At 38.9% G+C, this 72,089-nt stretch overlaps 2 protein-coding genes across 2 annotated transcripts; one reads left to right on the forward strand and one right to left on the reverse strand.

The window, feature by feature from the left end:
• Positions 1–7,608: 7,608 nt before the first annotated feature.
• gpc6b (glypican 6b) lies at positions 7,609–38,627 on the forward strand. The gene is made up of 9 exons (XM_056240901.1): positions 7,609–7,802; positions 10,350–10,508; positions 12,027–12,418; positions 13,532–13,697; positions 28,386–28,516; positions 31,828–32,010; positions 35,319–35,449; positions 35,902–36,068; positions 38,416–38,627. The coding sequence occupies exons 1-9, from the start codon at positions 7,658–7,660 to the stop codon at positions 38,625–38,627; spliced, it is 1,686 nt and encodes a 561-aa protein (XP_056096876.1). The 5' UTR covers positions 7,609–7,657.
• Positions 38,628–42,167: 3,540 nt separating this feature from the next.
• Positions 42,168–58,278, reverse strand: dct (dopachrome tautomerase). Its single transcript, XM_056240894.1, has 8 exons — positions 57,993–58,278; positions 56,676–56,975; positions 55,737–55,837; positions 51,091–51,257; positions 49,270–49,449; positions 48,800–48,935; positions 43,022–43,220; positions 42,168–42,358 (listed from the first exon to the last, which is right to left on the reverse strand). Exons 1-8 carry the CDS (start codon positions 58,276–58,278, stop codon positions 42,195–42,197), a joined length of 1,533 nt encoding a protein of 510 aa, XP_056096869.1. The 3' UTR covers positions 42,168–42,194.
• Positions 58,279–72,089: the final 13,811 nt, after the last annotated feature.

Consider the following 72,089-nt stretch of genomic DNA (forward strand, 5'->3'; position numbering starts at 1 on the left):
GGCTCGGCTCTGACTCCTGCGACTCCTGCTCGGCTCTGACTCTTACTCGGCTCTGCTCCGGCTCTGGCTTGTGCTAAGGTGCATTTAGTGCAGATAGTGGAGTAGACCAGCACCTACTGCCCTAAGTGCCCCTTCCGGCACAAGGGTGAGCGAACCCTGACCTCTGCTCCTCCACCGCTGCGGCTCATGTAGGGTTGGGTATTGGTTTAATTTAAACGACTCCGATAGTTTCAAATGTTATCCAGTCAAGAACAGTGAATTTCTGTCTTCTGTTGTGGGATTAGTGTTATTATAGAGACGGCAGGAATATTAGTGCTGTCACTTTAAGAGCTGCACGGGTCCAATACACTGATACACATGAAAAATCTCTTGTGCCTGATTGGTTTAAAGTCATATTGAAATGCTCATAAAGGAATCTGAATTTTAATTTTACAGCAAGTATCCGATTCCCAACCCTAGTCATGCGGTTCTCTGCTAGTTTTGCCTGGTTGCACTACAAGAAATATTGAGTTGTGCAAATCTATGCAAAACTGATGGTGGCCTGCTTCCCGTCTCGCCAGCGCTTCTGCTCGCGTGTGTGTGTGTGTGTGTGTGTGTGTGTGTGCTCCAGCGGTATTAAAGTGCTTATAGTGCAGGTAGTGTACTGAGTCTCTCATCTACTGCAGTGTGAGCACTTCTAGTACTTCTAGACGCGAGCGCCGCTCCTCACGCTGTGTGTGTGTGTGTGTGTGTGTGTGTCTGTGTCTGCGCTGGTTAGTTTTGCTGGTTTGCTGTCAGCGTTCCTATCATGGCTGTGCAAATCCATGCAAAACTGATCATAGCAGAGCAAGTCTCCGCTTCCCAGTTTCCCTGTCTCCTCTTCCCAGTGAGTCTCCTCTTCCCAGCATCGGATCCCAGTGTCCCTCTCTGCTCCGGCTGGGATCGGCAGCAATGCTCCGGCTGGAAGTATTGCACTTGTCCCGGCCTGTGAAGAGATCGGAAATACTTCAACACACACACACACACACACACACACACACACACACACACACACACACACACACACACACACACGTTGCTGGAGTTTCATCTCAATGAAAATGTTAAATGTTCACAAGTGTGTTAAGCTACTGGAACTCTTACGGGCTTTTCCTGTTTATTGAATATGGTGTTGATTGCTCTGTTTATAAGACAGGGTTATTGGTTAATGAGGTCTGTCAGGTCTAATGCTGTGCAACGATTAATCACATCCAAAATAAAAGTGTGTTTGCATAATGTGTGTGTACTGTCTATCATTTATTTTGTAAGTTGAATTGCATTTTTGTTTTGTATTCAGTTATTCGAGTGTGTAAAACTCTGATTGTACGGAAATATTCAAACCCATGAGATTGTTGGTAAATAATTTTAACCCAATATTTTTTGCACGTTTCCTGAAGAGAATATTGTGTGTTTTTAAGATTGTTGGTAAAAATCGTGTTTTATGTTTTGATGTCACTTTCATTATGAACAGTAGATGGAGAGGTTTGAGTTTCACCGCTCGTGTTCGGGGAGAATAGAGACTCGTTGAGCACAAACACACATTACTTTAATAAATGCAACATGTCTAAGTTATTAATTTTTATTTTGTGTGTGTGCTTAATGAGTTTAAACTCTATTCTCCCTGAACACGAGCGGTGAAACTCAAACCTCTGCGTTTATTAATCAGGCTTTTTCTGTAATGTGTGCTTTTGTCAAGTTGCATTAATATTAATTTATTAACTATTACATTTTGCTTTATCATGGATTGATTTAGCCATAGATTTATATATTTTCAAGATTATTACAAAATGGCCTAAAGAGGGAAACAGTGCGTTGACTTCAGTATTGTGTGCACTCATTTGATAAAGTTTCTGTCCGTTTTACAATCACTTTTGAACATGTTTAAAAATCATATCCTAACAATCTTTGTGCAAACAGTGTGGAAATATTTAATTACATTTAGAATAGATGCAATAAAATACTAGGTGAATTTATTAGCCACAGCAAGACTTTATTCATCAAGGACGCATTAAACTGATCAAACTGACAGTAAAGACATTTATAATGTTACAAAAGATTATATTTCAAATAAATGCTGTTCTTTTGAGCTTTCTATTCATCAAAGAATCCTGAAAAATAAAATGTATGACGGTTTCCACAGAAATATGAACTGTTTTCAACACTGATAATAATCATAAATGTGTCTTGAGCATCAGATCCTCATATTAGAGTGATTTCTGAAGGATCATGTGACACTGAAGACTGGAGTAATGATGCTGAAAATACAGCTTTGATCACAGGAATAAATTACACTTTACTGTATATTCACATAGAAAACAGATGATTTACATTATAATAATATTTGATTGTTTTTCTGTACTAACCCTATAATCAAAAAGCTTATTGATTTCAAACTTGTCTGCTGGTGTGTGTTAGCATTTACTGAATAAAATGTTAGACTCAGTCACTGTTCAAATAAAGATCATGTTTGTTTAATTAATTAAAAAATGACCATATGCGTATATTATAAATAATTGTGACAATTGACAAATTGATTTTTTTTTTTTTTATCTAATTAAAATTCAAACAGAAATGATTCCTTGGAAATACTGTTTTATTTTCTGAAAAGTTTGAAGTTTCTTTTTTTTTTTAAAACATGACAAATAAGAACCAATCATCATTCTCCCGGAAGTGACATCATTTTTGGAGGGAAAGCAGCAGCACAAACACCAGTAAGTCAATGGATTTAATCAGTTCAGAGTTGTTTTGTGTGTTAGTAAGTTATTAGTTAGTAAGTTATTAATGTCAACATTTCCAATGGTTTCTGCATATTTTCTGTGTGAAACCATGTGTGATAATGATTGACAGCTGTCAGCCTGATTGACAGATACTCAGATCAGATCTCTTCAGTTAAGCGTTGGTTTGTTCATATTAGTGATCTGGGATCATTATTGCACATTTTCTTCAATAACCGCTCATGATGTGTGAATGGATCAGTCATTATGTTGACTTGATATCAACTAAGGTTAACCTGGGTGTTATTCTTCATATCTCATCAGTCTGTTTAACACCGTTCAGTGTGCCGCGTTTTCAAAGGAAACGACACAGGAAAATATAGCCGTAATTGTCCACATGTGTGAATCCCTGAGGCCAGCAGATGGCGATCTCTACACAGTCAAGGTCTGGTCAAACTTTACTTTTACTGTTGTACTGAAAGGGCCATTTTAACACAGATATTTTGGAGAACTAGTCATTCACGAGGCCTGTGTGTGATGATATTAGGCTATTGATGATGAATTAACCCTTCAGTACACTGTTTCGAAGTCGTAGATGTGTTTCCTGAGGTACAGATGCCCATCTTATGACATATGACTATGTTTTAAAAAAGCTCTTTCAGTACTGCTGTTTGGAATAGTAGTTTTTTAACCCTTTCATATCCAGCTCTACACAGTACACACTCTCGAGTGTGTTGTGACTGAGCCGGATTGCATTTGAAAATGTGCTGTTATAGTGTACCAAAAATACCATTTATATAGTTCGATGTTGAAGTGCTAATGCTTCTGAAAACAGTGAGGACACAGTGAGCGGCTGTATTTGTGCAAGTTCATGAGACGTGCTTTATATTAAACGAACTGAAATGTGTTTAAAGAGCCTGTGTCCTTTTACAAAGTCTTGATGTTGTTTTTGGGTTCTACTAGAACAGGTTTTTATGGAAGCTTGTTTCCGCCAAAGAATAAAAAATAAAAAAGGTAATTGCGACTTTTTCTCTCACAATTCTGACTTTTTTTCTCACAATTGCGAGTTTACATCTCGCAGTTCTGACTTTTTATCTCAGAATGTGTTATATTAAGTCGCAGTTCTGTGTTATAAAGTCAGAGTTGTGAGGTAAAAACTCGCAATTGCAAGAAATAAACTCGCAAATCAGACTTTTTTTCTCAGAATTGCATGTTTATATCTCGCAATTCTGACTTTATATCGAGCAATTGTGAGAAAAAAATTTTCTGTCTTCTGTTAGAGCGGTGTTGTGTTAGCGGCCGCTAAGTTAATAACTAATGATCTTTGTAATGGAAGTGAATCAATCAAAACTATCTGGACAATAACTCTATTCTAGAGCTGCTGTAAAGCCTAAACACTCTCTGTTACTGTAATCTCCTGTTATCACTGTAAAGCTGCTGTGAAACATCTATATTGTTAAAGCGCTGTATAAATGTATACGCAACGGCAGTGCGAGTGACGCATATATAAGTCCACATTAGGGTTAGGGTTAGCATCATTAGGCCTCAACATGAACCCGGTCGGAGCGGATATGATCCGAGTGTCTCCTCATCCTTCACCCGGATCTCAGTCACTGAAGGGTTAATGTGGGTTAGTTTGTCATTAGTTAGTGGAGATCATTATAGTTTACATCAGATCCTTTAGGAAGAGCATTTGACTTGGTTTTCACATTGAGAGAACATCTAACAAAAGCAGTTTTGTACAAGAACACAGTTTTATCATGAATACAAGCGGTTGATCACCAGCATCCAGTTCTCTCCCAAACGGTTTCCCTGTAGAGGCCAGTGACGGACAGGAGCTGATCCAGGAACTCGTTCTTCACCGCTTTGGAAGGCATGTTGGCGTGTAACAGCAACTCTGCAGAGGACTGGGAGAACACTGCATGAAATCAGAGATTTACATTTAACACTATTTTTGAATGTTCAAAATGTCCCGTGGAAACGTTAAGGAAACATTCCATTTCATCATTCTTCAAACATTGAGAATGTTACTTTAGAATGTTCTCCGAATGTTACTTTTGAATGTTCTCTGAATGTTACTTTAGAATGTTCTCTGAACTTTACTTTTGAATGTTCTCTGAATGTTACTTTAGAATGTTCTCTGAACTTTACTTTTGAATGTTCTCTGAATGTTACTTTAGAATGTTCTCTGAATGTTACTTTAGAATGTTCTCTGAACTTTACTTTTGAATGTTCTCTGAATGTTACTTTTGAATGTTCGCTGATTGTTACTTTAGAATGTTCTCCGAACTTTACTTTAGAATGTTCTCTGAATGTTACTTTAGAATGTTCTCTGAATGTTACTTTAGAATGTTCTCTGAATGTTACTTTAGAATGTTCTCTGAATGTTACTTTTGAATGTTCTCCGAATGTTACTTTTGAATATTCTCTGAATGTTACTTTAGAATGTTCTCTGAATGTTACTTTAGAATGTTCTCTGAATGTTACTTTAGAATGTTCTCTGAATGTTACTTTAGAATGTTCTCTGAATGTTACTTTTGAATGTTCTCTGATTGTTACTTTAGAATGTTCTCTGAACTTTACTTTTGAATGTTCTCTGAATGTTACTTTTGAATGTTCTCTGAATGTTACTTTAGAATGTTCTCTGAATGTTACTTTAGAAAGTTCTCTGAATGTTACTTTAGAATGTTCTCTGAATGTTACTTTAGAATGTTCTCTGAATGTTACTTTAGAATGTTCTCTGAATGTTACTTTAGAATGTTCTCTGAATGTTACTTTAGAATGTTCTCTGAATGTTACTTTAGAATGTTCTCTGAATGTTACTTTTGAATGTTCTCCGAATGTTACTTTAGAATGTTCTCTGAATGTTACTTTAGAATGTTCTCTGAATGTTACTTTTGAATGTTCTCTGAATGTTACTTTAGAATGTTCTCTGAATGTTACTTTAGAATGTTCTCTGAATGTTACTTTAGAATGTTCTCTGAATGTTACTTTAGAATGTTCTCTGAATGTTACTTTAGAATGTTCTCTGAATGTTACTTTTGAATGTTCTCTGATTGTTACTTTAGAATGTTCTCTGAACTTTACTTTTGAATGTTCTCTGAATGTTACTTTTGAATGTTCTCTGAATGTTACTTTAGAATGTTCTCTGAATGTTACTTTAGAATGTTCTCTGAATGTTACTTTAGAATGTTCTCTGAATGTTACTTTAGAATGTTCTCTGAATGTTACTTTAGAATGTTCTCTGAATGTTACTTTAGAATGTTCTCTGAATGTTACTTTAGAATGTTCTCTGAATGTTACTTTAGAATGTTCTCTGAACTTTACTTTTGAATGTTCTCCGAATGTTACTTTTGAATGTTCTCTGAATGTTACTTTTGAATGTTCTCCGAATGTTACTTTTGAATTTTCTCTGAATGTTACTTTTGAATGTTCTCTGAATGTTACTTTAGAATGTTCTCTGAATGTTACTTTAGAATGTTCTCTGAATGTTACTTTTGAATGTTCTCTGAATGTTACTTTTGAATGTTCTCTGAATGTTACTTTTGAATGTTCTCTGAATGTTACTTTTGAATGTTCTCTGAATGTTACTTTAGAATGTTCTCTGAATGTTACTTTAGAATGTTCTCCGAATGTTACTTTAGAATGTTCTCCGAACGTTACTTTAGAATGTTCTCTGAATGTGTGAAACAAGTAACATTTAAAAAACATCAGAGAAACGTCCAACTGAAACATTCCAGAAAAGAAACGCTCCATGAATGATGTATAAATAATATTTTTGTTCTAAAGTTGTAAGAACTTTATTAAAGACCTGATTAACATTCTATTAATGTGATTACTGAAATAATGTTTGTTCATAACGCTGAGTCCTTACTAGAACATTCCCTGTTATCTGTTAAGCTCAAAAAGAAAAGGATGATGAACAACATAAACTGCTGCAAACTTCTGGAAGTTTGTGTAAATAGATAAACAACATTTCAGTGGCATCTGCAGATCTCGAGAGAAGAGATCAATTCTGGATGAAAGTTTTCTGAAATTCCCCAAGAGGTCTTGGGGTTCATGTTTTATTTAAATATCCCCAGCAGATCGTGGCTGATATGCAGTTATTCCTTTCATTGCACTGTAATGATGTTGTTGAATGATGCGTGTTCAGGGCATTTCTATGACGTATTACACACACTGTCCACGGTAAAATAGCCTTTTCTCTCAGTCACTCACAACCCAAAAACTGTGCAGTGAAGAAGTTCATCTCTGCTGAGGATCTGTTTTCTCTCAGTCATTCACAACCCAAAAACTGTTCAGTGAAGTTCATCTCTGAGGAGGATCTGTTTTCTCTCGGTCACTCACAACACAAAAACTGTGAAGTGAAGAAGTTCATCTCTGAGGAGGATCTGTTTTCTCTCGGTCACTCACAAGACAAAAACTGTGCAGTGAAGAAGTTAATCTCTAAAGAGGATCAGGAGTAACGCAGGAGTAACGCGGGACTAAATCAGGAGTAAATCAGGAGTGACTCAGGAGTGAAGCAGGAGTGAAGCAGGAGTAACGCAGAAGTAAATCAGGAGTAAATCAGGAGTAACGCAGGAGTAAAGCAGAAGTAAATCAGGAGTAACGCAGGAGTAAAGCAGAAGTAACTCAGGAGTGAAGTAAGTGACTCAGGAGTGAAGCAGGAGTAACGCAGAAGTAAATCAGGAGTAAATCAGGAGTAAATCAGGAGTAACGCAGGAGTAACGCAGGAGTAACGCAGGAGTAAAGCAGAAGTAACTCAGGAGTGAAGTAAGTGACTCAGGAGTGAAGCAGAATAACTCAGGAGTGAAGCAGGAGTGACTCAGGAGTGAAGCAGGAGTGAAGCAGGAGTAACGCAGAAGTAACTCAGGAGTAAAGCAGGAGTAACTCAGGAGTAAAGCATCAGACTGGAGGAGTTCGGGATGTTCGCGGCTCTGTGCGCGCTCCTGGTCCTGCGTGCGCCCGTCGCCGCGGATGTGCACGCGCTGAACTGCAGTCAGGTGAAGGGCGCGTTCACGGCTCTGGGTTTGAGTCCTGACATCAGTTTTCCTGCCGAGGAAACATCAGGTACAAGAGTTTAATCACACAATGTGAGTGAATACAGGAGACGGGGCAAGTTGTCACAATCTCCAGTCAGTGTATGCTGGTTTCACACTGTAACTGTTTTAAATTACTAGAATGATATAATATTTAATTTTGTCCTCCAGGCGAAGTTACAGAATCATATTTAACTGTCCAGTAACAAGTGAACACAATAAAACATTAATGTCACTGTAAAATGAAGGCTGTGTGAGTGATTTTCATATATATGATTAAACTATGCATTTTGAGTTGGCTATTACACTGTACTGTTTTTCATGAATGGTCTTGTTTCATAGTCATTTTGTTGACATTTAACTGAAAAACCCATAATCGGTTGTGACAACTTACCCCGTATAGTGTGGCATATTGGTGGAAATGTATGTTAGTTTGTCTAGATGGTCGTTTCCCGCTGCAGTTCATATCATATCAACTCTGAGTTTGGCATCTCTATTGTTTAATAATGTGAATTTACAACTCATACTCTATATTATGCATGTGTTATGTTCAACTCTCATGTTGTTTTAGAAAAGCTGCTGGATTTCAGTCTGTCAGGTTTATTTGAGCAGCTGAAAATAACTGAAATACTGAGAAACATAAAGCGATCAGTAGAGATGGACCAATAATTGCTAACGAATCATTAAAATCTCCCTCTCTATATATAACACAATATTTCTGACCCTGCAAACTGCAGATTTGCTTCAGTGGTCCTGTTTGAATCGATGAGACTTACAGGGAATAATGCTATTTTTTTGCATATATTAGCAGACTTTCATGCCGTTTATATATAAATATAAGTAAGGCCTTTATTCATGACTCATGGCTATAATTGTTGGTTTGTTTTAACAATAATAATCTCAAGGCTGTCTCCTGTTTAAGGCTCCTATAAACATAATTTTGTGGTTTGTGAGGATTTGGGACTGTAAGAAATGTGTGATGGACTGAAAGTGTGTTAGTGATGAAGGGCCTGAGATTTCTGTGACATTTATTTAGAGTTTACGTGAATGTCACTTACAGTAAAACTAATTTTTTTAAGGAATTTCACTCAATTTCTCTTCCATGTTTTAATGTTCACAGTAAACCTGTTGTACGGAAGTTTGTTTGCCAAAAAAAGAGGATTTGTAACATTTTCGTTTTAAGTTTTATGCCTTGATTACCACCGTCTTTGACAATACATTTGCACAATAAATCATAAAATACTTCATAGTGCCCTATTTTTGTAAAAACTGTAAACGATTATTAAATTGTTAAAGTTTAGACATTTGATTATTAAAATTTAAGAAAACCATTAAAATGGAATCCAGAAAATAAAACAGCTAAAACGGTCCAAAAAATTAAATTTGTGTTAAACTTTTAATAAATTGTTACAATTTCAATTAATCAGAAATACCTTTTGATTATTAAAATTTTATTTTACCATTACAATTGAATCTAGAAAATGGAATTTGTGAAATGAAACTGTATTTCCTCAGCGATGTGGATGCATGCAACATCTGCTGTCCTCGTTATATTGCAATACTAAAGTTTGTTTATTTAATTAGTTTGCAATATTAGTGCTTTAATTGCCATATGTTGCAAATCACCTTATTTAGATTTGCTGATAAGAGGCCAGAGATCTCTTCAATTCTGTTCAATTCGAGTTTATTTCTATAGGGCTTTTCACATTTCATATTGTTTCAAAGCAGCTTTCAGTGTTACAGTGCAGTAAGTGTTCAGTTACAGTAACGTTCATATTATATACACCTATAATATAGTTCATATGACAGTATTATAAACAGGTATAATATAGTAATAGCTATATTTTTTTCCAAAGCGGCTATGTATATAAAATAACTTAACTATTTTACAACGAAAATGAGTGAACATCACTGAACTTACTTAAGCTGGACTGTGACGCTATTCTCTTTATTTTCCTGTTATCTCTGCAAAGCTGCTCTGAAACACTCTGTGTTGTAAAAAGCGCTATAGAAATAAAGGTTCTTTAACGTCATGCATTGAGTTAAGCAGACGTAATTAACATGTTAGGCAGCGATGACAACTTGTGCTTGTAATGATAGTGAAATATTACTCCAGTGTAAATCATCTGTTCTCTATGTGAATATACAGTAAAGTGTAATTTATTCCTGTGATCAAAGCTGTATTTTCAGCATCATTACTCCAGTCTTCAGTGTCACATGATCCTTCAGAAATCACTCTAATATGAGGATCTGATGATCAAGACACCATTATGATTATTATCAGTGTTGAAAACAGTTGAGCTGCTTCAGATTTCTGTGGAAACTGAAATACATTTTATTTTTCAGGATTCTTTGATGTCAATAAATAAACTGTCCGCACACTCAAATCCTTAAAGCAAATTTAATAGACCAAGTTTTCGGTCTAAAGACCATCCTCAGGGCATCATTCTTTGATGAACAGAGAGTTCAGCATTTATTTGAAACAGAATCTTTAGTATCATTATGAATGTCTGCACTGTCCTGTTGATGAGTTAAAGCATGTTTTCTGAATGAAAGCATTATTTGTGGCGTGTCTCAGGAGCTGATCTGCAGGTTTGCGCTGCTCAGAGATCCTGCTGTAACTCAGAGATGGAGCAGATCTTCAGAAACAGAAGCTCTCGGGACTTCGAGAAGCTGATGGACGACACCAGCGAGGAGATGAGGAACACCTTCATGAGCGCACATCAGAGACTCGATGGTACGATCACGATCTCAGTGTGACAGACGGGTAAAGACCAGAACCAAATTTGAATCGATCGTTCACAGACGTATATTGAAGACATTATGCAAATTGTCTAGTAATCATTGGCTGCAGTTTGAAAGGTCAGAGGTCAAAGGATGCTTTAGTTTAAGCTTTACAGATTGCGTGCATTGAAAGGGCCCTAAAAACAAATTAAAGTTAATCAAGTCCAAACTACATGCGGTGTGAGCCAACAATTCTTTTGTTGTTATTGTTATTTATAATGCGGCAAATGCTTCAAGTTCATCAACTTCTATGAGTGAGTCATTGAATCATTCATGCAAGAGATTTCATTAAAAAATGCAGATTCAGCCAGTAATGAAACAAGTAAAGTATGAATCATTGAATCATTCATTCAAGAGATTTAATAAAAAGATACTGATTCATCCATGAAACAAGTGAAGTCTTTATGAGTGAGTCATTGAATCATTCACTCAAGAGATTTGTTCAGTGAAGTCTTTATGAGTGAGTCATTGAATCATTCATGCAAGAGATTTCATAAAAAAATGCAGATTCAGCCAGTAATGAAACAAGTAAAGTATGAATCATTGAATCATTCATTCAAGAGATTTAATAAAAAGATACTGATTCATCCATGAAACAAGTGAAGTCTTTATGAGTGAGTCATTGAATCATTCACTCAAGAGATTTGTTCAGTGAAGTCTTTATGAGTGAGTCATTGAATCATTCACTCAAGAGATTTGTTCAGTGAAGTCTTTATGAGTGAGTCATTGAATCATTCACTCAAGAGATTTGTTCAGTGAAGTCTTTATGAGTGAGTCATTGAATCATTCACTCAAGAGATTTGTTCAGTGAAGTCTTTATGAGTGAGTCATTGAATCATTCATGCAAAAGATTTCATTAAAAAATGCAGATTCAGCCAGTAATGAAACAAGTAAAGTATGAATCATCGAATCATTTATTCAAGAGATTTAATAAAAAGATACTGATTCATCCATGAAACAAGTGTAGTCTTTATGAGTGAGTCATTGAATCATTCACTCAAGAGATTTGTTCAGTGAAGTCTTTATGAGTGAGTCATTGAATCATTCACTCAAGAGATTTGTTCAGTGAAGTCTTTATGAGTGAGTCATTGAATCATTCACTCAAGAGATTTGTTCAGTGAAGTCTTTATGAGTGAGTCATTGAATCATTCACTCAAGAGATTTGTTCAGTAAAGTCTTTATGAGTGAGTCATTGAATCATTCACTCAAGAGATTTGTTCAGTAAAGTCTTTATGAGTGAGTCATTGAATCATTCACTCAAGTGATTCTTTCAAAAATGCTGATTCATTCAGTAAAGTGTGACATCGCAAAGCCGTTTGTCTTTAAAGAAAGAAATCGTTTAGTTTGCATTGAAATGTTTTAGTTTTCTTCTGAAACACAGTCCAATAATCAAGCTTTGAGGCCCATGTTTTGACGGTGTAGCTCCACGGATCCGTGTTCTCCGCTGTTCACTGACTGTAATGCTTGACAGATTTCTTCCTGGAGCTGCTGGAGAGCACGGAGCGCTCCCTGAACGAGATGTTCCTGCGCACCTACGGGAAGCCGTACCTGCAGAACGCCGAGGTGTTCCAGAACCTGTTCTCGGAGCTGAGGAGATATTACACCGGTGGAGGAGTGCATCTGGAGGAGATGCTGAGCGAGTTCTGGTCTCGTCTGCTGGAGCGCATGTTTGCGCTGCTCAACTCCCAGTATCTCCTCACTGAAGACTATCTGGAGTGTGTCGGGAAGCTCACGGAGAAGCTCAAGCCCTTCGGAGACGTTCCCACGAAGATGAAGACTCAGGTGACGCGAGCGTTCGTCTCAGCGCGGGCTTTCGTCCAGGGCCTCGCAGTCGGGCGGGATGTGGCCAACAGGGTGTCCGAGGTGTGTGTGTGTGTGTGTGACGAGGGAGAGGGTGCTGTTTATCCAGGTATTATCCATCTGGTTCATCCTTCCCTCTGGTCATTTTGACCCTGAATTATATATTTTTTTTATTTAAAAAATTGAGTGTTCATCATAGGGGTCCAAGACCCGATGACTTTTGTCGCACTTGCACCACGAATCCACAAAAAAAATCGAATGGATTCGAGGAGTTTTGTGGTTTGATATTTAAAGAAGTAGCACCTCTTTCCCTCGCGGGTCAATCTGACCCCCTTAGGAATGACTGGAATGCGAGGAATGCTTCAGTACACATAGAAAAAAACTAAAAATGCTCAACACTCAAACTAAAAATGCTAAAACTTTACACAAAAAATATTCTATGTTGTCTAAATGTTTGTCTGAACGGATACTGAGGTGACTTTAGGACCCAGCGGAACATCTCATCTGCTCCATATAGAGCTATAAGCCCATCTAGAGTCGTGAAATATCATGTGTTATTATTATTTTTCCACAAGAGGTCGGCAAAGACTCCCAATGTAAGATATTTAGAGCTGAATTAAAAGAGTTATGCATGATATTGTGAGTTATTTTGAATTTAAGTTGAAAGAATGTGAGGAATATGCTTAAATTAATAATAATTTATTATCAATATCGAGATCAATATCTCGTGTCTAATTATTAACTTATGTGGCAAGTATTCCTGTAATAAGCGGATAATAAACATCCAGCCGGCTGTTATGTCTGAATAAACCCCTTCAGGTGTGTGTGTGTGTGTGTGTGTGTGTGTGTGTGTGTGTGTGTGTTTTTCTCAGAATAAACCCCTTCAGGCTGATGAAGACCTGATCCTGATCACCCTGTCGGGTTTATTCTGAGATAACAACCGGCTGGATGTTTATTATCCACTTATTACAGGAATACTTGCCACATAAGTTAATAATAATACATATATATATATATATATATATATACAGTATATATACTGTATATATATAGTTGTGTGTACAGCAGAAGTCCCTGTTCTCAGCAGCACTGAGTGACATTATCAGTGTGTTTCAGAGGAATGTCCTTCAGTAGAGCGTGTGTGTGTGTGTGTGTGTGTGTGTGTGTGTGTGGCAGGTCAGCATGAGTGCGGTGTGTGTCTCGGGCTTCACACGGATGCTGTACTGCTCCCAGTGTTTGGCTCTGTCGACTCTGAAGCCCTGCAGCGAATACTGTCTACGCCTGATGAAGACCTGCCTAGCGGACCGGGCCGAGCTGGACCCCGAGTGGAGCCGCTACACCGGTATGAGCTCACACACACACACACACACACACACACCTGCAGCCGCTACACCGGTTAGAGCTCACACACACACACACACACACACACACCTGCAGCCGCTACACCGGTTAGAGCTCACACACACACACACACACACCTGCAGCCGCTACACCGGTATGAGCTCACACACACACACACACGCACACACCTGCAGCCGCTACACCGGTTAGAGCTCACACACACACACACACACACCTGCAGCCGCTACACCGGTTAGAGCTCACACACACACACACACACACACACCTGCAGCCGCTACACCGGTTAGAGCTCACACACACACACACACACACACACCTGCAGCCGCTACACCGGTTAGAGCTTACACACACACACACACACACACACACACACACACCTGCAGCCGCTACACCGGTATGAGCTCACACACACACACACACACACACACACCTGCAGCCGCTACACCGGTTAGAGCTCACACACACACACACACACACACACACCTGCAGCCGCTACACCGGTTAGAGCTCACACACACACACACACACACACCTGCAGCCGCTACACCGGTTAGAGCTCACACACACACACACACCTGCAGCCGCTACACCGGTTAGAGCTCACACACACACACACACACACACACACACACACCTGCAGCCGCTACACCGGTTAGAGCTCACACACACACACACACACACACACACCTGCAGCCGCTACACCGGTTAGAGCTCACACACACACACACACACACACCTGCAGCCGCTACACCGGTTAGAGCTCACACACACACACACACACACACACACCTGCAGCCGCTACACCGGTTAGAGCTCACACACACACACACACACACACACACCTGCAGCCGCTACACCGGTTAGAGCTCACACACACACACACACACACACCTGCAGCCGCTACACCGGTATGAGCTCACACACACACACACACACACACACACACACGCTACACCGGTATGAGCTCACACATTATAGATGTGTCTGACAGTAGTTTTTAATGCCGAGAGCTGGCGTGAGCTGTTAGTAGATGAATACATGAGGCAGAATAAAGGATTTTTGCGTGATTTATCCCATTAATGTGCTTATTAACAGTCTCTTAAAAATAAAGCTTCTTCATTGGCGTCGATGTTCCATGAAGAGCTTTTAACATCCATGAAACCACAACAGTTTCTTTATAGTGAATAAAGGTTCTTTAGATTATTGAAATGGTAGTTTTCAGAGCAGGGTGTTTGGGGAACCCAGAATGATTCCTCGATGGCATCGCTGAGAAAAATCCCTTCTGGAATCTGTGTTTTTAAGAGTGTAATGTTTGATTCGGGTGAAATAGATGTTACTTCATCATATCCCGACACACATCTGCTCAAGCGAGGAAGGAAGTTTAGGAATCTCTCTCTCCCTGATGGGCAGGTTTGGGCAGCGCTTGGGTTTGGCTTTGGCATCTCGGGCGTTTCTCACATTGCTTCCATACAGCGGTCTGAGCTGAAACCAGTTGCTGGAAGGGAAAGTCCGGTCGAATCCTGGTGTGACCCTGGTTGTGTTCGGGACACGGACTCTCAGTCATATCCAGGGGACGTAGTCTCAGTTCTCAATTCCCTTTTCACAAGATGTAATATAAATCTACGGTGTCCCCAGAATGTGTGTGTGAAATCTCAGCTCAAAATACCAGATCATTTATTATAGTTCGTCAAATTTGCCCCTTTTTGGGTGTGAGCAAAAACAGCCATTTTTGTGTGTGTCCCTTTAAATGCAAATGAGCTTTAGCTCCGCCTCCGTTCAGAAGAGGGCGGAGCCTTCACACGAGCTTCAGAGACTCCGGCAATAACAACACAGGCCGATCTCACTGATCCAGAATCAGGAGTAACAGCAGCGAGTGCAGCCTTACGGAGAGACTCAGGGAGAGCTTCACTTTTACACGTTTCTGAATGTTAGCGGAGACTTACACTGATCATCTCCTCATCATGTTGAACTCTTCCACAAGTGTCCACAGTTCCTGAGGTGTTTATAAGACAGCGCTGACATGTTCTGGTCAATAGTGTTCAGTGTCGTCTGTGCTCGACCACAGAACAGTTTCAGGCTTTGCTGGATCTTCTCCAGTGCGTTAGAACTGGTCTCTGTTGGCGCTCGCCGAACCCAATGTCGCTGGTGTGTGTGAACGTGCAGATTAAGGGCCGGGAATATTATAATAAGATCCTCTTCATACGGCAGAAGGAGCGAAATCTGACCGGCTTATATTAGACATGCTCTCAGAGAAAGGCTCACTGTTATGATCATGGGTTAGATGAGTTGGTTGTGTGGTTAGCAGGATGGGTTAGGGCGAGTGACGTCATTGGCTGAGGAGGGTCACCTGTCCCTTCAGCTGTGACGGCGCGCTCTCCCTTGTTTTGATTCACTTGTTTGTTTTCTTTTCGTCCCGTCTTTTTCCCATTTAATCATTCTTACTTAACTAAAATGTTATTCTTTTGATTATTATCCAACGTGTTGTCTCCATCTTTGTCGCGGCTTGCGTGCCGGCCGTGACATCACCAAAACAAAGTTACTGGGTTTCACTTTACACATTTTCTGTGTCGGTAGAAGCACCGGATTACAGCACTAACACACAGAGAAAGGCAGATTTTCATGATATATCCCCTGTAATATAGTGATTCCATAACCCAATGATCTGAGCTGATGCACTTTTATGATGGATAGATGCACATTTATGATGATAGATGCACTTTTATGATGGATAGATGCACTTTTATGATGGATGGATGCACTTTTATGATGGACAGATGCACTTTTATGATGGATGGATGCACTTTTATGATGGATGGATGCACTTTTATGATGGACAGATGCACTTTTATGATGGATAGATGCACTTTTATGATGATAGATGCACTTTTATGATGGATGGATGCACTTTTATGATGGACAGATGCACTTTTATGATGGATGGATGCACTTTTATGATGATAGATGCACTTTTATGATGGACAGATGCACTTTTATGATGGACAGATACACTTTTATGATGGATAGATGCACTTTTATGATGGATGGATGCACTTTTATGATGGACGGATGCACTTTTATGATGGATAGATGCACTTTTATGTTGGATAGATGCACTTTTATGATGGACATATGCACTTTTATGATGGATAGATGCACTTTTATGATGGACGGATGCACTTTTATGATGGATGGATGCACTTTTATGACAGACAGATGCACTTTTATGATGGATGGATGCACTTTTATGATGGATGGATGCACTTTTATGATGGATAGATGCACTTTTATGATGGATGGATGCACTTTTATGATGGACGGATGCACTTTTTATGATGGATGGATGCACTTTTATGATGGAAAGATGCACTTTTATGATGGATGGATGCACTTTTATGATGGATAGATGCACTTTTATGATGGATGGATGCACTTTTATGATGGACGGATGCACTTTTATGATGGATAGATGCACTTTTATGATGATAGATGCACTTTTATGATGGATAGATGCACTTTTATGATGGATGGATGCACTTTTATGATGGATAGATGCACTTTTATGATGGACAGATGCACTTTTATGATGGATGGATGCACTTTTATGATGGACAGATGCACTTTTATGATGGACAGATGCACTTTTATGATGATAGATGCACTTTTATGATGGACAGATGCACTTTTATGATGGATGGATGCACTTTTATGATGGATGGATGCACTTTTATGATGGATAGATGCACTTTTATGATGGATAGATGCACATTTAATGATGGACAGATGCACTTTTATGATGGATGGATGCACTTTTATGATGGATAGATGCACTTTTATGATGGATGATGCACTTTTATCATGGATGGATGCACTTTTATGATGGATAGATGCACTTTTATGATGGATGGATGCACTTTTATGATGGATAGATGCACTTTTATGATGGATGGATGCACTTTTATGATGGATGGATGCACTTTTATGATGATAGATGCAATTTTATGATGGATAGATGCACTTTTATGATGGACAGATGCACTTTTATGATGGATGGATGCACTTTTATGATGGATGGATGCACTTTTATGATGGACGGATGCACTTTTATGATGGACAGATGCACTTTTATGATGGATGGATGCAGTTTTATGATGGATGGATGCACTTTTATGATGGACGGATGCACTTTTATGATGGATAGATGCACTTTTATGATGGACAGATGCACTTTTATGATGGATGGATGCACTTTTATGATGGATGGATGCACTTTTATGATGGATGGATGCACTTTTATGATGGACAGATGCACTTTTATGATGGACGGATGCACTTTTATGATGGATGGATGCACTTTTATGATGGACAGATGCACTTTTATGATGGATAGATGCACTTTTATGATGGATGGATGCACTTTGATGATGGACAGATGCACTTTTATGATGGATAGATGCACTTTTATGATGGATGGATGCACTTTGATGATGGACAGATGCACTTTTATGATGGATAGATGCACTTTTATGATGGATGGATGCACTTTTATGATGGATGGATGCACTTGTATGATGGATAGATGCACTTTTATGATGGATGGATGCACTTTTATGATGGATGGATGCACTTGTATGATGGATAGATGCACTTTTATGATGGATAGATGCACTTTTATGATGGATGGATGCACTTTTATGATGGATGGATGCACTTGTATGATGGATAGATGCACTTTTATGATGGATGGATGCACTTTTATGATGGATGGATGCACTTGTATGATGGATAGATGCACTTTTATGATGATAGATGCACTTTTATGATGGATGGATGCACTTTTATGATGATAGATGCACTTTTATGATAGATAGATGCACTTTTATGATGGATGGATGCACTTTTATGATGGATAGATGCACTTTTATGATGGATGGATGCACTTTTATGATGGATGGATGCACTTTTATGATGGATAGATGCACTTTCATGATGGATGGATGCACTTTTATGATGGACAGATGCACTTTTATGATGGATAGATGCACTTTTATGATGGATAGATGCACTTTTATGATGGACGGATGCACTTTTATGATGGATGGATGCACTTTTATGATGGACAGATGCACGTTTATGATGGATAGATGCACTTTTATGATGGATGGATGCACTTTTATGATGGATGGATGCACTTTTATGATGGACAGATGCACTTTTATGATGGACAGATGCACTTTTATGATGGATGGATGCACTTTTATGATGGATGGATGCACTTTTTTGATGGACGGATGCACTTTTATGATGGATAGATGCACTTTTATGATGGATGGATGGATGCACTTTTATGATGGATGGATGCACTTTTATGATGATAGATGCACTTTTATGATGGACGGATGCACTTTTATGATGGATAGATGCACTTTTATGATGGATGTATGCACTTTTATGATGGATGGATGCACTTTTGGTCAATGTCGGATAAATATTGGTCAATGTCGATAAAGCAATAATTGTTGGAGATTTTAACATACACGTAGACAACAAAAATGATGCCTTAGGGGCTGCGTTTACAGATTTATTAAACTCCTTTGGGGTCAAGCAAAACGTCCGTGGTCCCACTCATCGTCTAAATCATACACTAGATTTAATTATATCATATGGAACCAATCCAACTGATATAGATATTATACCGCAAAGTGATGATGTCACTGATCATTACATGGTAACGTGCATAATACGTACTGCTGAAATATGTCATGTTGCGCCACGTTATAGACCAGGCAGAACAATCCTTCCAACCACTATAGATAGATTCTCAAATAGCTTACCTGATCTATCTCAGCTGCTCAGTGAACCCAAACTAACAGATGAACTAGAGGAAATGACTAGCAGTTTGAGCACCATTTTCACTAGTACATTAGATATTGTTGCACCAATTAGATTAAAAAAGGTTAAAGAGAAAACTAAAGCACCATGGTACAACAGTGTTACGCATGATATCAAGAGAGAAACTCGTAACCTAGAGCGTAAATGGAAACAAACTAATTTAGAGGTCTTTAGAATCGCGTGGAAAGACAGTATGTCACGTTATAAAAAGGCTCTAAAAACAGCCAGGGCTGAGCACCTCCGCAAACTAATAGAAAATAACCAAAATAATCCAAGGTTCTTATTTAACACCGTGGCTAGACTAACAAATAAACAGACATCACCAGAGCAAAATATACCGTTACAGTTTAGTAGTAATGATTTTATGAATTATTTCAATGAGAAAATAGAAAGCATTCGAAACACAATTATAAATGTACAATCCTCTATGGTCTCTTATGATTCAGCCTCAATTATCGTCCCTCAAGAACAACTACACCGCTTTGCAACGATAGGACAGGAAGAGCTAAATAAACTTATTATTGCATCTAAACCAACAACATGCTCATTAGATCCAATACCCACTAAACTACTGAAAGAAGTGTTACCTGTAGTGGAAGAGCCTCTTCTTAATATTATTAACTCGTCTTTATCTTTAGGTCATGTTCCAAGAATATTCAAGTTGGCAGTAATAAAACCTCTCATTAAGAAACCGAAACTAGATCCAAATAACCTAGCAAATTACAGACCCATTTCAAATCTTCCATTTATGTCCAAAATACTAGAAAAAGTTGTATCCGCTCAACTGTGCTCTTTTTTGCAAGAAAATGATATCTATGAAAAATTCCAGTCAGGATTCAGACCGCATCATAGTACAGAAACTGCGCTAGTTAAAATTACAAATGATCTACTCTTAGCTTCTGACCAAGGCTGTATCTCAATACTAGTCCTACTTGATCTTAGCGCCGCGTTCGACACTATAGATCATAAAATACTCTTGGATCGACTACAAAACTACACTGGTGTTCAGGGACAGGCATTAAGCTGGTTTAGATCGTACTTATCTGACCGTTATCATTTTGTCTCTTTACACGGGGGAAAATCAAAGTTAACGTCAGTAGACTACGGAGTACCGCAAGGATCGGTGCTAGGCCCTCTGCTATTCTCAATATATATGCTGCCACTTGGTAATATTATAAGAAAACATGGAATTAATTTCCACTGTTATGCTGACGACACTCAATTATATATTTCATCACGACCAGATGAAAACATTACCTCATCTAAATTGACAGAATGTCTCAAAGATATAAAATGCTGGATGACGCGTAATTTCCTGCTATTAAATTCAGATAAAACGGAGGTATTACTTATTGGTCCAAAAAACTACACACAAAACCTCTTACAATACGACTTTAATATAGAAGGATGCCCTGTTACTTTTTCCACTACAGTAAAAGACCTGGGTGTTATACTAGACCGCAACTTGTCTTTCGAAAATCATATTTCATCTGTTACAAGAACAGCCTTTTTCCACCTTAGAAACATTGCTAAATTACGTAACATGCTATCTGTTTCTGATGCAGAAAAGTTAGTTCATGCATTCATGACCTCGAGACTAGATTACTGTAATGCTTTATTAGCTGGTTGTCCTGCATCCTCAATAAACAAGCTACAGTTAGTGCAAAATGCAGCCGCTAGAGTTCTTACTAGATCAAGAAAATATGATCATATAACACCGATTCTATCATCTCTGCACTGGTTACCTATTAAGTTCCGTATCAATTACAAAGTACTACTACTGACCTATAAAGCCCTTAATGGTTTAGCTCCTATGTACTTAACGGACCTTCTTTCGCCCTACAATCCACCGCGTTCTCTAAGATCACTAAATTCAAGGCTTCTGGTCATTCCTAGGATATCGAAGTCCACGAAAGGAGGGAGGGCATTCTCGCATTTAGCTCCAAAACTCTGGAATAGCCTTCCCGATACGGTCCGATGCTCTGACTCGCTGACACAGTTTAAAACTAGACTAAAGACGTGTCTCTTTAGTCAAGCATTCACATAATGCTTACCTTTTAGTCCTCTGCTATGCCATACGGAACCGTTTGCCACTGAAATTGCTTAACGCACCAGTGGGGCTCGACAGCCTTATAGACAAACGGGTCGGTCCGTATGGTTGCGGTTGGGTTGCGGAGAGTTTGGGTTGCGGAGAGTTGTGAGATTATGGTTTTCTAACACCTACTCCCGTGTAATGGAAATCATTATGAACATCAGCTATGCTAATTATTTCCCATCTGCCTTTCTGCTGTTATCTCGGGACGCTTGTCCCGAGAAAAATGGCGTTCGTAGGCTCCAGTTTGGTATCCTGCCTCTCACGGGGATTTCGGATGCCTCAACGCCTGTGATGAGAAGACCAACGCCTGTGAAGAGACGACTCAACGCCTGCGAAGAGACGACTCAACGCCGGCGATATGTTATCCCCTAAATATTACATGATTAACTAAATGTATTTTTTCCAGGTACTCTCTGATATGGACTTACTGTAAAGCTTCTTTAAAACCCTATGATTGTTAGCCAGAGGAGAACTGGCCCCTGACTAGCCTGGGTTCTCCCAAGGTTTTTTTCTCCATCCAATCTGATGGAGTTTTGGTTCCTTGCCACTGTCGCCTTGCTTTTGGCTTGCTTAGTTGGGGATATTTAATATTCAACAATATTATTGAACTGTGTTGTACTACTTTCATGTTATCACTGTGAAGCTGCTTTGATGCAATCTGTATTGTGAAAAGCGCTATATAAATAAATGTGACTTGACTTGACTTGACTTTTATGATGGACGGATGCACTTTTATGATGGATAGATGCACTTTTATGATGGATGGATGCACTTTTATGATGGACAGATGCACTTTTATGATGGACAGATGCACTTTTATGATGGATAGATGCACTTTTATGATGGATAGATGCACTTTTATGATGGACGGATGCACTTTTATGATGGATAGATGCACTTTTATGATGGACAGATGCACTTTTATGATGGATGGATGCACTTTTATGATGGACAGATGCACTTTTATGATGGATAGATGCACTTTTATGATGGATGGATGCACTTTTAGATGCACTTTTATGATGGATGGATGCACTTTTATGATGGATGATGCACTTTTATGATGGATGGATGCACTTTTATGATGGACGGATGCACTTTTATGATGGATGGATGCACTTTTATGATGGACAGATGCACTTTTATGATGGATAGATGCACTTTTATGATGGATGGATGCACTTTTATGATGATAGATGCACTTTTATGATGGACAGATGCACTTTTATGATGGATAGATGCACTTTTATGATGGATAGATGCACTTTTATGATGGATAGATGCACTTTTATCATGGATAGATTCACTTTTATGATGGACAGATGCACTTTAATGATGGACAGATGCACTTTAATGATGGACAGATGCACTTTTATTATGGACAGATGCACTTTTATGATGGATACATGCACTTTTATCATGGATAGATGCACTTTAATGATGGATAGATGCACTTTTATGATGGACAGATGCACTTTTATGATGGACAGATGCACTTTTTGTGATGGATAGATGCACTTTTATGATGGATAGATGCACTTTTATGATGGACAGATGCACTTTTATGATGGACAGATGCACTTTTATCATGGATAGATGCACTTTTATGATGGACAGATGCACTTTTATGATGGACAGATGCACTTTTATGATGGATAGATGCACTTTTATGATGGACAGATGCACTTTTATGATGGACAGATGCACTTTTTGTGATGGACAGATGCACTTTTATGATGGACAGATGCACTTTAATGATGGACAGATGCACTTTTATGATGGACGGATGCACTTTTATGATGGATGGATGCACTTTTATGATGGACGGATGCACTTTTATGATGGATAGATGCACTTTTATGATGGATGGATGCACTTTTATGATGGATGGATGCACTTTTATGATGGATGGATGCACTTTTATGATGGACGGATGCACTTTTATGATGGACGGATGCACTTTTATGATGGACGGATGCACTTTTATGATGGATAGATGCACTTTTATGATGGATGGATGCACTTTTATGATGGATGGATGCACTTTTATGATGGACAGATGCACTTTTATGATGGACAGATGCACTTTTATGATGGATGGATGCACTTTTATGATGGACAGATGCACTTTTATGATGGATAGATGCACTTTTATGATGGATAGATGCACTTTTATGATGGATGGATGCACTTTTATGATGGATGGATGCACTTTTATGATGGACAGATGCACTTTTATGATGGATAGATGCACTTTTATGATGGATGGATGCACTTTTATGATGGATGGATGCACTTTTATGATGGACAGATGCACTTTTATGATGGACGGATGCACTTTTATGATGGATGGATGCACTTTTATGATGGATGGATGCACTTTTATGATGGACGGATGCACTTTTATGATGGATAGATGCACTTTTATAATGGATAGATGCACTTTTATGATGGACGGATGCACTTTTATGATGGATGGATGCACTTTTATGATGGACAGATGCACTTTTATGATGGATGGATGCACTTTTATGATGGACGGATGCACTTTTATGATGGATGGATGCACTTTTATGATGGATAGATGCACTTTTATGATGGATAGATGCACTTTTATGATGGATGGATGCACTTTTATGATGGATAGATGCACTTTTATGATGGATAGATGCACTTTTATAATGGATAGATGCACTTTTATGATGGACGGATGCACTTTTATGATGGATGGATGCACTTTTATGATGGACAGATGCACTTTTATGATGGATGGATGCACTTTTATGATGGACGGATGCACTTTTATGATGGATGGATGCACTTTTATGATGGACAGATGCACTTTTATGATGGATAGATGCACTTTTATGATGGATGGATGCACTTTTATGATGGATGGATGCACTTTTATGATGGACGGATGCACTTTTATGATGGATGGATGCACTTTTATGATGGACGGATGCACTTTTATGATGGATGGATGCACTTTTATGATGGACGGATGCACTTTTATGATGGATAGATGCACTTTTATGATGGATGGATGCACTTTTATGATGGATGGATGCACTTTTATGATGGACAGATGCACTTTTATGATGGACAGATGCACTTTTATGATGGATGGATGCACTTTTATGATGGATGGATGCACTTTTATGATGGACAGATGCACTTTTATGATGGATAGATGCACTTTTATGATGGATGGATGCACTTTTATGATGGATGGATGCATGGATGCACTTTTATGATGGACGGATGCACTTTTATGATGGACAGATGCACTTTTATGATGGACAGATGCACTTTTATGATGGACAGATGCACTTTTATGACGGACGGATGCACTTTTATGATGGATGGATGCACTTTTATGATGGACGGATGCACTTTTATGATGGACGGATGCACTTTTATGATGGTTGGATGCACTTTTATGATGGACGGATGCACTTTTATAATGGACGGATGCACTTTTATGATGGATAGATGCACTTTTATCATGGATAGATGCACTTTTATGATGGATGGATGCACTTTAATGATGGATGGATGCACTTTTATGATGGACAGATGCACTTTTATGATGGACAGATGCACTTTTATGATGGATGGATGCACTTTTATGATGGATGGATGCACTTTTATGATGGACAGATGCACTTTTATGATGGATGGATGCACTTTTATGATGGATGGATGCATGGATGCACTTTTATGATGGACGGATGCACTTTTATGATGGACAGATGCACTTTTATGATGGACAGATGCACTTTTATGATGGATGGATGCATGGATGCACTTTTATGATGGACGGATGCACTTTTATGATGGACAGATGCACTTTTATGATGGACAGATGCACTTTTATGATGGACGGATGCACTTTTATGATGGATGGATGCACTTTTATGATGGACGGATGCACTTTTATGATGGACGGATGCACTTTTATGATGGATGGATGCACTTTTATGATGGACAGATGCACTTTTATAATGGACGGATGCACTTTTATGATGGACAGATGCACTTTTATGATGGATGGATGCACTTTTATCATGGATAGATGCACTTTTATGATGGATGGATGCACTTTTATGATGGATGGATGCACTTTTATGATGGACAGATGCACTTTTATGATGGATAGATGCACTTTTATCATGGATAGATGCACTTTTATGATGGATGGATGCACTTTAATGATGGATGGATGCACTTTTATGATGGACAGATGCACTTTTATGATGGACAGATGCACTTTTATGATGGATGGATGCACTTTTATGATGGATGGATGCACTTTTATGATGGACAGATGCACTTTTATGATGGATGGATGCACTTTTATGATGGATGGATGCATGGATGCACTTTTATGATGGATGGATGCACTTTTATGATGGACAGATGCACTTTTATGATGGATGGATGCACTTTTATGATGGATGGATGCATGGATGCACTTTTATGATGGACGGATGCACTTTTATGATGGACAGATGCACTTTTATGATGGACAGATGCACTTTTATGATGGACGAATGCACTTTTATGATGGATGGATGCACTTTTATGATGGACGGATGCACTTTTATGATGGACGGATGCACTTTTATGATGGATGGATGCACTTTTATGATGGACAGATGCACTTTTATAATGGACGGATGCACTTTTATGATGGACAGATGCACTTTTATGATGGATGGATGCACTTTTATCATGGATAGATGCACTTTTATGATGGATGGATGCACTTTTATGATGGATGGATGCACTTTTATGATGGACAGATGCACTTTTATGATGATAGATGCACTTTTATGATGGATGGATGCACTTTTATGATGGATAGATGCACTTTTATGATGGATGGATGCACTTTTATGATGGACAGATGCACTTTTATGATGGATGGATGCACTTTTATCATGGACAGATGCAGTTTTATGATGGATGGATGCACTTTTATGATGGACAGATGCACTTTTATGATGGATGGATGCACTTTTATCATGGATAGATGCACTTTTATGATGATAGATGCACTTTTATGATGGATGGATGCACTTTTATGATGGATAGATGCACTTTTATGATGGATGGATGCACTTTTATCATGGACAGATGCAGTTTTATGGACTTCAAAACAGATTGAAAAAAAATCTGATTGTGTTCGTCTGAAAGAAGAGTGTCATATACACCTAGGATGGCTTGAGGGAGAGTAAATCATGGAGTATGTTTCATGTTTGGGTGAACTATCCCTTGAAGTGAACGTTTCTGTGAAGGTGATGAGGAAACTCCTGCTGGTTTTCTGTGATATCTGTTGACTGGTTCCCAGTGGAGCCGTGTTGTCTGGCCAGTGTGTTATTAAAGCGGTGTATGCCAGCTCTCCACATCATGTTCAGAGGTTTCTGTGGCGCTCGGGTCTTCAGTCCACGCCTGCAGGGGAAATACATGTGGACATTGTGGACGGATCTGTTGCCACACCCGCGTCATCTGACATGATTACGCCTGTGAATGTATTAGAGGCGTTATGTTCATCCATCCATAATCAGCTTATTTTAATAACCTGCAACTGGAAAAACATCAAATGGTAATAATGGTAATAAATCTTTACAATAACGTTTCATTAGTAAACATGAACTAAGAATGAACAACACTTCTACAGCATTTATTAATTTTAATTCATGTTAATTTCAACATTTACTAATGCGTTATTAAAATGAAAAGTTGTATTTGTTAACATTAATGCACTGTGAACTAACATGAACAAACAATGAACTGCATTTTTATTTATTAACATTAACAAATATGAATTACTGTAACAAATGTATTGCTCACTGTTAGTTCCTGTTAGTTAATACATTAAATAATAGGGGTGTAACAAATCATCGAGTCACAATATATCGCAATACAAAACTGCAACAATATGTATCGTGGATAGTGACAATATAAATTGTGTATGTATTGTGTGAGAAAAAAATTCAAGTTTTAATGTCAGTATAACTACGATATATAATGTATATAATGAGGGAATATTTGTGGGTCCTGATAATGCCAAATGTGCGATGTTACCAGTAAAAAGTGTTATTTTTAATATATCTAGTCAGTGACAGAGATGAAGCATATTCGACTAAAACAATTCTGTATTTTCATCTTCAGAACCATGAATATGTTTATTCTGGAGTCTCTATTGTCCTGTGCTTTGGGTTTATCAGCACCAAGAATATTCATTTACACACACAATGTAATATCAAATTTAGCACAGTACATTTTTTGTTAACCTTTTATCACATGTTTTGGAGTATCGCAATAATATCGAGTTCAGTATCGTGATATGTATCGACATGAGGGTATCGTTACACCACTATTAAATAATGTTAACAAATAAGACCTTATTGTAAACCGTTACTGTAATAATGATATTTATATATACAAATGATTTTTCGGCCTTTAAAGACCACTTTTGCAGTCTTTTTTCATTGTTTTTTTTCCTTTATAAATAATTTTTTTCTTTAAAAGAAAACAAAGCCTATTTTAAGGACCAATTTTGCATTATTTTTGCATTATGTGACAGTTTTGAGCGGTTGTTTCTTCATCAGACTGAGACGATGCTTCTGTTTTCTGTCAGACACTGTTAACGGACTCGATCTGTGTGTTGGACAGATGCCATGCTCCTGGTGACGGAGCGACTCGAGGGACCGTTCAACATCGAGTCTGTGATGGAGCCCGTCGACGTGAAGATCTCCGAAGCCATCATGAACATGCAGGAGAACAGCATGCAGATCTCCTACCAGGTTCTCATGTTAGCACATCTCCATACTCATGTTCTGAGATCATCTGTTCAGCTTTATCCTTCACTGCGACGGCTCCAAACCTCAGCCTCCCGCTTCAGGGTTATTTATAACGGCATAGTTGCGATGGTCAGACGTGTAGTCCAGCACTGAAGCGTGTGTGCGCTCGAGTCCACCGCTAATCACAGGTCCTGGAGGAGAGGAATGCTAGCTGCTGTTCTCCTGCGCTCACGGGAATAGTTCAAGGTCATGCAGTTTCACATGTTACAATCCTTTCTGTTTCTGCTCTAGCGTTCTTCCTAGTTGTCTAATAATAAATCTGGCATTAAAACTAGTTTAGTTTTATTATGTTTAAATCACTGTATATATGAGACATACTTTTACGCAAAATATTTGACTTAATTAAAATATGCCTTGTAAGGGTCAAAAACGCATGAATCATGCATGACCTGAATATTACAATTATTACTGGCTCTTTGACAATTTGGTTTCGTTCCTCTTTTGTAAGTGGCTCTGGATAAAAGCGTCTGCTAAATAGCGAATGATCCTTAAGGATTTTTTGATTTCTGATATTGAGCTGATATTAGCTATATGTGTTATTTTGTATTTGAAGACCAGAAATAACACATGCATAACAATTCCTGCAACAAAATGTATATTAATTTCACAAATTTTCCAAATTAGAAATAATTGGAAACTGTCAGTATGCAAAAAATAATTTGAACTTGATAAACTTTATAGTTTATATATAGTTTAGAGAGAAACTTATTTATTATGTAATACTATTATAGTATATTTCACAAATAAAGAAATAGTTAAAAACTTGAATAGAAAGGGGTTTCACTGAAACTCAATAATCTGCTGTCAAGTCACCTCAGAACCCAGTCTCAGTCGCTCAGTTCTCCTCTGGCCAATGAGTGAACAGTGTGTGATTATGATCCAGGCATTACAGGTCAGAGGTCAGATTGGATCAGAACATTCAGAGTATTTATCCAGTTCCCTCTGGTTGGAGGTCGGAGTCACGCCGGTATGGAGACGAGTCTGTTGAGGATCAGTGCCGATGCTGTCGTGTCGATGAGGCCTTCACAGGGCTGATGAGGCTGGCACTGCAGGATGAGTTGTGGACGTGTCCAGGCGCAGGTCCACCGGCTGATCTGGATACGGCCCGGATCCGGCTGACTGCGGTAAACCTCGGGATAAACAGAGAGACTAACATTAGCATAGAAGGCATTCTTCTTATGATGTAACGAGTACATCAGGTGTTTTAGGAAGTGTTCCCGGTTCCGGCTGATCTAAACTATTCAGCCTAACATTGAATTAAGGAAGTCTATAGTGTGTTATGTGTATGCTAGGTCAAAGAGATGTGTTTTTAGTCTAGCTTTGAACTGACAGAGTGTGTCTGCTTCCCGGACAGTGGTAGGAAGACTGTTCCAGAGTTTTGGTGCTAAATACCAGCAGCCATGTCACCCTGTAGCCCAAGACTGGTCGCCCACTGAAGCTAAGCAGGGCTGAGGCTGGTCAGTACCTGGATGGGAGACCTCCTGAGAAAACCAGGTTGCTGTTGGAAGAGGTGTTAGTGAGGCCAGCAGGGGGCGCTCACGCTGTGGTCTGTGTGGGTCCTAACGCCCCAGTGTAGTGATGGGGACACTATACTGTCAAAGAGCACCGTCCTTCGGATGAGACATTAAACTGAGGTCCTGACTCTCTGTGGTCACAAAAAATCCCAGGATGTCTTTCGAAAGAGTAGGGGTGTAACCCCGGTGTCCTGGCCAAATTTGCCCAGTGGCCTCTGTCCATCATGGCCTCCTAATCATCCCCATATATATATACACTGATTGGCTTCATCACCCTGTCTCCTCTCCACCAGTAAGCTGGTGTGTGGTGGGCGTTCTGGCGCACTATGGCTGCTGTCGCATCATCCAGGTGGAGCTGCACATTGGTGGTGTTGAGGAGATTCCCCCTTCCATGTGAAGCGCTTTGAGTGCCTAGAAAAGCGCTATATAAATGTAATGAATTATTAATATTATTTATTATTATTATTAAATAGGAAAAGGATCTCCCGCCTGCAGTCGATTTTGATATTCTAGGTATTATCAACTGGTCGGAGTTTAGAGAACCCAATAGACGTGAAGGACTATAATGCGTTAAGAGCTCGCTCAAGCACTGGGAGCTAAACCATTTAGTGCTTTGTAAGTGATCAGCAATATTTAAAAATGTATACGATGTTTAATAGGGAGCCAATGCAGTGTTGACAGAACCGGGCTAATATGGTCATACTTCCTGGTTCTGGTAAGAACTCGAGCTGCGGCGTTTTGGACTAGCTGTAGTTTGTTTATTAAGCGTGCAGGGCAACCACCCAGTAGAGCATTACAGTAATCTAGCCTTGAGGTCATGAACCCATGAACTAATTGTTCTGCATTTGTCAATAAGAGCATATGACGTAATTTAGATATATTTTTAAGATGGAAGAATGCAGTTTTACAGATACTAGACACGTGACTTTCAAATGAAAGATTGCTATCAAAGAGCACACACACACACACACACACACAGGTTCCTAACTGACGACGTAGACTTGACAGAGCAGCCATTAAGTGTAAGACAGTATTCTGGGTTATAACGTGTGGACGTTTTTTGTCCAATAATTAAAATCTCTGTTTTTTTCAGGATTAAGTAATTAAGTATGCTGCTGAAATCAAAGTCCGCTTTCGACACTTATGGGCCAGACAGAAAAATATTAGTCGACCACTACTGCTAAAGGCATACATTTGAATTTAATTCTAGTATTAATATGCAGCGATGATTATAAGTCAATCATTGGTAGGTTGTCACATTGCAGGACCATTTAAAATGAGCTGGTGAAGTTGATTAAAATGATAAAAATCAATCAGTCACAGTCAAAAATCTACGTTTTCTCGCATTTGTTAATATAAATTTAACCTAAAATCTTGAAGTCGATTAAAACATGCTTAGACATGTTCTGCATCAACTTTACACATGTTTTCAGCATTTTTCATATTTAAATCCAAAATGAAAACAAATACACAAAACTAGTGGAACCAAATTCAGAACTTTATTCCAAACCTGTGTTGTGGATTCTGTTCATCACGATCCTGTGGCTCTGAGTTACAGCACGAATAACATGTGGTCGAGAGTCAACCTAACTTTAGACTTGGACGTGACCATTTAGTTTTCATTCCTCATGTTATTTCGGAGTGCGAAGCGCGTTCCCTGATACGGGTCAGTGTGTGTGTGTGTGTGTGTGTGTGTGTTTCAGAGTTTCAGACCGACTCTAGATCTCCGTGTAATTGCAGGTTTTCCAGGGATGTGGGCAGCCGAATCCCTCGGGAATGAGCCGATCCTCCCGGAGCGTCCCGAACACGTTCATCTTCAGTCCCGACAGCCATGAGGATCTCACACACCTCACACACACACACTCACACACACACCCTGAGGATCTGCCCACCGTAACCACCGGATCCCGACTGCAACGCCTGGTGAGAGAGAATCTCCACACACATACACACATACACATACACACACACACATATATATATATATACACACACACACACACACACACACATACATATATATATATATACACACACATATATATATATACACACACACACACACACACAAACACACATACATATATATATATTGTAAGGGGAGTACAGTCAAAGACCCAGAACCAGATATGAAGAATGAAGACCCGGAGTCAGAATTATAAAAAATTAAAGAAAAGTTTTACTGAAGATAGTTTGCATTTTCATCAGCAGAAGTCAGCTTCAAGACTCACACAGGAGTTCGTAGGCCGCCCCGCTTACAGTTACAAAGATCACAGCAGTTATACCATTTCCAAGGTCTAAGCTACGTCATTGCTTACAGGTTGAATGATTCTCATTGGCTAAGAAACATGAAAGCCTAAACAATTTAACACATGTGAGGAGATAGGGGTGCCTATCGCCATTAGTAAAGATAGTTGTCGTCCACTCATTAGATTTAGGTCTGTGGTGGCCTCGCAGGTTAGAGAAGGGCGCCGGGGTGTCTGGTCCGACCGTCCAGAACCTACATAGAATGTCATACACACACACACACAAATAACAGACACTAGCAAATAACAGCTCCCATCAAGGCTGAAGAGAGTCTGAGCTCCTTATTATCAGTTAAGTATACCAAAACATAATGCTAAAACATTCACTCGTTTGGGAGAAAAACAGATCACTGGCATTTACTCCCAAGGAAGGAAATATACTGGAAAGAATACATTTTAATACAACAATTAAAGTTTGATAGTAACGCTCAATATAGCTTGACTATATGTCCAGCGAAGAATCATATGTGTCCACGCTGCCTTTAGGACCCTCTAACCTTTCTACTGATCCCAGAGAAAGAGACAAACGGCCTTGTGGGTTCCGTGGCCTTCGTGTCCTGCGTGTACTACGTGCAATCTCAAAGTAAGATTGGAATGCACCTAAAAGAAACTGGTTACTTGCATCCATGCATTTAAGAAAATATAATTTCACAGGCACAAAGAATATAAAAATTATTATGTGATAATGAATATATTTGATTATTGATTTTTATAAAGGAAGTATATAACCATTCAAAATGATATATGATTATATATGTATTTGAAGAGGCAAGGGATTTTGACCAACCCTTCAATATATATATATACACACACACGCACACACACGTGTATATATATATATGTGTGTGTGAATATATTGAATTTAGAGGCATAAATATCTTTGATGTATGTTTTTAGAAATGTATGTGTATTCTGTTGGAGTTAAGGATAGAACATCATGATAAAATCTTTACTTTCTAAAATGCTAGTGACTTAAAATAGTTTTTTTTTTCATGGAAAACAGAATGAAGGTCGTTCGTCCTTTTTTCTAGCCATGTTTTTTTTTTTACTCAAGCTCAAATCAAATGCATTATACATGCGTGAGTTTAATTATCACTTTCACAACATACCACATAAAGTAAACACGACGAGGTCAGACTTGTGTAGAGTGTGTGTGTGTGTGTGTGTGTAAAGCCGTGTGCTGCTGTGCGTCAGACTTGTGTAGAGTGTGTGTGTGTGTGTAAAGCCGTGTGCTGCTGTGTGTCAGACTTGTGTAGAGTGTGTGTGTGTGTGTGTGTGTGTGTGTAAAGCCGTGTGCTGTGCGTCAGACTTGTGTAGAGTGTGTGTGTGTGTGTGTGTGTAAAGCCGTGTGCTGCTGTGCGTCAGACTTGTGTAGAGTGTGTGTGTGTGTGTGTAAAGCCGTGTGCTGTGCGTCAGACTTGTGTAGAGTGTGTGTGTGTGTGTAAAGCCGTGTGCTGCTGTGCGTCAGACTTGTGTAGAGTGTGTGTGTGTGTGTAAAGCCGTGTGCTGCTGTGCGTCAGACTTGTGTAGAGTGTGTGTGTGTGTAAAGCCGTGTGCTGTGCGTCAGACTTGTGTAGAGTGTGTGTGTGTGTGTGTGTGTGTGTGTGTGTGTGTGTGTGTGTGTGTGTGTGTGTAAAGCCGTGTGCTGCTGTGCGTCAGACTTGTGTAGAGTGTGTGTGTGTGTAAAGCCGTGTGCTGTGCGTCAGACTTGTGTAGAGAGTGTGTGTGTGTGTAAAGGCGTGTGCTGTGCTGATTGCAGCCTGACAAACAGCATTCGCCAAACATCCATCAGCAGTGAAGCCATCGGGTGTCTCCGTGTCTGGCCTGTAGACGGTTAAACACATCATATATGCTGTATATATATATATAAATATATATATAATCAGTTTGTAATGGTCGTCAGTGGAGAAAGATGCTTTTTGCCCCTGAAGGGTGAAGGTTTATTTGAAATAGAATATTTTGTATAATTATAAATGTCTTTACTGTCACTTTTGATCAATTTAATGCGTCCTTGATGAATAAAAGCATTTCTTTAAAAAAAAAAAAAAAAAAAACGTAATTAATTTAGAAAAAAATAAACCATTACATTATCCGCCCTCCCTCATCATTATAACACGAGCACATCTCAGGTGTGTTTGAGTTTCAGCGAGCAGTTCCTGGTTCCTGGACTGAAGCATGTGCTCCCTCTAGTGGAGGACACACACACACACACACACACACACACACACACACACACGGGCACATCTCAGGTGTGTTTGAGTTTCAGCGAGCAGTTCCTGGTTCCTGGACTGAAGCATGTGCTCCCTCTAGTGGAGGACACACACACACACACACACACACACACACACACACACACACACACACACACACACACACACACACACACACACACACACATACACACACACACACTTCATGTGGATGATGGTTCAGTGCAGGTCACATTAGCATAATGCCAGCCTCTGGTCTTGATTGGCTGAGTAGCGTCTCTTAGCCACGCCCTCAAACACTAGTTTATAAGAAAAAAAGAAAAGTTAAGTAAATTAATTGGTAAGAAAAAGTGTGAACCCTAAAGAACATTGGTTATTATAGTTAACTAAACAATTGTTTCTTGATATAAAATAAACGTTAACAGAAATAAAATAACATATAAAAAATGTATTAATATTTAATCTAGTAAAGGAAACATTTCCATTTTCATTTGATGTACTCAAATAAAACAAAAAATCTATAAAAACTATATAAAGAAAAAAAATCACAAAAAATATAAAAATAAAAATGAATTCAATCTTTTAATAAAAACTATAAAAATATCTCAATGATACTAAAACATTGACTGAAACATCTGGAATTTAATTGTTTTGAATCATTTGAACATAGTTTCTGTCAGTAAAAGCTGTGTGTTCATCATGTGTTCATCATCAGGTGACGGACATCAAGGAGAAGCTGAAGCGGTTCCGGAGGTTCTGGGCGTCAGTCCCCGAGTCGATCTGTCAGGAGGAGCATGTGGCGACGGTGGAGAACGAGAACTGCTGGAACGGCCTCGAGCAGGGCCGGTAACACTCATCACGCTTGTTCATCTTCATCAGCATATTCATATTAATGACCATCATGTGCACTACTTTAATGAGCGTATTCATGTGCGCTGCTAATATTAAAGGGATAGTTCACCCAAACATGAAAATTAGCCCATGATTTACTCAAACTCACGCCATCCCAGGTGTACATGACACTCTTCTTTCAGACGAATACAATCAGAGTTATATTAAAAAATGTCCTGGCTCTTCCAAGCTTTATAATGCCAGTGAATAACCATCTGTCCATCATAAAAGTGCATCTGTCCATCATAAACATCATGGATTAGCATATTCATGTGCGCTGCCAATATTAATGAGCGTATTCATGTGCTATTGAATATTAATGAGTGTATTCATGTGTGCTCAAAATGTGTAAATTATCTGAATCCTATGCGTGGAGTTTGCTGATCTACCCAGTTGTTTTGTTCCAGATTCGACCCTGAGGTTCAGAAAGACGTATGGGTCCTTCAGGAGAATAACAGCACAGACTCTCCCCGACCCGACGCTGTGGTCCGACTGCAGATCATGGCTCTCCGGATGATGAGCAACAAGCTGAAGAACGCTTACCACGGCACGGACCTCCACTTCCAGGACTCCAGTGAGTCTGACGAATGCTCACGTGTGTTCAGAAGCACAGATGTGTCTTATTGATGACCTCCGAGCGGAGAATTATCCGTGCGATGATCAAACGACATGATGAGGTTTTCTGGGAAGTCGAGCTTGAAGCATCGCCTGCTTTCACAATTGTTTCCAGAGTTTAGTCACGTTTCCACCGAAACTACCCGGAACAATTTATCCCAGGAACTTTCCCCCCCCAGACCTGTTGCTGTCTGCGTTTCCACCGCGGTCTAAAGTACCGTGAAGATCAGGCAAATTAGTCCGGTGACGTAGGACTCTGAATTTAAGCTTAATAAAGCCTGAACCTTGTCGTCGGTCCATCTGTCGTGTTTTTTAAACTCCATTGTTGATTCGAATAGCAAATTACTGCACACCAAAAAAAATGGTGGTTGAAGTAAAATGCTGCGTGGAGTCAACCAATCAAAATGCGGCATGATTTCAACCAATCAGCATGTTGAGCGCCCAAGTCCCAAACCCGAAAGTTCCTGAACTTAGAAGAAGTACTACCTCCAGTAGAGGGGGAAATATTTACCCGTAACTTCATTTAGACCCTGCAGTGGAAATACACAGAGCCTAAACTCCATAGTTCCTGGGGAAAGTTCCTGCGGTGGAAATGCAGCTTTAGTCATTGTTAGTTCCCTTTCGAGGGAACTCGCATTACGTAGGAACGACACTTTGGGGAACATTCTTAGCGTAACGCGTCTGAAGTATGCATGAAACTAATCCAATCCTGATTGGCCTTGCGTGATGATGTAGCGTGTGACGGCACACAACAGAATTAGCTTTTTGCTCTTCAGCAAGAGCTCTGTATCAACTGTCTGTTCTATTTGGTGTTGTTTGTCCTGTAGGAAATTTAATTGTTACTATAAGCACAGCTGAAAGCCCATGTTAAACTTCGGGAGGTGACGCACGCGAACGGTGTGTGATACTGTTTGGATGCGAGGCATGCACAGTCGGCTCTTGAGGGTTCTGGCTGTGTTCATTGAGAAATATCTTGACGCGTACAGCAAAAAAAGATCATCTTGCCCGATGCTTTTCAAAGAGATAACCGGTCTGAGGACAGTTATTTCTCGAAAGCGGCTTCGGGTAAGGACCTGACGCTATGCACAAACCTCTGAAGATGCCCTCTAGGGGGCGTCAAGTTCTCGCTCCTCCATGGAGCCCTCAGGAAGTCGATGTTCCAACCAGAGTTCCCACATGGGAGCTGGCAGTGGTTCTCGAAGGACTGGTCGAGGCCCCCTTCGAACCTCTGGAGTCGGCTGAGGCCAAGAACCTTTCCCTCAAGGTAGCTTTTCTATTAGCCATTACTTCTCTGTGGAAAGTAGGATTTTCATGCGCTCTCTATTTCCCCGAGTGCCTGGAGTTTGCTCCAGGCGACATTAAGTTGATCTTGCATCCCAGGCCGGGCTATGTGCCTAAAGTGCCTCTGATGTGGCACCGCCTACAGTTCTGCAGGCCTCACGTGACGGCGGATGAAGAAAGACTTCATTTACTCTGCCCTATCAGAGCACTTAACATCTATGTTCAGAGGTCTTCTCAGTGGAGGAAGGCAGACCAGTTGCTGGTGTGATTCGGGTCGCCCAAGAAGGGGCTCCCCGCTTCTAAACAGACCATCAGCAATTGTTCAGGCTATTTCCCTGGCCTATCAGGTGTGCAGTTTACCAATACTTTTGGCTGTGAGGGCTCACTCTACCAGAGGCATGGTGTCCTCTAGAGCCCTCCTTTCAGGGGCCCCGATCCAAGAAGTGTGTGATAGAGCTGGCTGGGCCACCCCTCATACATTCACAAGGTTTTATAGTCTGGACCTCCCCTCTACACCCGGCGCACGAGTGCTCCTTGTGCCTGTTTCAGCCTCACACTGGGACAGGCGGGGTTCGTTGTGGCATAGTGGGTACTCGTTCCCCAACGTGTTGTTCCGACGCAGTGTGAGTTCCCTCGAAAGGGAACGTCTCGGGTTACGACTGTAACCCCTGTTCCCTAAGAAGGGAACGAGACACTGCGTCCCTCCGCCATGCCTCCTCCCGTCTGGGAGCGACTTGCTTCATCGCGCAGCTAACTCTGTTGTGTGCCGGCGTCCCTTTGTAGCTTCCGTGTATGCCGTCACACGCTACGTCATCATGCAACAACGACAGGTTTCCTGAAGTTTCCTTCATACTTCAGACGCGTTACGCTAAGAGTGTTCCCCAAAGTGTCGTTCCGACGCAGTCTCGTTCCCTTCTCAGGGAACAAGTGTTCGTAACCCGAGATGTTTTTCATAGCCAGACCTTTGAATGTTGGCATAAACCGGGTCCATGATTTTGAGATTGTTATCTTTTCCTCCATCTCAGTCTCAGATGAAGAGAGCAGCGGCTCCGGCTCCGGCTCCGGCTCCGGCTCCGGTGTCACAGAATCAGAATCCTTCAGGACCGACCCGACCCACCCGACCCACCCGACCCACACTCCGGTTCAGGAGCAGGAGAACAGAGACGACACGTCTTCAGCGTCCAGCGTCCGGCTGGAGGTTCTGCTGCTGTTCTTCAGCGCGCTGGCCGTCAGATAGTGTCACACACACACACACACACACACACACTGAAGCCGTACGGTCCAGATCTCCAGTGGCTGGAAGCTTTACAAGCGGAATTCAAGGCTCTTCTTAAGCTCCAGTACAGTAGTTTAAAGAGTTAATTCACCCCAAAATTTAAATTCTTCATCATTTCCTCACGCAAACCTTTTATTTGGAGCTTGACAGTCAATGCTAAAGAAAATAATTCCAGAACTATTTCTGTAACTGACTTTATCTGTTATGTTGTGCCGATTATTAGGATCTTCTCTTTTTATTTTTCTCATACGCATCTTGAACATGTTCATGCAGGTGAAGCTTTTGTGAATGCAGAAGAGAATATCTGGATGAACATACACTACCGTTTAAATGTCTGGGTTTAGTGAGATTTTTTAAAGAAATTAATACTTTTATTCATCAAGGACGCATTAAATTGATCAAAAGTGACAGTAAAAAGATTTATAATGTTACAAAAGTTTCTATTTCAAATAAAAACTTTCTATTCATCAAATAATCCTGAAAAATAAAATGCATGACAGTTTCCACAGAAATATGAGCTGTTTTCAACACTGATAATAATCATAAATGTGTCTTGAGCATCAGATCCTCATATTAGAGTGATTTCTGAAGGATCATGTGACACTGAAGACTGAAGTAATGATGCTGAAAATTCAGCTTTGATCACAGGAATAAATTACACTTTACTGTATATTCACATAGAAAACAGATGATTTACACTGGAGTAATATTACACTGTTTTACTGTATTTATGATCAAATGAATGCAACTTAGAAGAGACTCTTTCAGAAACATTAACAAATCTCACGAAGCCCAAACATTTGACCGGTAATGAATATAATAATGTATAATATCAAACCCTTTCTGAAAACATGAATCCATCATAAAGCTTCTTTCAGAGCCGGTGACTGACAGCAGTTGATGTGTCATGGCATGTTTTAAATTATTGCTCAATATTTCAGTTTGTTCAGTTGTAGTTGTAGCTAGTTTATAACATCACAATCACGTCCAGAAAACAAGCCCTGCGTTGTGTGATTTATCCTCTGCAATCTGGTTATGATAAAACTAACAGTCACAGTTCTTATCATCTTTCATAATTATATTGCCATAATGCCATTACAGCTGAAAACCAGAAAGATCCAGTAAACAAAAGTGAAGAATATCTTGATCAATGATTTCAGATGTTTTATTTTTACTAATTTATGAATTATAGTTTGTGAAACCTCATCCTTCATATTCAGAATTGTTCGAACGGTCGGTCTGTCATCGGCTTTTCTGGGAGATTTGTGTGTATGTAGAAGATGGAAGATTGTAAACAATAATGCATTATCATGGAAAGAAATATAGATTTGTGGGACTTTTATTATATGTTTTTATCATGTTTTCTACCTAAATGAGCTGGATGGTAAAGCTGTGGTTCCTGAGAAACTATTAATTAGCTTTAGGAAACCAGATATTATTGCATTGTAATTCCTGCCAACATCTTCCAGTATTATTCTTATTGATTTGTACACTTGTGCTGCAAAACTCATGTTCTTAATCAGATTTTTTCCCCACCAAAATACATATTTTTAACGGAGAATAGTTTTATAAAGAAGCACGATTGTTTGAGACTGTAGTCTGCGTTTCTTACACCACTGAGAAGTAGTTTCTCTTTTCAAAAGTATGTCCCACTCTGAATATGTTTTATACTTAAGAAAAGAAAAGTCAACAGTTTGTTGAAGTAGAGAAATACATTTATTTTTTGTCTTTACCAATCTACTCCATTTTAAAATGAATCTTGTTTAACGGTTATTTTAATATTTGACTGAAAAACAAAAAATATTGATTAAGAAAATGATTTTAATAACATTGTACAGAGATTAATTTGGGATAATTTACTGCTTTTTGCCCAGATGTTTTAAGAATAGAATGTGAGGATATTAAGAAGTGCAATGCTCTTTGTTTTTATTATTTTATATATAATACGGAGGAAACAATGTTGACTAAACCAGTAAATACTTAGAGATGTTGAACAAATCAGGACACAGTTAAAACAAACAAACAAACAAACTGTTAGAATAATCATAAAATCAAAAAGCCGTATAAGAACTGTAGCTTTCTCTAGTCGTTTTAAATATCATTACAACGCATCAGTTTCACGGTGAAATCTGTTTCTTTACATGTCGATTCAATTCCGTTCACATTCCCCATATTACTGCATGAAAGATGTTTACACACCAATTCATCAACTTCATCAAAAATAGTTTTTTTAAATAATATAGCCTGTTGCTGTTTGCAACCAGAAGCCAAACTAAACTACTTTGAGTGTTAGTGTTGTGATCGATGTCTCTATCAGCACAGATTCATGTGACAGTTCATCTTTCAGTCGAGTTTCTGAGAGTTATCCTCAATATTCCTCTGGATTCTGCGTCTCTTCCGCGGACAGGAATCAGGGCAAGGACTTTCTCAATTAATTTTTTTTCTAAATGTAAATTGATCATGTGCCGTTCTTGAATCTGTGTGATTGTTCGACAGCGTTCAGCAGTTCATTGGGTTTTCTGTATAAGAACACACTGAACTTCTGTGAGTGTCACATGATCTCAGCTCGTTTTAATCTGTTCTTTACATAAAACATCACATGACTGCAGACTCGAGTCGGATGAACTACTGTAAAGAGTTTATGATGCATTTTCATTTTTCTATGAACTCTTACTTTAAAATCAGTGGCACAGAAATATGACCTGTACCATAATAAAGCAAAAATCAATCTGTAATGTAGAGTTATGAAAATCACATAAACTTTTATTTAAAAACACATCTTTAAAGTTTAATTTCTGATTTTTCACTATTTTCTTTTTTGATTAATCAAAGATTCATGCTGTTGTTCAAAAGTTTGGGGTCGGTGAGATTTTTCAATGTTTCTGAGTCTCTTCTGCTCATCAAAGCTGCGTTTATCTGATCATAAATACAGTAAAACAGTGTAATATTACTCCAGTGTAAATCAGCTGTTCTCTATGTGAATATACAGTAAAGTGTAATTTATTCCTGTGATCAAAGCTGAATTTTCAGCATCATTACTCCAGTCTTCAGTGTCACATGATCCTTCAGAAATCACTCTAATATGAGGATCTGATGCTCAAGACACATTTATGATTATTATCAGTGTTGAACACAGCTCATATTTATGTGGAAACTGTCATACATTTTATTTCTCAGGATTCTTTGATGAATAGAAAGTTCAAAAGAACAGCATTTATTTGAAATAGAATCTTTTGTAACATTATAAATGTCTTTACTGTCAGTTTGATCAGTTTAATGCGTCCTTGATGAATAAAAGTATTAATTTCTTAAAAAAATACGAACCACACGCTTTTGAAGTTTCATGTATATCAACAAGTTCTTTAATATCAGGACAGCTCAAACTATTCCGCTGATAATCCTCGATCTTCTCTCTCAAATGACCAGCAGAGGCTCTGATTTACTGAATGTTTTAATCATAATCATTGAGTGGCTTGTTCACCGGATCTGTTCCCAGTGAGTGAACGTGTGTGTGTGTGTGTGTGTGTGTTAAGCCTCCTCAGTGTATTTAGTGTTGCTGAACTCTGCGTTGAGGAGCGGCTGGAACTGGCGTTTTCTCCTTCGCTGGACGTACAGAAGCAGAAGAAGAAGCCCGAGGAAGATTCCTCCCAGTGAACAACCCAACACGATCACTGCAGATCCACTGTCTGTGTCTGTAGACACACACACACACACACACACACACACACACACACACACACACTAGCCGTCAACCTTTGGAATCATTAGGATTGTTCAGTGTTTCTAAAGAGTCTCTTCTGCTCAGAAAAGCTGAAATTATTTGATCAAGAATACAGTAAAAACACAATTTCCACAGAAATAAAATTCAGCTTTGATCACAGGAGTAAATTACACTTTACTATATATTCACATAGAAAACAGCTGATTTACACTGGAGTAATATTTCACTGTTTTACTGTATTTTTTTATCAAATAAATGCAGCTTTGGTGAGCAGAAGAGACTCTCTTATTGACAAATGTTAATTGTTAAATTTTTTTACGGTAGTGCACATCATATCTTGTTGATTCAGAATAAAGGTTCCCTCAAATTGTTTAAACGAATAGTTGAAAATGAAAGTCCTGTCATTATTAATTCACCCTGCTGTCGCTCCACACCAGTATGCTGTGGTTTTTACATGCATTATGAGCTCATTAAGTCCTCATCGTTACGGTGATTGGTCTCATGCTGGACAGTCGAGGTCAGTAGGAACTGTTCTTCCAAAATATCAGCATATGAGTTTGAGCCGACATAAACAATGACAGAATCACATTTTCTGATGAATATGATGAAAGACTGCAAACGGCACGTTTATCACCTTCGAGGTCAATGGCGTAGGAATACCCCAGCTGTTCAGCCGCCACGTAGATCTCCTCGTTGGTCACGGGCGGGAAGAAGGGAACCATGTTGTAGTGCCGGTTGTGTCCGATCGGGGCCATCTCATCCGGGAAGCTGCCGTTCTCCCGGGAGCGCCGCATCCACTCCTCGAAGATGGCGTCGGTGAAGGAGTGCAGCACCTGGCCGTGGCAGTGTGTTCAGTCCAGGGGGAAATGCAAGCCAGCAACTTTTACTCTCTACTTGACTACATTTTTGAACAAGTATATGTACTTTTTATTCTAATACATTTGTGAAGAGTAATGCAATTACTCATTACATTTTGTAGTTACACACCTAACTTATTCTGCTGCAGTTTGGTCACGCTTCCTTTTACAGTCCTGTTACCCATGTACATACGATGTTCTTATTATAGTAATTACAATTACTGGGTAATAACTAGGTACTAAAACCTGAACCTACCCCTAACCCATGTACTTACCTTATATTAGCCAGTACTTTCTAGGTAAGTACACGTAAGTACTGTACTGTAAAAGGACGCGTTACCCAGTTTATTACTGCTATAACGAAGTGATTCCGTCGTCTAAGGGCTTTGAAGGAACTATATCTGTGTGTGTTTTGCCTTTTCTCACCCGAACTGGTCAACAAGGCTACTTTACACGAATGCGAGTGCATTAGTTCCTCAATCGCAGGTGCTTCATACATGAGATGAGGCCGAAACCAGCACTTCTAGTGCAAGTGAGCTTTGACTATTTAATTTTACTTGACATTATTTTATTTATCCGTTATATTGAAGCTACTTTTTTGAAGGATATTGGTTTACTTTTGTGCACTTGAGCTCAACTGAGACTTGAGAGTTTGTAGACGTTTAAGACGTTTTGTGTCGACCTTGATTTATTGCAATATTGAGGTGTTCAGTTTTATTTAGATTTTAGAAAATAAAAGTGATCGCTCTCCTCACAAATCAACTGTTTCTTGCATCTTTGCATGTCTCTTAGGTGCCTACGTTCAGTTTGAGTAAAATACTTAAGTACTGTTCAATCAGATACTCTTAAGACTTTCTCAAAACGTATTGAAATTGGTAATTTGTAAAATGGAGTAATTTTCACTGTAAGGTATCTGTACTTTTACTCAAGTGTGGTTTTCAGGAACTCTTTACACCTCTGCGTAAGAGAACGTGTGTCTGGGTCGGGATCAGAGTTCAGATAGACTGAATGTGAATATTGAATGTGATTGTTGTATTACCAGGAATATGGGGTCGCTGTGATTATTGAATGTGATAGTGATATTACCAGGAATATGGGGTCGCTGTGATTATTGAATGTGATAGTGATATTACCAGGAATATGGGGTCGCTGTGATTATTGAATGTGATTGTGATATTACCAGGAATATGGGGTCGCTGTGATTATTGAATGTGATTGTGATATTACCAGGAATATGGGGTCGCTCTGAATATTGAATGTGATTGTGATATTACCAGGAATATGGGGTCGCTGTGATTATTGAATGTGATTGTGATATTACCAGGAATATGGGGTCGCTGTGATTATTGAATGTGATTGTGATATTACCAGGAATATGGGGTCGCTGTGATTATTGAATGTGATTGTGATATTACCAGGAATATGGGGTCGCTGTGATTTTTGAATGTGATTGTAATATTACCAGGAATATGGGGTCGTTGTGATTATTGAATGTGATTGTTGTATTACCAGGAATATGGGGTCGCTGTGATTATTGAATGTGATTGTGATATTACCAGGAATATGGGGTCGCTGTGATTATTGAATGTGATTGTTGTATTACCAGGAATATGGGGTCGCTGTGATTATTGAATTTGATTGTGATATTACCAGGAATAAGGGGTCGCTGTGATTATTGAATGTGATTGTGATATTACCAGGAATATGGGGTCGCTGTGATTATTGAATGTGATTGTGATATTACCAGGAATATGGGGTCGCTGTGATTATTTAATGTGATTGTGATATTACCAGGAATATGGGGTCGCTGTGATTATTGAATGTGATTGTGATATTACCAGGAATATGGGGTCGCTGTGATAATTGAATGTGATTGTTGTATTACCAGGAATATGGGGTCGCTGTGATTATTTAATGTGATTGTGATATTACCAGGAATATGGGGTCGCTGTGATTATTGAATGTTATTGTGATATTACCAGGAATATGGGGTCGCTGTGATTATTGAATGTGATTGTGATATTACCAGGAATATGGGGTCGCTGTGAATATTGAATGTGATTGTTGTATTACCAGGAATATGGGGTCGCTGTGATTATTTAATGTGATTGTGATATTACCAGGAATATGGGGTCGCTATGATTATTGAATGTGATTGTGATATTACCAGGAATATGGGGTCGCTGTGATTATTTAATGTGATTGTGATATTACCAGGAATATGGGGTCGCTGTGATTATTGAATGTGATTGTGATATTACCAGGAATATGGGGTCGCTGTGATTATTGAATGTGATTGTTGTATTACCAGGAATATGGGGTCGCTGTGAATATTGAATGTGATTGTGATATTACCAGGAATGTGGGGTCGCTGTGATTATTTAATGTGATTGTGATATTACCAGGAATATGGGGTCGCTGTGAATATTGAATGTGATTGTGATATTACCAGGAATATGGGGTCGCTGTGATTATTTAATGTGATTGTGAGATTACCAGGAATATGGGGTCGCTGTGAATATTGAATGTGATTGTGATATTACCAGGAATATGGGGTCGCTGTGATTATTGAATGTGATTGTGATATTACCAGGAATATGGGGTCGCTGTGATAATTGAATGTGATTGTTGTATTACCAAGAATATGGGGTCGCTGTGATTATTTAATGTGATTGTGATATTACCAGGAATATGGGGTCGCTGTGATTATTGAATGTGATTGTGATATTACCAGGAATATGGGGTCGCTGTGATTATTGAATGTGATTGTGATATTACCAGGAATATGGGGTCGCTCTGAATATTGAATGTGATTGTTGTATTACCAGGAATATGGGGTCGCTGTGATTATTTAATGTGATTGTGATATTACCAGGAATATGGGGTCGCTATGATTATTGAATGTGATTGTGATATTACCAGGAATATGGGGTCGCTGTGATTATTGAATGTGATTGTGATATTACCAGGAATATGGGGTCGCTATGATTCTTGAATGTGATTGTGATATTACCAGGAATATGGGGTCGCTGTGATTATTTAATGTGATTGTGATATTACCAGGAATATGGGGTCGCTGTGATTATTGAATGTGATTGTGATATTACCAGGAATATGGGGTCGCTGTGATTATTGAATGTGATTGTGATATTACCAGGAATATGGGGTCGCTGTGATTATTTAATGTGATTGTGATATTACCAGGAATATGGGGTCACTGTGATTATTGAATGTGATTGTGATATTACCAGGAATATGGGGTTGATGTGATTATTGAATGTGATTGTTGTATTACCAGGAATATGGGGTCGCTGTGAATATTGAATGTGATTGTGATATTACCAGGAATATGGGGTCGCTGTGATTATTTAATGTGATTGTGATATTACCAGGAATATGGGGTCACTGTGATTATTGAATGTGATTGTGATATTACCAGGAATATGGGGTTGATGTGATTATTGAATGTGATTGTTGTATTACCAGGAATATGGGGTCGCTCTGATTATTGAATGTGATTGTGATATTACCAGGAATATGGGGTCGCTGTGATTATTGAATGTGATTGTGATATTACCAGGAATATGGGGTCGCTGTGATTATTGAATGTGATTGTTGTATTACCAGGAATATGGGGTCGCTGTGAATATTGAATGTGATTGTGATATTACCAGGAATATGGGGTCGCTGTGATTATTTAATGTGATTGTGAGATTACCATGAATATGATATTACCAGGAATATGGGGTCGCTGTGATTATTGAATGTGATTGTGATATTACCAGGAATATGATATTACCAGGAATATGGGGTCGCTGTGATTATTGAATGTGATTGTGATATTACCAGGAATATGGGGTCACTGTGAATATTAAATGTGATTGTGATATTACCAGGAATATGGGGTCGCTGTGATAATTGAATGTGATTGTGATAATACCAGGAATATGGGGTCGCTGTGATTATTGAATGTGATTGTGATATTACCAGGAATATGGGGTCACTGTGAATATTGAATGTGATTGTGATATTACCAGGAATATGGGGTCGCTGTGATTATTGAGTGTGATTGTGATATTACCAGGAATATGGGGTCACTGTGAATATTGAATGTGATTGTGATATTACCAGGAATATGGGGTCACTGTGAATATTGAATGTGAATGTGATATTACCAGGAATATGATATTACCAGGAATATGGGGTCGCTGTGATTATTGAATGTGATTGTGATATTACCAGGAATATGGGGTCACTGTGAATATTGAATGTGATTGTGATATTACCAGGAATATGGGGTCACTGTGAATATTGAATGTGATTGTGATATTACCAGGAATATGGGGTCACTGTGAATATTGAATGTGATTGTGATATTACCAGGAATATGGGGTCGCTGTGATAATTGAATGTGATTGTGATAATACCAGGAATATGGGGTCGCTGTGATTATTGAGTGTGATTGTGATATTACCAGGAATATGGGGTCGCTGTGATTATTGAGTGTGATTGTGATATTACCAGGAATATGGGGTCGCTGTGATTATTGAATGTGATTGTGATATTACCAGGAATATGGGGTCGCTGTGATTATTGAGTGTGATTGTGATAATACCAGGAATATGGGGTCGCTGTGATTATTGAATGTGATTGTGATATTACCAGGAATATGGGGTCGCTGTGATTATTGAATGTGATAGTGATATTACCAGGAATATGGGGTCGCTGTGATTATTGAATGTGATTGTGATATTACCAGGAATATGGGGTCGCTGTGATTATTGAGTGTGATTGTGATATTACCAGGAATATGGGGTCGCTGTGATTATTGAGTGTGATTGTGATAATACCAGGAATATGGGGTCGCTGTGATTATTGAATGTGATAGTGATATTACCAGGAATATGGGGTCGCTGTGATTATTGAATGTGATAGTGATATTACCAGGAATATGGGGTCGCTGTGATTATTGAATGTGATTGTGATATTACCAGGAATATGGGGTCGCTGTGATTATTGAATGTGATTGTGATATTACCAGGAATATGGGGTCGCTGTGATTATTGAGTGTGATTGTGATAATACCAGGAATATGGGGTCGCTGTGATTATTGAATGTGATTGTGATATTACCAGGAATATGGGGTCGCTGTGATTATTGAGTGTGATTGTGATAATACCAGGAATATGGGGTCGCTGTGATTATTGAATGTGATAGTGATATTACCAGGAATATGGGGTCGCTGTGATTATTGAATGTGATTGTGATATTACCAGGAATATGGGGTCGCTGTGATTATTGAGTGTGATTGTGATAATACCAGGAATATGGGGTCGCTGTGATTATTGAATGTGATTGTGATATTACCAGGAATATGGGGTCGCTGTGATTATTGAATGTGATTGTGATATTACCAGGAATATGGGGTCGCTGTGATTATTGAGTGTGATTGTGATAATACCAGGAATATGGGGTCGCTGTGATTATTGAATGTGATTGTGATATTACCAGGAATATGGGGTCGCTGTGATTATTGAATGTGATAGTGATATTACCAGGAATATGGGGTCGTTGGCAGCGGAGTGGGACTGAGCGCTGGTCCCGCTGAGGAACTGATGCACGAGGTTATGAAGGTTCGAGACTGAAGAGTCCAGTTCACCATCAGGCCGGTCGAATCCCTCCAGAGCGTTCCTGCAGAGAGAGAACATTAGGGTTTGTAGAAAGCATTTGCTATGGGTTTGTAAAAGGTTGTTTTAAGCATGTTTGGGCTGAGTTGTTGTTGCATTTCCACTGTTCTGACCAGCAGGGGTCACCAGCGAGTGGCGTTTTGAACGCTTCGAAACAGAATCATTTTGTGAAGCAATCGGTTCAATTGATTCAAAGCTTTAAAAAGCTTAGTTTCTCCCACACTACCCTTTTGTGCTTGTTAAACCTTACTTTAGTTTCAAATAATTTCAGTGGAGTTACCGTTATTATTTGAGAGACAGAATATATGTAGTTGTTTTGTGTGTGTTTGCGAGATCACCTGAAGCTGAAGCTGGAGTTGGTGAAGTACGGTGGGCTGTCGAACTCTCGCAGGTTCAGGCAGCTTCTGACGTCACTCATGGTTGGGAGAGTCACATTTGTGCCCTGTGTGAGTCCCCTGCGTAGTGTCCCCTCGCTAGTGCCGTTGCACAGGGTCACCAGACGGTTATACTCATCCAGACTGGAGGAAGAAGAAGATGAAGAACGTCAGTACGGGATTCTGGAGCAGGAACGCATGGCAGTGTCTCATTCAACTGAGAAGTAACTTCCACCCCGATCTCATGAAAGTGCGTATCTATAGCACGAATTGTATTTATCGTGCAATTTATACGCAAAAAAATATTTTTTACATGCATATGATACGCACTTTATGGCGTGTAATATGCACATACTCCACACTACTGATCCTACCCAAGGGGTTTACAGTGCGTATCATATGCAAGTAAAAACAATTTTTTACGTATAAATTGCACGATAAATAAAAATTTTGTACGCATTTTCATTTTCATGAGGTCGTGTTAGGGTTAGGCTTACCCAGGGAGTCAGTCATGTTGTAGGAAAAGAAAGCCTTTTCTGTCTTTAAAAGTGGTTTTATCTAATCATGACAGACGACTCCTACTGGAATTGTTTTTGGATGAGCATTTTGTCAAGTCAAGTCACCTTTATTTATATAGCACTTTTTACAATAGTAAAAGATAGTTTCAACAAAATAATGCAACAAAGTTTTTTTTAAGAAAATAGCATCACAGTCCAGCTTAAGTAAGTTCAGTGATGGATCATTTTTGCTGTAAAAAAGTTATTAATTTAGTTAATTTATATATATAGCCGCTCTGGAGAAAACCGTGATGTCCTCGTCCAGCTCAGTTCAGTTCTCATATAATGCTGTCAATGCAGGAGATCAGTATTATTGATGAATATTAAGTGTCCCCAACTTTTTGTGCGTTTCTTTATTGTATGCATAATTGTCTGAATGCCATTGTGTGTATAACTGAAAGGTTAAAGCATATATTTTGAGTCATTAATCATTGTTGATTGGATAAATTAATCTTCTGGTGTTTCAGTGTCATTGTGTACTAAAACACTGTTTCAGAACATTATTGAACTATATGAAATAATATATAAATATTAGATGAAAAAAATGAGACTTGTTGCATCAGCAATTAAGTTAAAATGACTAAAATGACTAAAACTGAAAAATAAATAAAGCTAAACAGAAATATTTAAAAATAAAGTAATAAAAGTAGGGAAAAGTACATCAAATGACTAAACCTACAATTAAAATAAAAACAGACGTGTTTGCAATTGAGGATGTTCTAGTGGTTCCTGTTAATTTATTTGGTAACACTTTATTTCGATAGTCCACTTTAGATATTTTACTAACTATAAGTAACTTTGCAACTACATATCAACTAACTGTAAATAGAGTATTAGTAGACTGTCTGCTTAATATCTGATAACACTTTATTTTGATGGTCCACCAAAAGATATTCTACTGACTATAAGTAACTTGGCAACTACAAGTCAACTTGTTCTACTAACCGAACCCTAACCTAACAGTCTACTGACAGTCTACTAATACTCTAATGAGAGTTAGTTGAAATGTAGTTGCAAAGTTACTTATAGTTAGTTGAATGGCTAAAGTGGACTATCGAAATAAAGTGAAACCATTTATTTTCTTAATAATCCAATATGATCTTTTACCCCAGATTGTAAGTCCGTTTTTACACTTTTAAGAGCCTCGAAAAGACTGTGTCACAGATGAAACCTCTGATCATGTCTCAGCAGAGTTGAGTGGTTTGACTGGCTTTCCTCTGAAACGCACCTGTCGCACACCACGGGCCAGCGTGAGAAGCGTGATCCGGGGCTGATCCGGGACGGGTCCCCGGGGTGTGGTCCTCCCAGCAGAGCGTCTGTGCACACGTCACACTCCTGACGACCCGTCGCAAACCTCCAGTACGGCACAGCGAAGTTCTCGTTCCCCGTGAGCTTCTGAGAGGGGAAGAAACACCAGTTCCTTTTGTCTTACTGCTGAATTCACCCAAGAGGAATCTAGATTCTAGCTTATATTTCTCAGAATAAAAATTTTAACATACTCGCCAAGGCACAATAGTGTTTAAAAAATGCACCTTGTTTGACTTTAAAAATTCAGTCCTGTTGCTGCCTACATTTTTAAGTATACTCGAGAAAGAAAAAAAAACTGGGTGTGGAAACAATTTACACACAGAAATTGCTAGTAAATTTCTCAATTAGTTACACAGTTGCGGCATAAAACGCATTGAATTCAACATGGAATTTTGAAGTAGGAAGAATAAAAGAGTATTTTCTTGTAAAACGTTGAAAGCAACGGACCACAAATTTTTCTTTTTTATTATTGGTTAAATTATTGAAATTAGTTAAAGTAAAAAAAAAACAATCTACACTTGTGCTCAAATATTATGATGATTAGCGATTTACAAATGAAATGATTATTTACTTTTTCTGTCCAACCGATAATTCCAGTAGTTTAGTGTAGTTCTGATCTGCAGTTAGGATTACTGGAGTTATGACCTGTATGGTTAGTGTTAATGTATTTTCTGACCTGTAGTAAGTGTCAGTGTAGTTCTGACCTGTAGTTAGTGTTAGTGTAGATCTGACCTGTAGTTAGTGTTAGTGTAGATCTGACCTGTAGTTAGTGTAGTTCTGACCTGTAGTTAGTGTAGATCTGACCTGTAGTTAGTGTAGATCTGACCTGTAGTTAGTGTAGTTCTGACCTGTAGTTAGTGTAGATCTGACCTGTAGTTAGTGTAGTTCTGACCTGTAGTTACTGTAGATCTGACCTGTAGTTAGTGTAGATCTGACCTGTAGTTAGTGTAGATCTGACCTGTAGTTAGTGTAGATCTGACCTGTAGTTAGTGTAGATCTGACCTGTAGTTAGTGTAGATCTGACCTGTAGTTAGGGTTAGTGTAGTTCTGACCTGTAGTTAGTGTTAGTGTAGATCTGACCTGTAGCTAGTGTTAGTGTAGATCTGACCTGTAGTTAGGGTTAGTGGAGTTATGACCTGTATGGTTAGTGTTAATGTATTTTCTGACCTGTAGTAAGTGTCAGTGTAGTTCTGACCTGTAGTTAGTGTAGATCTGACCTGTAGTTAGTGTAGATCTGACCTGTAGTTAGTGTAGATCTGACCTGTAGTTAGTGTAGATCTGACCTGTAGTTAGTGTAGATCTGACCTGTAGTTAGGGTTAGTGTAGTTCTGACCTGTAGTTAGTGTTAGTGTAGATCTGACCTGTAGCTAGTGTTAGTGTAGATCTGACCTGTAGTTAGTGTTAGTGTAGATCTGACCTGTAGTTAGGGTTAGTGGAGTTATGACCTGTATGGTTAGTGTTAATGTATTTTCTGACCTGTAGCAAGTGTTAGTGTAGTTCTGACCTGTAGTTAGTGTTAGTGTAGTTCTGACCTGTAGCTAGTGTTAGTGTAGATCTGACCTGTAGTTAGTGTTAGTGTAGATCTGACCTGTAGTTAGTGTTAGTGTAGATCTAACCTGTAGTCAGTGTTGGTGTAGTTCTGACCTGTAGCTAGTGTTAGTGTAGATCTGACCTGTAGTTAGGGTTAGTGTAGATCTGACCTGTAGTTAGTGTTGGTGTAGTTCTGACCTGTAGTTAGGGTTAGTGTAGATCTGACCTGTAGTTAGTATTGGTGTAGTTCTGACCTGTAGTTAGGGTTAGTGTAGATCTGACCTGTAGTTAGTGTTGGTGTAGATCTGAACTGTAGTTAGTGTTGGTGTAGATCTGAACTGTAGTTAGTGTTAGTGTAGTTCTGACCTGTAGCTAGTGTTGGTGTAGATCTGACCTGTAGTTAGTGTTGGTGTAGATCTGACCTGTAGCTAGTGTTGGTGTAGATCTGACCTGTAGTTAGTGTTAGTGTAGATCTGACCTGTAGTTAGTGTAGATCTGACCTGTAGTTAGTGTAGTTCTGACCTGTAGTTAGTGTAGATCTGACCTGTAGTTAGTGTAGTTCTGACCTGTAGTTAGTGTAGATCTGACCTGTAGTTAGTGTAGTTCTGACCTGTAGTTACTGTAGATCTGACCTGTAGTTAGTGTAGATCTGACCTGTAGTTAGTGTAGATCTGACCTGTAGTTAGTGTAGATCTGACCTGTAGTTAGTGTAGATCTGACCTGTAGTTAGTGTAGATCTGACCTGTAGTTAGGGTTAGTGTAGTTCTGACCTGTAGTTAGTGTTAGTGTAGATCTGACCTGTAGCTAGTGTTAGTGTAGATCTGACCTGTAGTTAGGGTTAGTGGAGTTATGACCTGTATGGTTAGTGTTAATGTATTTTCTGACCTGTAGTAAGTGTCAGTGTAGTTCTGACCTGTAGTTAGTGTAGATCTGACCTGTAGTTAGTGTAGATCTGACCTGTAGTTAGTGTAGATCTGACCTGTAGTTAGTGTAGATCTGACCTGTAGTTAGTGTAGATCTGACCTGTAGTTAGGGTTAGTGTAGTTCTGACCTGTAGTTAGTGTTAGTGTAGATCTGACCTGTAGTTAGTGTTAGTGTAGATCTGACCTGTAGTTAGGGTTAGTGGAGTTATGACCTGTATGGTTAGTGTTAATGTATTTTCTGACCTGTAGCAAGTGTTAGTGTAGTTCTGACCTGTAGTTAGTGTTAGTGTAGTTCTGACCTGTAGCTAGTGTTAGTGTAGATCTGACCTGTAGTTAGTGTTAGTGTAGATCTGACCTGTAGTTAGTGTTAGTGTAGATCTAACCTGTAGTAAGTGTTGGTGTAGTTCTGACCTGTAGCTAGTGTTAGTGTAGATCTGACCTGTAGTTAGGGTTAGTGTAGATCTGACCTGTAGTTAGTGTTGGTGTAGTTCTGACCTGTAGTTAGGGTTAGTGTAGATCTGACCTGTAGTTAGTATTGGTGTAGTTCTGACCTGTAGTTAGGGTTAGTGTAGATCTGACCTGTAGTTAGTGTTGGTGTAGATCTGAACTGTAGTTAGTGTTGGTGTAGATCTGAACTGTAGTTAGTGTTAGTGTAGTTCTGACCTGTAGCTAGTGTTGGTGTAGATCTGACCTGTAGTTAGTGTTGGTGTAGATCTGACCTGTAGCTAGTGTTGGTGTAGATCTGACCTGTAGTTAGTGTTGGTGTAGATCTGACCTGTAGCTAGTGTTAGTGTAGATCTGAACTGTAGTTAGTGTTAGTGTAGATCTGACCTGTAGTTAGTGTTAGTGTAGATCTGAACTGTAGTTAGTGTTAGTGTAGTTCTGACCTGTAGCTAGTGTTGGTGTAGATCTGACCTGTAGTTAGTGTTGGTGTAGATCTGACCTGTAGCTAGTGTTGGTGTAGATCTGAACTGTAGTTAGTGTTAGTGTAGTTCTGACCTGTAGCTAGTGTTGGTGTAGATCTGACCTGTAGCTAGTGTTGGTGTAGATCTGACCTGTAGCTAGTGTTGGTGTAGATCTAACCTGTAGTTAGTGTTAGTGTAGATCTGACCTGTAGTTAGTGTTAGTGTAGATCTGACCTGTAGTTAGGGTTAGTGTAGATCTGACCTGTAGTTAGGGTTAGTGTAGATCTGACCTGTAGTTAGTGTTGGTGTAGATCTGAACTGTAGTTAGTGTTAGTGTAGTTCTGACCTGAAGTTAGTGTTGGTGTAGATCTGACCTGTAGCTAGTGTTGGTGTAGATCTGACCTGTAGCTAGTGTTGGTGTAGATCTGACCTGTAGCTAGTGTTGGTGTAGATCTGACCTGTAGCTAGTGTTGGTGTAGATCTGACCTGTAGTTAGTGTTAGTGTAGATCTGACCTGTAGCTAGTGTTGGTGTAGATCTGACCTGTAGCTAGTGTTGGTGTAGATCTGACCTGTAGCTAGTGTTAGTGTAGATCTGACCTGTAGTTAGTGTTAGTGTAGATCTGACCTGTAGTTAGTGTTAGTGTAGATCTGACCTGTAGTTAGTGTTAGTGTAGATCTGACCTGTAGTTAGTGTTAGTGTAGATCTGACCTGTAGTTAGTGTTAGTGTAGATCTGACCTGTAGCTAGTGTTGGTGTAGATCTGACCTGTAGTTAGTGTTGGTGTAGATCTGACCTGTAGCTAGTGTTGGTGTAGATCTGACCTGTAGTTAGTGTTAGTGTAGATCTGACCTGTAGTTAGTGTTAGTGTAGATCTGACCTGTAGCTAGTGTTGGTGTAGATCTGACCTGTAGTTAGTGTTGGTGTAGATCTGACCTGTAGCTAGTGTTGGTGTAGATCTGACCTGTAGCTAGTGTTGGTGTAGATCTGACCTGTAGCTAGTGTCAGTGTAGATCTGACCTGTAGTTAGGGTTAGTGTAGTTCTGACCTGTAGTTAGTGTTAGTGTAGTTCTGGCCTGTAGTTAGTGTAGTTCTGACCTGTAGTTAGTGTTGGTGTAGTTCTGGCCTGTAGTTAGTGTTAGTGTAGTTCTGACCTGTAGTTTGGATTACTGTAGTTCTGACCTGTAATTAGTGTTAGTGTAGTTCTGACCTGTAGTTCTCTCTCCAGGCTGAGCAGATGGAATCGGTGCCAGGTGATAAACGCCGGACCCTTGTGGGAAAAGTCGATGGCTTTGAAAGGACGTCCTGGACCTGCCAGCAGAAACAGGTCAATATCATAATCACATAACCACATCATACACCACGTGCAGACGTACATTAGTAGGGCCCAATCAAATAAATGTATTTCTCCAAATTCAGTTTTTTCCCCCTCCAGTTAAATTTTTTAGTAACTCAATTTTCCTTTTTTTAAACTAACCCTTACCCCTGGCCATTTTAATGCTCAATCAATTGGTTAATAGTTAATCAACTGATTTCATAAAACTTAAACAATTAATTTTTATTTTTTACAATAACTGGGTCCTTTAAAATGTTAAATTTTTCAGAAATTCTGTAACCAAATGAAGGCGTAAAAAATGAATAATTTAATTAATCTTTCAAAATGTAATCAAATAAACAATTCCTTTTATTTTTTCTACGTCACTGAAATTATAGCAGTGACTATAAAACATTGGCTATGAATGATGGAGAAAAATGAAAAGGTTTGAAATGAAACCACCTTTCTGTTTTTTATGTTTCTGACTCTTCTTTGAGGAATGTTGATGGTTTAATCCAGCGGTTAGGGTTCGGGTTAGTTAGTTCCTCAGCAGCGTGGGGTTCGGGTTCGGGTTTGGGTTCGAGTTAGGGTTAGTTATTTCCTCACCTAGCAGCGTGGGGTTCGGGTTTGGGTTTGGGTTAGGGTTAGTTAGTTCCTCACCTAGCAGCGTGGGGTTCGGGTTCAGGTTTGGGTTTGGGTTAGGGTTAGTTAGTTCCTCACCTAGCAGCGTGGGGTTCGGGTTTGGGTTTGGGTTAGGGTTAGTTAGTTCCTCACCTAGCAGCGTGGGGTTCGGGTTCAGGTTTGGGTTCGAGTTAGGGTTAGTTAGTTCCTCACCTAGCAGTGTGTCCCTCACGGAGTAGTAGTGCTGCCAGACGAACAGGTCGTATATGGAGATGTTGGTGAACTGGGGCTCGGTGCCGTTGGGTCCCAGCAGACCCAGCCAGTGCTGAGTGGCGATCACGTACTCCGGGTGAACGGTGCTTTTGGCCCGGTCCAGAACACTGAGGAACTCCTGGAGCTCGTCGGCGCTCAGAGAGAGAATGTCCTTCCTCACAACCGGAGCTTTACGCTGTTCACAGTCCGACCCGGTCCAGCCGAACTTACACTCGCCACAGTTATAGCCAGCGAAGTTCCCTGATCAAGTTTATTTAGATATATATATAAGTTTATAGTATAGGTTTGTATATATATTAGGGCTGTCAAATGATTAATCACGATTAATCACATCCAAAATAAAAGTTTTTTTTACATAATATATGTGGGTGCACTGTGTATAATTATTTTGTATATATATATAAATACACACACATGCATGTATATTTAAGAAAAAAATATTATTTATATATAGAATATTTATATTTATATATAATATAAATTATATATAAATCTATATACAGTATATACATGAAAATATTTCTTAAATATATACAAGCATGTGTGTGTATTTATATATATAAAATAATTATACACAGTGCACCCACATATATTATGTAAAAAAAACTTTTATTTTGGACGTGATTAATCACGATTAATCATTTGACAGCCCTAATATATATATATACATACATTACCATTTAAAGGTTTTGGATCAGTAAGATTTGTATTGTCCAAAAGATTCTATTTCAAATAAATACTGTTCTTTTGGACTTTCTATTCATTAAAGAATCCTGAAAAAAAAAATTGTTCACAAGAATCATAAATGTGTCTTGAGCATCAGATCCTCATATCAGAGTGATTTCTGAAGGATCATGTGACACTGAAGACTGGAGTAATGATGCTGAACATTCAGCTTTGATCACAGGAATAAATTACACTTTACTGTATATTCACACTGTTAAATTGTTTTAAATTGTAAAAATATTTCACAATATTACTGGGTTTTATTTGTTGTTCTATTTTAAATCAAGTAAATGCAGCCTTGGTGAGCAGAAGAGACTTCTTTTAAGAACGTAAAAAAAATCATACCGATCCAAAACTTTTGACTGGTAGTGTATATATATAATATATAATCCCTAAAAAAATGACTTCTGATCCATATCATAATATATATTTAAGGTTGATATCCAGGTATGTCATGCAGAAGTATGTAAACAGTCATTAACAAGTCCTACAATTTGACAGACAATTAAAATGATTTAGTTTCACACAAACCAAAGCATCGGCAGGTCCGGTTGAAGAACTTGGTTGGCCACTTCTCCCGGTCGTCCACGTTCCTCAGTCGGTACGGTCCTCCCCACGGTCTGGAGTCGATGCGAACGTCACTGCAGTTTCCCCGACCCGACAGAACTCCACATCGGTTCTCCGGCTCGGATCCCAGCGCGGGACAACACTCTTTAGACACGATTCCCTCAACGGTACAGCAGACCCGGGGAAACTGAGCCTCCGTCAGGTTTATCCATCCCAGACAGAACAGAGCCAACACAAGCAATCTCCTCATCTCTGCGATATCTTCAGCTTCAGATCCCACAGCGTATCCCTGAGCACAAGCACACAGAATCAGTGTGTGTTTAAGGATAACACGCGTATAATGCCGTCCTCACACACATGACATGCTCATTCTCCCATCACTGGATTTATACGCTGTATGGTGGGATTACTCGGCCGTCCCGTGGCCGTCACCTGACACTAATGCCACGAAAAACCCTGAGGGAAAAGCCTGTTCCTCAATGGATCAACTCTTCAAGAGCAAATAACCGCAGTTTATGTTGCTGTCCTTCAGATGTTTATGATCATATCACAGTGTGTTCCTGTGGTTAGGAGCTGAGAAAGGGTTTTCTGTGTAACTCATGATCCAGTTTCAGATTTCAGAGAAACTTTTTAAAGCAATTTATTCCACCATTAAAGGGATACTCAAAAATGAAAATTCTGTCATCATTTACTCACCCTCAAGTTGTTGCAAACCTGTTTCTTTAATTCTTTCTTCTGCTGAACACAAAGGAAGATATTTTGAAGAACGATTGGAACCAACAGTTGTTTGGCACCATTGACTTCCATAGTAGAAAAAAAAAAAAAAATACTATGGAAGTCAATGTTGCCAAAGTTCCAATCGTTCTTCAAAATATCTTCCTTTGTGTTCAGCTCAACTCATACAGGTTTGCAACAACTTGAGGGTGAGTAAATGATGAATTTTAATTTTTGGGTGGAGTATCCCTTTAAAAAATGTTTTAACATATAGAAAAACATAATTAGAGAGAGAGAGAGAGAGAGAGAGAGAGAGAGAGAGAGAGAGAGAGAGAGTGAGAGAGTGTGTGTGTGTGTGTGTGTGTGTGTGTGTTTGCTCTCTGAATTCCTCCGGGGCTCTGCGGGTCGTTCTCGTGACTGACCGGGTCACTGACCAAAGCCTTTCTCAATCCTCAGACTCAGACACTCTCAGCAACACTCGCCACACAGAGGAGGATAAGCAGCTTTCCTCACAGAACCCTGGAAGTGCTGCACCTTTTCTTTCTCCACAGGAAGACTGGAAGCGCTGCCCCGACTGTCCCTGTGAGAGTCACACGTTTATCCAGAGGGCAAATATGCACAGAAGCTCCTGAAGGCCATCAGATGTGGCTGTGCATTAGATCTGTACATTCCACAGTACATCACACGTCTCATGATCGAGAGCAGACTCACTCAGAGATCAGTGTTACACATCATTTCATAATGAATAATGATGCAGAATACATGGAAACTGGACAAAGAGGCTCAAATAAAAGAGATTTTTAATATAGTCTCATTTTACTCATTACTAATCATCATTCCTTGCATAACTAGTGTGGAACAATTTACAGTTAGATTTCATTAGTTAACATGATCTAACAATGATCAATACTTCTACAGCATTTATTAATCTTAGTTCATGTTTATCCAAACATTTACTGATACATTTTTAAGATCAAAAGTTGTACCAGTTAATATTATTTAATGTACGAACATGAACGTTTTTATTATCTAGCATTAAGAAAGGTGTGACAATGAAGAAAATCTGTGCCGCGAGTCACATAATTGATTGTTTACTTTCACTGTCACGTTACGCAAAATGGGAGGAGTATGTCAATCAAATCAGCGTTAATCACGGACGGGAATTGAATATAAGGAAGTGTGTTATACCTGGAAAGAGCGCGTCACACGTTTGTGCACTGAGAAGTTTGTAGGGGAATCATGATGGATTATTGGGGAGAAACTGCTGCTTGCAGATCTGTTGTTTCCTATGGTTGAAGTCTGGTGCGTCGCGAAAGTCGGTGCATTCCCAGGAAAACTATTTTGGAACAGTTTTAAAGACAAGCCAAGCTGTTTCATCCGCCTATCCAGTGTTGAAGAGGACACTCGATCTCCCTAAAAAAACGGTTTCTTGCCTGCAATTGTGGTCAGTACCTCGATGCCGGCAGCCCTACACACATCATTACACACGCATACACCCCTCGCATTTCACTTTTGCAGATTCAGTGTGCTTTGTTTGTTTTCATAAATTGTCGTTGCCTATTAAAATGATATTTTGTGCTGTTGGTGATTTACAACGAACTGAATGAGTTGGTTACTTTATTTCTCTTTTTCTTTTTTATGAACAATTGTGAATGAATCTGCCAACGTGGATTAGTGACGCGTTGAAGACGAGTGAAGTTTATTTTATTTTTTATTTTATTTTTATTGAAGATAATCAACAATACAATCAAAGTAGCAAAAGTTAAAGAAATACCCCAAAAAATAAAAATAAATAAAAAAATAAAATAAATACAAATAAATAAAAAAATACAGACACTAAAACACAAGATTATTACTCAAATAAACACAGTACAATTAACTACAGTTTTAACAGCTTTTTTGTTTTGCATGGAAGAGATGGTAGAAATATAATGTTCCATTTCAGTTTTTAGCACCGAAAAAAGTGTTTTTTTATTACTGAATTTACATTTATGGATATGGAATTTGGCAACAAATAAGATTAGGTTTACTAGAAAGAGAGCACCAATGTCCTTCCCACAGTCACTAAAACAACCAAAAATTACATTTTTGTAGTACAGGGAGAACTCAGGAAGAATATTGTCAACTACAAATGAATTAATGTCTTTCCAAAGCTTATAAGTGCATTCACAAGACCAAAATAAATGTGAAATAGTTTCAGGATGTAAGCCACAAAAGGAGCATTTTACATCAATGTCATTCTTAAACTTATTTAAGCATACCTTTGTGGGGTAAAAAGGACGAGTGAAGTCTTGCACGGATTTATGTGTGAAGTGACGTCCTGTCCTGCTCAGATTTATATGTGACGTGTGAAGTTTTGCACGAATTGAAAGTGAGAGATGAGATCTACCGCTAGGGTGGAACGTATGGTGTGTTATTAGTAGTATTATGAATAAATATCCATGGTGAAATGATTTTGCTTTCTTGATTATTACTAGAATTTTGTTGTGTAACCGGTGGTTATTTTGCTGGCTATCCTGGGTTTATTGAATTATTTTTTTGACAGGTTTTCATACTGTCTGGCGCCCGAACTTTTCTTTAAAGACATTTATTTGTATTCGGGCGGCTGCCACCGTTACAAAGGTTAATTAATGCTGTAGAAATAAATTGCTCATTGTAAGTTTATGTTGGTTAGTGCACTACTGTTAAGAAATGAAACCTTATCATAAAGTGTTTGTGTTTTTTCATCATTTTCATAATTTTACTGTTATTCTAACAGTGTTGATAAAGAATGAGAATGTCTAAACTTACGACTGGGGATTGAAGATATAAAGCACAGACACATAAACATAATTTAAGAATTTAATTAAATTCAATTTTATTGTTTTATTGTTATTGCAGGAGTGATCTTATTTCTATGGCATTGTGTTTCCTATGAACATCTTTAACACAAGGTGGCGCTGCAGAGCTGATTAAACTTCAGCAGAAAGGTGGAATTGAACACTGAATTTCCAGCGTTAGGCAGATTGTCTTCACATTTCCCACTAGTGTTCTATTAGAAATAAAGTCATAAAGATATAATCGGGTGTTTTAAGGGAACTAGTGAGGTTTGCAGATTTCCAAGACTAAACCAAGAGGAAGGAAGTTTAATCATGAGGGTGAATCCAGGTTTTCCAAGTCATGCCACTGGCAGAAAGTGTCCCGATCTCTAATCCTAGAACTGTTTAACAGTGAACTACAGTACCAGTAACCCACAGTACCAGTAACCCACAGTACCAGTAACCCACAGTATTTTTTTTTCTACTATGGAAGTCAATGTTGCCAAAGTTCCAATCATTCTTCAAAATATCTTCCTTTGTGTTCAGCAGAAGAAAGAAACTCATACAGGTTTGCAACAACTTGAGGGTGAGTAAATGATGACAGAATTTTCATTTTTGGGTGGAGTATCCCTTTAATGTCGTCTCTTGCAAAGCATGCTGGAATCAAAAATTATTCATATAGTTTTCACACAAATTAAGTAAACTTCAGTTTTAAAAATATTAAGTTGATTGAACAATTAAATTAAGTTGTGACAAAATGAAAAAAAAAAATCGTATTACTTTAGCTTATTTTATTGAATTAAACTGAACAAGAGGCAATAATTAATTTGAGTCCCACAGGTTTGAAGCATTATATAGACCATCACAAATAAATGTGGTTTTTAATTAGAAAAATATATATAAATGCAAGATTATGAATAGACTTCCATTTTTTTTAAATACTATTTTTTCCCAGCACTACACAGAGTGAAACACAATAGAATTACTAATTCACTCAGTGTGATGTGTGTGTGATAAAGCGCACAGATGTGTGTCTCTGCCTGACAGTATGTGTGTTTGGAGAGCAGAATATGGCCTGCTAATGGGACTCATTTAAGTTGCATTAATTGCTGCCGTGTGAGTGGCCTACGCTTCAGGCTTCTCTGAATGAGCCGAGGCATAAAGAGCACTTCGCTGAAGCCTCGCTCAAAACACTATTGTTTTAGTGATGAAAAACAGCTGAAATATGCTGAGGACTCCGCTTATCCTTTGAAGCGGCGACAATGAGAAATTCTCGATTAATAGCATTTCAAAGGGACATCCAGATGAAGGTGATGCTTAATTCTGTGTAACAAGCAACGGCGTATTATTATTATTATTATTATTATTATGATGATGATGTTGATGGAAACGCATCAGTTCTGCTAATGGCTCTCCGGACGGCACACGTTTTAGGGAACCTAATGTGTCGATTCAGAGAAAGGTTGCCTTTCAGATTGTAATTGAGAGCACTTCAGTTTCATTTCAAAAGCACAAGGCTTCAGAGAAGAAAATGCAAAATGTTTTAAATGAAGCGTGGATTGGCCTGGCATTATGACACGTTTGCCATGGTTCAGGGTTTCCCTCAGATATTAAAACACAAAGACGCTCTGCTTCTGCTCACACTGGCTCTGGACAATCTGCCTTTAAATCTGCCCCGTGTCTTGGTTTGGACAATGTACATGTATTTGATGTTAATATGGTGTCTGCGATACGGAAGACCATTTCTGCCACATAAAGAAACAAAAATCAGGCTTTGGTAAGTCATAATTATGAGAGAGTTGAAATTATGATATGCTAAGCCTTATATATCGGCCAGCAGCCCTGTAGCCCGAGACTGGTTGCCCACTGAAGCTAAGCAGGGCTGAGGCTGGTCAGTACCTGGATGGGAGACCTTCTGAGAAAACCAGGTTGCTGCTGGAAGAGGTGTTAGTGAGGCCAGCAGGGGGCGCTCACCCTGTACTCTGTGTGGGTCCTAACGCCCCAGTGTAGTGATGGGGACACTATACTGTCAAAGAAAACCGTCCTTTGGATGAGACATTAAACTGAGGTCCTGACTCTCTGTGGTCACAAAAAAATCCCAGGATGTCCTTCGAAAAAAAGAGTAGGGGTGTAACCCCGGTGTCCTGGCAAAATTTGCCCATCGGCCTCTCTCCATCATGGCCGCCTAATCATCCCCATATTGACTGATTGGCTTCATCACTGTCTCCTCTCCACCAGTGTGTGTGTGTGTGTGTGTGTGTGTGTGTGTGTGTGTGTGTGTGTGTGTGTGTGGAGCTGTATGGCTGCCGTCGAATCCTCCAGGTGGAGCTGCACACTGTTGGTGGTTGAGGAGATTCCCCCTTCTATGTAAAGCGCTTTGAGTACCCAGAAAAGCACTATATGTCATAAATTATTATTATTTATAAAAAAATGAAGATAAAGATAAATAAAGACATTTTATAATGTTACAAAATATTCTATTTCAATTAAATCCTGTTCTTTTGAACTTTCTATTCATCAAAGAATCCTGAAAAATAAAATGTATCAGTTTCCATTGAAATCTGAACTGTTTTCAACATTGATAATAATCCAAAATGTTTTTTTTACATTTAGATTTATTAATTTAGCAGACGCTTTTATGCAAAGTGACTTACAAATGAGAACAATAGAAGCAGTAAAACTAACAATAGGACAACAATACGAAAGTGCTATGACCCTTCCCAGTTTAATCAAACACAGTATGTGTACTTTTTTTTTCACAGATCATGGTGATGTCATGTAGATGGAGAAGAGAAGCGGTCCCAGCACTGAGCCCTGAGGCACTCCAGTAGCTAGATGATAACAGTGATGGGATAAACCATGTTTCTGAATGACAGACACTAGTGATGACATGTAGATGGAGAAGAGAAGCGGTCCCAGCACTGAGCCCTGAGGCACTCCAGTAGCTAGATGAAAACAGTGATGGGATAAACCATGTTTCTGAATGACAGACACTAGTGATGACATGTAGATGGAGAAGAGAAGCGGTCCCAGCACTGAGCCCTGAGGCACTCCAGTAGCTAGATGATAACAGTAATGGGATAAACCATGTTTCTGAATGACAGACACTAGTGATGACATGTAGATGTAGAAGAGAAGCGGTCCCAGCACTGAGCCCTGAGGCACTCCAGTAGCTAGATGATAACAGTAATGGGATAAACCATGTTTCTGAATGACAGACACTAGTGATGACATGTAGATGTAGAAGAGAAGCGGTCCCAGCACTGAGCCCTGAGGCACTCCAGTAGCTAGATGATAACAGTGATGGGATAAACCATGTTTCTGAATGACAGATCCTAGTGATGACATGTAGATGGAGAAGAGAAGCGGTCCCAGCACTGAGCCCTGAGGCACTCCAGTAGCTAGATGATAACAGTGATGGGATAAACCATGTTTCTGAATGACAGACACTAGTGATGACATGTAGATGTAGAAGAGAAGCGGTCCCAGCACTGAGCCCTGAGGCACTCCAGTAGCTAGATGATAACAGTGATGGGATAAACCATGTTTCTGAATGACAGACACTAGTGATGACATGTAGATGGAGAAGAGAAGCGGTCCCAGCACTGAGCCCTGAGGCACTCCAGTAGCTAGATGATAACAGTGATGGGATAAACCATGTTTCTGAATGACAGACACTAGTGATGACATGTAGATGTAGAATAGAAGCGGTCCCAGCACTGAGCCCTGAGGCACTCCAGTAGCTAGATGAAAACAGTGATGGGATAAACCATGTTCCTGAATGACAGACACTAGTGATGACATGTAGATGGAGAAGAGAAGCGGTCCCAGCACTGAGCCCTGAGGCACTCCAGTAGCTAGATGAAAACAGTGATGGGATAAACCATGTTTCTGAATGACAGACACTAGTGATGACATGTAGATGGAGAAGAGAAGCGGTCCCAGCACTGAGCCCTGAGGCACTCCAGTAGCTAGATGTTGGGTCTTGGACACCTCACCCCTCCACGAAACCCTGAAGGACCTGCTGAGAGGTAAGACTCAAACCATTGGAGTGCGGTTCCCGAGATGCCCTTCGTCTTTAGGATTGACAGGAGGATCTGGTGGTTAACTGTGTCAAAGGCAGCAGCAGATCCAGGATGAGAACTGAGGATTTGGAAGCTGGTCTTGAGTCTCAGAGCTTCAGTAACCGAGAGCAGGGCAGTCTCAGTTGAGTGTCCGCTTTTAAAACCAGACTGGTTGTTGTCCAGGAGGTTGTTCTGTGTAAGAAAGGAAGGGATCTCAACTCGTTCAAGTGTTTTGGCAACGAATGGAAGAAGGGATACCGGTCTGTAGTTTTCCAGATGTGCTGGACTTCGAGTGGGTTTCTTAAGCAGTGGGGTTACCCGAGCCTGCTTAAATGCTGTGGGAAAGGTACCAGTGTGTAGAGAGGTGTTTATGATGTGCGTGAGTGTGGGTACAACTGAGGAAGAGATGGCTTGAAGTAGATTAGTGGGAATAGGATCAAGCGGACAGGTGGTAGGACGATTGGAAAGGAGGAGTTTGGATACTTCTGCCTCTGCAAGTAGAGAGAACGATGGTAGAATGTGTGTGTTAGTGTGTTCTTGAGCATCAGATCATCATATTAGAGTGATTTCTGAAGGATCATGTGACACTGAAGACTGGAGTAATGATGCTGAAAATTCAGCTTTGATCACAGGAATAAATTACACTTTACTGTATATTCACATAGAAAACAGCTGATTTACACTGGAGTAATATTTCACTGTTTTACTGTATTTGTGATCAGATAAATGCAGCTTTGGGGAGACTTCTTTCAAAATCAAAATCTTCCTGAGCCCACATTATTGAACGGTAATGTAATGTAATATTATTGTATGTCTCCAAAATATAAAAACCTGGACACTTTTGGTGTTTTTGTTTTGGGATCTTATCTTTGAAAGTGCACATCTAAGGCTCTGAGTGCTCTGGCATTCTTTTGCAAGTTTAGTTTTAATCCACCAGATGGCAGCAATGACTGGAAAAAATCATACCATGTCGGGTCCAAAAGTTATTTTTATAAAACTAAAGTGAGGCCAAAAAGACTTTTTGGAGTCTAAAAGGTCCCCATTTATCCAAAACCAACCTCAGCACTGACAAAAACTTTAATTTGGTGCCATTTTCGCTGTTTCACAGCTCAATACTCAACACGTGTGATCTGAACTCTCGTGTGTTTATGCACGTCTCCGTGGCGTGAGCGCCCGCCTCCTCTATCGCGCGCAGACCAACTCAGGCTCTGATTGGTCTAGAGGCAAGATCTACGTAACTTAGTAATGCTACTCATCAGCTTTTATTTGAATCCTGCTTTGTCATCAACCGGATATCCGTGATCACGTGTTTTGACGAGTTTGGCAGAAGGAATTGGTTGCGCGTGACAAGACGGTGGATTATTTACCAAGCGAAACTCACAAAATGGACTCATTTTGAACCCAAACAGCGTAAGGTCAAAGTCTATGGATAATTTTGGCACCTTTTAGCTCAGAGATGATGAGGTACGAGCTGAAATGCAAAGTTTCTCTGAGTTTGTTTACAAAACCTCGAAGCTGTATTTCGCAATTCAATCAGTAATCAATTGACCTGTTGTATTATGTCAACAAAATAAACATAACCATAATCTTGAGTATGAAAGCTTTTGTTTGATATATGGTTTGCTTATGTTTATCAAATATGAACGATATTGAAAATATGCAAAATCTTTGTCATGCGTACTTTTTATCAGTATTTGTTGCGGAAACTGGAAATTAAACATTCAAATGCTGCGATATGTAAAATTAATAAAACAATTATGGTTTTGTGTGAAAAGTAGAGGGTCTAAGCTTTGTAATGATGTCACACATGACTTACTGTTTCATCAGGACCAATACATATTAATTGACATTAGCCCCACTTACGTTTTGATAAATGTCCCTTTGCTCCACCTGGCGGTCATTTCGCGAGCGACTTTGAAATGCGACTGGTTTATTTTTATTGTATTGGTCTACTTTAAAAAATAATACTTTATAAGACATTTATGGGAAAAGACTATTTTCTTTTCAAGATGTTTCCAACTGTAACTTTGAACCAATTCTGTAGACTGGCCCATATAGCATTTGACCAGGATTTGTTTCCAGGTATGACTAAAAATGTGCTTTTGGCTTTCATTTATATTTTGATTGTTTGTATATATATATGTGTGTGTGTGTGTGTGTGTGTGTATATATATATATATATATGTAGGCTATATATATACAAGAAAGAATGCAATGACAATATATGTATATATATATATATATATATATATATATATATTGTCCTTGTATTCTTTCTTGTGTGACACCCCTGAATGAAAGGCTCATTATTATGCAGGGTCACTGTCTGAGAACAACTTAATTATTCATGATAGGGGTTGGGCCGTTCCGCCCATCCGCATATTGCCTTGGCAAACAAAAAAATGTTTTTCACAATTTAAAACAATCTATTGTTTTATGTGAATGATTAGGAAGGATGATTTTCAGATCATTTTGAAGCAAAAACTCTAGGCGACAACGTCCATTAGTCAAAAGTCTTGTGGACACATATTTAGTATGTTTTTTGTGTCCTTATTTCAAAAACTTATTTTTTTAGTTTTTTCAATAACCACGCATAAACAATATTCCCTCAAAAATACAAACATGTACATATATGTTGCTCACACATTACGGTAGCCCTGTTTGTGCTAAATAGAGTGTAATTTCACCTGTGCCATTAATATGTTTATAAGCAACTGAAAAAAGCACAAATGTCAGAGCATGTCAAAACATCTCAAGGACCCCAAAAACACCTTAGACCCCAGAGGGTTAACCCTCTGGGGACCAGAAACGCGCCGGCGCGTTTTGCCATTTTTTTTTCACATAGCAGAAAAATAGACTTAAAATACTCTGTTGATTTTGATCGTACATATAAGTGTTATACATCAATCGATCCTGTTAATTGTCTATTATTTTTCTGTATACTCACAATAAAAACAAAGTTTTGTGCTTTTTGTCAAATAAAGAAAAATAAACATGATGCGAGTTTTGCCTTCTCTCTGTCAGTGCAGTCCATTCTGAAACACGTCCGAAAAATTAACTCTAACTCTGCAAATACTTGTCATACAGGCACGAGAGATTTTTCTTTATGAAGCTTGAATTCTCTTCTTTTCAATGAAGTAATTTATATAAAAAACAAATATTCTCAGTTTATGTAATCTGTATGAAAAGAGAGTGCTGTCAGATTTTTCCCCCCAGCTCATTACACTTCATTACGCGTTAATCTGACACGCCCACGGAGGACGCGCGCTATTCAAACGCAAATGTTGAGGCAAGCCATGACAATGCCCACATCAGCCGTTCCACCGCGGCGGTAAAATGTGGGTTGTATTTTCTGCCTTTTACCGCCAAGAGGCGCTACAATCATAGACTCTGAAAAGTGTTTGTTTATTCTCTCTAATGCGTAATCTGCCGCCGCACCGCGGCTCATTCAGAGCGATTAAAAGCTGGTAGCAGATGAATTCAACAAGTGAAACGTAGTTAAAATAATTCATAATCACAATACTGAAATTAGGCAACTGAAATGAAATTGAATAAATAATGAAAAAATAAAACATTGCAATAAAAATATTTACAGACGTACAGACGATAGCTCAGTGGTTAACGCAACAACACGAGCTTCGAGGAGCTTCAAACGACCGGAGATCGAATCTCAATGTAGCATACATGTTGTTAACCGATGTTGGCCAACAGCGTTTATATTTAACCTTCTTGATGCTTAAATAGCTAACTGTTTATAACTGTTTACTTATTTAAAGTCAAGAGTTTTGTTTAATTATTATTACAACATAAATTTGCTACATTCCTGGAACCGCAGCCGCTGCACAAAGGACATAAACTGATGAAGGAAGATTGTCAGCCGATTGCATCAGAAAATGAAGAAGCACGTCTTTAGTCTGCTAAATTATTGTGTAATGTAAAAGAACACTAAAATTACTTAAGTTTGAAACCAAGTTCGAACATTTCAAGGTTTAAATAAAGTTTTGGGACAGTTTTTTTTTATTTAAATCAGGGTTGCATCGGGTTTAGAGTTTATTTCTTTTGCGATGCAAAATAAGAAACACTAGGCTAATCTTATTCTTGCGACATTTTAAATTTGTATTGCCAAAGAAATGACAGCTATATTAAACAATTAAAACAGTAGGCCTACAAAACGAAAATTGTCCAAAGCAACATAATTAAATTAAAACATGCATTTTTCTTGCCTCTCTCGCGCTGAATCTCTTTTTAACAAGTTTATTTAGTCTCCCTCGCTCTCCATATGAAAGAGGAACATTAACACCTAGGCCTATTGTCCTGCGCGCTCGATACAGCACTGAACTGTCCCTCCAACCCCCCACCGGCTATCGGAGTCTGAGGCTGATTTAACACAAAGAGGAGTCGCAATTCACACTTAAATCGCTATTCTAGACAGTGTTGATAATGAAGGAATTAAATCATTTAAGTTACATGTAGCCTAGTGATATTTCTGTCATAAAAGTTTATTACTAAATATTTCATTATTTCAGTAATTGATGAAATAAAACTGGTTTGGGGCAGCTTTTTCCAAGCAAAACTAAATATAATATGAAAAAACGCTTGTTAATTTGTTGTCATGAACAAAATGTTCAACTCAATATTAAAGTCTACAGGGATCTTTGGATCCTTACAACCAGGCATGCAATTTGTGAATTAAGTTTTTTTTTTTTTTTTTTATTCAAATAAATATCGAACCACGGTGCTTCGTGGTAATGCTGCTAAATTAAATAACATGTATTGAATAATTATGAACTTAAATGAAACAATATCGCAACATTTCGACAAATACATTATTTGATCTGTTTTTACATTTTAATTCAGAGCGATTTAGCCTGCTACATTTAATTAGAGCGAGATTTTCACCCTTGTCATTTTCTCATTGGGAAGCGCTTACAGGCTACATGTTTGAGTAGATCCTCTGTACCTCTCGTTTTCATTATGGATTACATAATCAGATAACATTTATTAGCCTGAATATTTAGACATTTAAAGGCTTTAGACATAGCCGATTTCTTATAGTGACTGAGCTGAAGTGGCTTTCGGTTCATTTTTGTGACGCGCAGTTCCCGGAGACAGAGACGACAGATAAACTTTTGTCGTTAGCAAAAGTTCGAATAAAACCCGACTTTAGAAAAATGCATAGGGCCACTCGGCGTGGTCTGCCAAAACACTTAATTATAAACTTCAATATTTCATTCAAAATAATCTCAAAACGCTTTGTGAAATTTTGAAAAGCCGTGCATGCATTAGGGCCACTGGAACTAATGAACAACTGAAACGCTGGTTTTGATTTTATTGTTTGTCGTTTAAACGTGCTTGTTGCATATCTCTATTTGATATGGTCTATTGGTGAAGTAGCCTATAGCATTGATTACTGTGGAGGGAGGGGTGTGGGGATTCAAATAATTCAGCAGAAGCAGGGATGTTTAGACCAGAAGGAAATCCCCGTCCCCCCTGGCAAATCACACTTTACTTAAAACCATGTTTTTAAAAACTCTAGGTTGTAGGGAATCAAAAAAATTATAATAATAGGCCTAATAAAAAAAAAAATATATATATATATATAGGCTATATATATATAAAATTACTTTTTTTACAGAACTGCTTTTGAAATTACGATTGGTACCCGATTGGTACAGATGCAAAGTCGTTCTGTTGGATACTATTGTTCCTTAGTGTAAAATGGAAATGCATGGTAATTTTATTTTATAAATATAACCAAAAAACTGTATGGTGTAACAGAGTTTTAGAGCTAGACAAATCTCTCTGCATTAATAAATATAAAATTTACAGTAGACCATGTTTGTTCGAGATTCGAACCCGTGTCATCTTGATGATCGGACCGTCAGTTCTACCGCTCGGCTATGAATTTTCTCACTGAGAAATGCCCAAACGTTTGTTTCTCACATGAGCGAGAAAACGTTTTGTCGTTAGCCTGTGAGTGTAGGCCTACTTTAGCCTACATGAATAAAAGTAGACCTTTTACAGTTTTAAAAGATGATATCTTATCTGTATGACCAACAATTACGCAGTAAGTTCTTTTAGCTGTTATGAGAAAAATAAATTCAAATGAACGCGCCGCCGCGTTTGTCAAACTCTAATTCAACATGCCAGAATAAAGCCAGATTTTAGAATAATGCATAGCCACTCGGCGTGGTGTGCCAAAATACCCTAATTATAAACTTCAATATTTCATTCAAAACCATCTCAAAACGCTTTGTGACATTTTAAAAAGCCGTGAATGTATTAAGGCCACTGGAACCAGGATCGTAACTGAAACGCGCTGCATGTCTCAATACAGGAGCAGAAGCGCTGGTTCAGATTGTATTGTTTGTTGTTTAAACGTGCATGTTGCATATTTAAAAATATTTGTTTAAAAATAAATGTTTGTTGTAGGCTTATTTGTAAATTACCATAACTTGTAGAATTTCATCCTTACTGTTAAAGGA

This window comes from Rhinichthys klamathensis, unplaced genomic scaffold (assembly GCF_029890125.1).
Source record: "Rhinichthys klamathensis goyatoka isolate OS25496 unplaced genomic scaffold, OSU_Roscu_1.1 h1tg000618l_1, whole genome shotgun sequence".
Taxonomy (NCBI): domain Eukaryota; kingdom Metazoa; phylum Chordata; class Actinopteri; order Cypriniformes; family Leuciscidae; genus Rhinichthys; species Rhinichthys klamathensis.

Bases quoted from the DNA above. Each gene is read 5' to 3' on its own strand.
- gpc6b (XM_056240901.1), top strand. From the start codon at position 7,658: ATGTTCGCGGCTCTGTGCGCGCTCCTGGTCCTGCGTGCGCCCGTCGCC. The intron at 12,419-13,531 runs GTGTGTGTGTGT...TGTGTGTGGCAG, and splicing joins TGGCCAACAGGGTGTCCGAG to GTCAGCATGAGTGCGGTGTG. The intron at 35,450-35,901 runs GTAACACTCATC...GTTTTGTTCCAG, and splicing joins AACGGCCTCGAGCAGGGCCG to ATTCGACCCTGAGGTTCAGA.
- dct (XM_056240894.1), bottom strand. From the start codon at position 58,278: ATGAGGAGATTGCTTGTGTTGGCTCTGTTCTGTCTGGGATGGATAAAC. The intron at 49,450-51,090 runs GTGCGTTTCAGA...TTCTTCCTCCAG, and splicing joins TGGCCCGTGGTGTGCGACAG to TCTGGATGAGTATAACCGTC. The intron at 42,359-43,021 runs GTGATAAACGTG...GTGTGTCTACAG, and splicing joins CTACGCCATTGACCTCGAAG to ACACAGACAGTGGATCTGCA.